Source organism: Lactuca sativa, chromosome 6, assembly GCF_002870075.4.
Source record: "Lactuca sativa cultivar Salinas chromosome 6, Lsat_Salinas_v11, whole genome shotgun sequence".
Lineage (NCBI taxonomy): Eukaryota > Viridiplantae > Streptophyta > Magnoliopsida > Asterales > Asteraceae > Lactuca > Lactuca sativa.
In genome coordinates, this window is record NC_056628.2 from 110,937,369 (window position 1) to 111,009,457 (window position 72,089).

At 35.0% G+C, this 72,089-nt stretch overlaps 1 protein-coding gene across 6 annotated transcripts; it reads right to left on the minus strand.

The window, feature by feature from the left end:
- Positions 1–33,752: 33,752 nt before the first annotated feature.
- LOC111898308 (type I inositol polyphosphate 5-phosphatase 2-like) lies at positions 33,753–46,204 on the minus strand. Of its 6 annotated transcripts, none has more exons than XM_052764694.1 (12): positions 46,050–46,204; positions 45,880–45,979; positions 45,131–45,226; positions 44,666–44,744; positions 44,452–44,556; positions 42,293–42,594; positions 41,830–42,064; positions 41,144–41,279; positions 40,208–40,392; positions 39,911–40,019; positions 39,486–39,634; positions 33,753–34,155 (listed from the first exon to the last, which is right to left on the minus strand). In XM_052764694.1, exons 1-12 carry the CDS (start codon positions 46,077–46,079, stop codon positions 33,978–33,980), a joined length of 1,704 nt encoding a protein of 567 aa, XP_052620654.1. In that variant the 5' UTR covers positions 46,080–46,204; the 3' UTR covers positions 33,753–33,977. The 6 variants fall into 6 exon arrangements, with proteins under 6 accessions (XP_052620654.1, XP_052620656.1, XP_052620657.1 ...); XM_052764695.1 differs by lacking the exon at positions 33,753–34,155 and adding an exon at positions 38,847–39,254; XM_052764696.1 differs by lacking the exon at positions 46,050–46,204 and having other exon boundaries at positions 44,666–44,767.
- Between the last annotated feature and the right edge of the window lie 25,885 nt (positions 46,205–72,089).

Consider the following 72,089-nt stretch of genomic DNA (forward strand, 5'->3'; position numbering starts at 1 on the left):
CGGAGAGAAACCTTATGACACTTAGATTTTATAGTGTATGAGTTCCTATCCATGTGAATTTGTCAAAACCATAATCACAAGATAAGGTTAGTGACAAATTCAGCCTTACATGGATTAAACTTGTTCAATCTTAGTTTCTTTTCACCTTGGTAGCACAAGGCCCACCAATGCTTCCAAGTTGAACTCTGATAACTCACATGCAAATTCAACTTATTTGTAGTAGGTACAGAAATAAGAATTATGTCAACACAATAGGTTGCAAACCTTAAGTCGTGTGCTAGTGATAAATTACAGATTTTACTCTTGATTAAATCTTGAAACTCTTTCAGGATCTTAAAGGCTCCCACTGTCCCCTTGACATATACGTTTCCCCAGTCAAGAACCATTCCTTGACAAAACAAATATTCAAGGGACAATGCGGATTCTTATCAAGACTAACACTTCACACAATTGGTCTTAGTTGGTCTTTGTCTCATCCAAGACATCACAACTTACCAATCTCAAATGTACAAGAGTAGAAAACATTTTACACTACATTTGATAAGTGTTTTAAACCTTACTTTATGTCACTCAAAGTTACAATCTTGGAGTATGACTCTAAGAATTGTTTTGGAACGGAGTATGACTCATCCTTTTGATCTTAACCAATCCAACAATTCATGACCTCTCCTCTTAGCCATAACAATGCACTAAGACGTCCTTAGAGTATGAATTTGTGATTTGGTTTCAGAATCATTAAGATGATCATGAAATATGATACTAAAGTACTCTCCCATCCTTTCAGATTTGAGAAACTTTTATCTTTCTGCCTAATTTGATTCTTCTCATTTGTTTTGTCATACATTGTAACCTTTCCAATGTTGCAGAATTATACTTAACCTTATAAGTATAATCATATTTACTAATCTTTAGTAAATCATGACAAATCAATCTTTGTGGTGGACCTTGACCAGCGCACACCCAGTGTACCTAATTCCTTAGTCCTTCATTGACTCACATATACATGAGATCAAAGAATTAGTCTTAATTTTCAAAGATGAAAATTCTCATTCATCATACAATACAACTTGTATGATTCCAAGTTTCTGTCCAATTGAAACTTGGGTGATGAAAAACTTTCTTCATTTGGTAAATTCAGACACTACCACAAATGAAAGAATCAAATCCACTTTCCAATATTGCTATTACTGGAAACATATAAGCAACAATTTTCCATAGATGCCATTGTAAGGATATTTTTTTAAAATAAATAAAATTAAAACCTTTTTTTTCTTTTATTTTAAAACTTTGCGGAAAAACTTATCCTTACAATACACATGAAAACCTTGTTGTTATCTATTCATAAGCAATATATTATAACTCTTAAGCAACAGCTCAAAATTCTGATTGCCGAACCATGCGATCGAAACCCACCTTTGCAATAAGAATCAACATATACTTACTTTAAGCTTCCTATCTTTTCTTTTATTCTTAAAAACATCAACATGTGACCCATTCACATTATGTAATAAGAATCTCCAAATAGAAACTTAATAGAGTTAGATAGTGGACTTTACCCGAAGTAGAGTCAAACCTCTTGACTTGATCAACCTTATGACCTTTCAGGTGAATAGGGCAGCTTCGCAACCAATGCCCCTTCCTTTGGCAACAAAACACATGGACCCTTTGGTAATGGCACATGAGACTATCTCAGAATTTGCCTTTCTCTTTACTATTTGGTCAACCGAGTTGACTATAGCCGATCCCTTTCCATTGGGAAGAGAAATCTTTTTCTAGGTATCCAATGCTACCATTGTCAATGTCCATGTAGACTTGGGAAGTTGTTCATTTAATCAAATTTGCTTTACTGGTGTTCCAAATCATTGCTGATTCCACAACACCAAGCAAATAGATAACATCATTAAGGGTCATGTCATAGTCTGCCTCATAGTAGTCCCAAAGAGACTCACTATGTTTCTAAGAAAGTGATTGAACATCCAACTTTCATGAGACTTTGACACCCAACTCTCCCGACTTGTCAATATGTGACTTTATCTTCAAGATGTGAGCACACATAGACTATGCTTGCCAATAGGGATTGAGTGACTTTAAACTTTTCAAGAACTTGTGGGTGAGGGAGAATAATTGGAGGAGGTGGAGGAAGTGAAACATGATGTTGAGGGACACCATCTTTAAGAGATTTGGGAAGATCATAGTTGTCTGAACCAGACATCTATAATGGGAGAAAATCAAGTTAGTTGATTCAAAGTCCTTAATATAACACCCAATATGAAATATTAAGGCTAGGACCCAACACAATATTTTATAATTTGGAAGAGGGATGCCGTAATCCAAGCTATAAAATATTTGAAGGTAGGCGAATGACGATTCACCAATTTCCACCATGAAAAACGAAATAATTTATTAGGTTTTAATTGGATTTGAAATTCCTAGATCTTTTGAGATTCATTGAACTTTTCAATGACATGTTTCAATCTCGAGTGTGCCCTCTCAAATATTGTGACTGGGATGCCGAGGATCACAAAACAAGGTGTGAATAACCATACCAATTCACTTGGTACCCTTAATATTATCACCCAATCAATGTGCTGGTTAACCACACACGCTCCATTGATCTATGACGAACATTAAGTCACCCTTCATGATCCTTACTAGTCCAAGTTAGTGTGCCGGTTAACCACACACGCTCCACCAACGACTTGGTAAGGTACAAAGTGTGAATTCCATGGGCTAGCACCAAATTCACATTTTTCCTAAAGTAACTAAGATTGGGAATTAAATAAAAAATATTTAGTTATTTTATAATAATCATTATACTTTTAATGAGAATTTAAAGTCATTGTCCTACGTGTTCGGCTAACGACCCTCCACCAGTCAAGCAAGCGGTGGGTGAGAGTGGACACCCATTAAGTCGCCATTTTATAGGCAACAACCTTATACCCACCTTATAGACCGGCTTCGTGAATGAGGCCTACTAACGGTAAAACGACTTGTTCTTATACATATATATAATAATTAACCATTAGTGTTATAAATAGTATAAGTGTTGAATTTTAACTTTTAAAATTCTAAGTGTTGGAATTAAAGTTTATTAAAGTGTGTGAAACTTTTCCAAATTCCAAAACTTGAGGGCAAGTTTTGAAACTATTCAAAACTAATTAATTCCATGATTTATGTGTTTAAAGTAGTTTTAATCCAAAAACTCTTCAAGTTCCATAACTTGAGGACAAGTTATGGAAGACTTTAAACTAATAAAAGAATTACTTTTCTTTATTTTATAACTTATGGAATTAATTAAGGTTACACTTTATTTATATATTTATTAATGAAGTGACTCTTGAACCTCCATAACTTAAGGACAAGACTCTTCATCTTTTGTAACCATCCAAGACTTTTCATTTCATAACTTATGAATTAAAGGTTCATAAAAATGAAGACTCTTCATTTTCATGTAACTTATGTGCTTTAAGTGTGTGTTAAAGAAAAGCGACCTTTGGATATCCATAACTTGAGGACAAATTATGGATTCCACTAAAACACATAAATGATCAAGAATTAATTCTAAACAATTCAGCAAATAATTCCTATCATCTTCTAAATTCATAAGAACATGAACATGATCATCAAAATTTCAAGAATTATATGAACACATAAAATCATGGAATTTTGATATATGCTATTGTAAATGGATTAGAACAGCCATTACACCAACTAAAACAAGTTTTAAAACACCAAAACAGTTTAGGGTAATGTTTCTAGTCCATTTCCAACAGCAAAAGTCGAAATTCTGCACTCTGTCGCTCCTACTCGTCGAGTGCATGAACCTACTCGGTGAGTAGGTTGAAGATACACATGGACTCGGCGAGTCCCCCCATGGACTCGACAAGTTCATCAGTCAGACAACAAGTTTTTCGACTTTTTTTCACTATTTTGCATCAAGTATCAAACAAGCAAGCCTAGGCTCTGATACCACTGTTGGGTTTTGAGCAATCTAACACTTCCTAAATGTGCATGCAACCCTAATAAACCTTGGATCTATGTTTGTCTAAATACATGCAAAATAATAATTTTCCAAGGTTCATAACCTATCTAACATGGCATGGGGTACTTTTAAACATAAAAGAATTAGATGAGATTACATACCTTTTGATGATGAGTTCAATTCCTAAGGAGTTTGAGGGCCAAGCACCAATAGTGTGAATGCCTCAAATGGAATCACAAAACACCACAAACTCTTGGAAAACTTTGAGAGAGAATACACACTTGTATTTTCGGCCACACACAAGCACACACACACACACTAGTTCACTAGTTTCCCTTTGGGGTCATTTCATGCAACATAAGCATGCTTATATAGTGTACATGATTAGGGTGAAACCCTAATAACCCATGTCTTTTCCTTTCCAAGGATCCATGGGTTAAAAGCTCCATGGATCATCCATGGACTTCCATATAAGCCTAGCCCATTAACAAATGAGTGTTAGCCCACACCATATAAAACCAATAGCCCATAATCTAATTAGTCTTCCTTTTAATCTCTAAATTAATTCATAATTAATTTAAGACTAAAACTAATTAAATAACATAACCTCATATTAATATATTATAACTTATAATATATTAATAACATATGTGTATAACTCTCATAAAATTATCCATAAATAGTTTGGATGAGATGCAACCCAAATGGACCATGTCGGTTGGGTCAAGTATATACCAAATAAGTTATGGACTTAGACACCTTATGCAACAAAAAGATATGATGATGACTCAGCCGGAAGGTCAACAGTTCAAAAAGGTGATATGATGGAAAGGCGCGTTTGACGGCACAGTTTTTCTCTCTCATGCGTCATCATCAGGGTTGCTAACAGTCACAATTCAGTCAATTCCGGAAACGTTTCGCATTTCGAGAGGATTTGGGGGCTGATTCTTCTCTCTCCTCAACCCACGACATAAAGGGATCATTCCTTGTTCCTTTACCACTTTACAGCAATCCAAAATCAGAGAGCAACCTAAGGCGATTTATCCTTTACTATTCATCTTCTTCAAACAAGCATTCAACAATGGCTGATTCTTCGTCTGTGCATGAAACTTCTCCTCGCACCCACATTCTCCCTATTCGACCTCAACAAAGCCTGGTGATTGACCTAAACCCTCTTGTCTACGATCATTACATGTATCCCATCGTGGAGTGTCTCAAATACTCCCCACTGCTTCTCGCCTTGTCGAAGGTGGAAATCGTACCCATGGAGTGTCTTTCCCAGGTATTCTCCACTGCTCATTATGACAAATCAGTGGATAGAATCTACTTCGACATTCTTTCCAACAAGACCTCCATATCCAAGCAACGTTTTTGCTGGCTTCTAGGGTTTGAACCTGATGAATCAAGGGTTAACCCTGACTCAATCTCTGTGGGACAGTTATTCTCAATGTTCTACAACATGGGCTACACAGAAATCCTCACTACAGTAACGAAGTTTAAAAAGTCGTGTCTTCCTCCTCAATGGAACGGCTTCTTCACCATTCTATTCAAGGGATTATCTGAGAGAAGTGTTGGTTCTGATGGGGCCAGTAAATTGTTCATGACAATTCTCTACGGGTTGTACAATGGGATCAACCTAGATTATGGCTCGGCTCTCTGGCAACAGCTAATTCAAATCCTTGCCTCCTCATCCCGTCATACTGAAGTATCCTATGCCAGATTTTGGACGCTCATCACCAAATGGGCAATGGACAAGCTTCATGTTCCAACTGTAGCCGATTCCCCCCTCTCCTCGATCAGTGTCTTACACACCACCAAGATAATTGTCACTGATCCCACCAAGTTCTCTTTCATTGGATCCATTCCGGAGTCTATGTACGCCGGTGTGTCAAAGGCAAGCATTATCATGAAGACCTACAAGGAATTTCGTCCTTCGGGTCCGAGGGACCTGACTGCAGAGATGGTTCAGTCCATCCATGACGCAGATAAACCACCTGCCAGGGGAAAGAAACCAGAAAAAGGGAAACTTAAGAAACAGGCCCAAGGGGCGAAGGGTCCTTCTCCTAAGAAGCGGAAACCCTCAAAGACAGATCAATCACCCCCACCGAAAAGGAAGAAAAACCAGCCAAGGAGGAAACTAATTCTCACTTCTTCCTCAAGCGATTCAGAGGCTGACAAGTCTGACTCAGAGGAATCAGCTTGAGGTGATACTCCTCCTCATTCTCCTTCACATGAGGTACCAGTTTCATCCAACCCTATTTCTCCTCCTCACCAATGAAAAAGAATATGAGCCGATCATAGATCACATAAAAAGGATGTTGGGCTGCTATGTCATGGAGGTTGCCAAGCTGGATCAAGAAATCGCAAGTGTCCTCAGAAAGAAGCCTACCGTCGCCCCAGTCGGTTCTGCAAGTGATTTGAACAAAATGCAGACGGGGAGAATTGACTCGAAGCGAAACTCGATCATGTTCACAAGAGGAGAAGGCCAGAAGTGTTTGTTTGCCTTAGCGGATAAACATCTTTACTCTACAGCTTGTCTGGAGCATGTTCTGGGGATCATCCATCGATGCAGGCAAAACTCTGACAGTGACAAGAAATACTTCAACGATATGATCCAGTGGTATATTCGGTTCAGAGTAACTCTTCTCGCCATCATTCCTTGCTTATTCAATGTTACAAAGAAGGCTGATGCTGCTGGGTCTAGTAAGCCGAAGTAGAGTCTCGCCCCATTTGACGCAAAGGGGGAGATTGTTGGGTGTATGGTGTTGCGTCTTAGGCTCGGTTCTTAGCCCAGTTTTGTATCCGGATTGGGCCTGTCCATCCGTGATTTATTTGTTAGGGTTTGAGTATTTATAGATGCTTGCATGCATCTTAGTACGTAAGGTTTTGGAGTTGATTATTCATATCGTTTATTGTTTTTATCGATTATAACCCTAAAAGCCTCTACAGCGAAAGTTCTTTGTCGAGCTCTGCTGAGGCTTGAATCATTTGAATCATTAAGCATACCGTTGATTCCATCTCTTGTTTATTACTTTGTTTGAATCGTTTTGCCAAACCTGTGTAAGATCTAAACGATCTAAGAGATTAATATCTCATCAATCACGCGTAAGCCCAAGGTGTTGGATTTAATGAATATCTTGGCTTGCCATGGTATTTATTGTGATAACTTATGCATGAAATTAAAGCTTGGCTAAAAAACAATAGACCAAGTCCAACCTCACGTGGTTAATGCCTAATGAGTGTTGGAGAATCTTGTAAAAACGAATCAAGCAAAGATCAAGGAGAATCCTAAAATTATCGGAATTATAGTTATTGTTGTAATGTATATATAAAGACTAGTTGATCGATGCACACACATACGCTTCCACTACTACTTCTTCTATGATTATGTCCATACTTGAACACATTCACTTCATTACCTGGATCAGCTAACACATGTAACTTTATTTTAATTTAATATAAGTTCTAAGGCAGGTGATTTCATCACCTCCTAAGGTTTTATGTTAGAGATCCAAAAGGAGTAAGGGCTTTCCTCATAATTTACTATGTTCTTGCATTTACTTTCATTTACTTATTGTTGTTTCATTAATATCAAGTTACTCTACTGTTAGTTTACTTGTTAATCTGTTTTCTTTATTAAAATTACTAAGATATCTTTTAGTATCTTGGTATATTTTTTAGTATCTTTAAGCTTTATTACATATATTCGCTTATTAGTCACTTTAACTTTATTTTTGTCCCAAATACATTCATTTATATTTGAAAGTACCACACTTTAAATTAACAACATTTCAAGCATTATTGTTTTCCACTGCGGATCTTGAGCACAACCAAGATCTTCAATAACTTTCAATAACATAAGCACACTAGTTTTTGATATCTTATCTCTAACATCACACCACACTTACTAATTTGTTACGAAATTAGTTTGTTAATATTTGTCCAAAACATGCGCTATTTAAAGGATGTGATGGTAAGGGTTTCTCCCACCCTCAGCCTCCATCACTCCAAACTTAAAACCCAAGCCTTATATTGTTGTTTTTGAGTTATTTTCGCCTTTGGTGTCTATTGAATAAAAAGGATGTCATTTGTAGTGAAAGAAGACATCTAGCAAGCACAAACATTTCCTTTTGAGCATCTTCTGGACCATTGTAAGTCTTCAAGCCTCCATCTTTAAGGTTCATTTCTTATAGAACTAGATATTTAACATGTACTGGTCTACTGATTGAGTTTGAATGAAGGTTGCAATAAAGTTTACAAATTTGTTACTTTCTGGGGTCCTAAGAGTGTTATAACTTTTGGATATGAAGGTTCATGTTGTTTTGGTGCCATGCATGGTATTTGACCCCATTTTCTCACCATTTTGACCTAGCTTAGGAAGGACGTGTATTGGACATTCATGTTTATAAAGTTATGATGTTTATGGATCATTAGGGTTCCATGAAGCTTTCTGGAAAGTTTTAATGGAGGACTAAACGAATTAAGGACTTAATGAAAAGTTGGATCTACCAGCATAACCGTGACATGGTCAACTACTGACCACGACATGGTGGACTAATCCATCGCGTTTCTGTTCGAGATAGACCATATCATGGCCATGGTCTTTCCATGACGTGGTGATCTTCATGGTTGACTTTGAACATTGACCGTTGACAATTGACTTTTTGACTAGTTTGGCTCTTGGTCAACATGATAGTTTTAGATTGAAGACTAATGTTTGACCTTTGATTAATGTTAGGTGGATGTAGTACTATCCTTTACGATCTTACGAGTTGTGGTGTTAGTCTACTTCAACAGTGAGGCGAGTCTTCTCACTATATCATATAGGAAACTAATGTCACACCCCCAAACCAAGGATGGCGGAAACGTCCAGTGGTGGAGGACTTCATGTACAGTATCACAACAACGTGTATAATAGTGCTCAAAGTAAATACAACCATCATAAATATAATTGAAAAAGTTACATCAAAGTATATGTTTACATGTTTCAAAATCAATTACAATATGATGACAAAAATAAATTGTTGACGGTTTAACGTCCCATCCTCAAAGCGCTGAAGTTTTCCTGTTTCACTGATTTCCTGAGAATACAAGTAGTTTTGAAAAAGAGTGTCAACAATTAAGTTGGTGAGTTCATAATAGTTTTGTTTGGAGTAGAAACCGTTTTCCTTCTTAAAATCGATGAAGTTTGATTTCCATAAAATCCAATATTTTCTTAGTTAAGTGTAAACAGAATAATCCTAAATGATACGTTGATGTATTCTAGATTTACCCGTAGATTTCCCCTATAATTGTCCAGCCTATATAAGTTATATAAGATTTAGGTTAGATAAAACGTCGAATGTAATGGGTCCGCCCTAGGTCCACAACCAAACAAGGAACAGGAGATAAGGCGGGCACCACCAATTCCAAGCCAATCCAGACTAAATTCTTGTATGACTCAAGCATATACGCTCAACGATTATAGTTGAAGTCTAACAATATGAAAATCTATTGTGATTATAACCTATACATATCATAGTTCACCGGGGAGTAATAGGGATTAGGAACCTGAACTATGCATATGAATAGCTTATCAAAAGTGATGGTGATGGTGAGTGTAACCTATACTATGTGTTAATGTGAATATAACCTATACATATCATAGTTCACCGGGGAATAATAGAGATTAGTGAACCTGAACTATGCATATGAATAGCTTATCGAAAGTGATGTGAATATAACCTATATGATGTGTTAATGTGAATATAACCTATACATATCATAGTTCACCGGGGAATAATAGAGATTAGTGAACCTGAACTATGCATATGAATAGCTTATCGAAAGTGATGTGAATATAACCTATATGATGTGTTAATGTGAATATAACCTATACATATCATAGTTCACCGGGGAATAATAGAGATTAGTGAACCTGAACTATGCATATGAATAGCTTATCGAAAGTGATGGTGAATTCCTTTCTTGTAATTAAGTTCCTAGAGTAGATGAAACATAAACTATACCTATTATAGTTTATTACATTGTTTGTAATATGTATTTACCATAACTATACCAATTATAACTAACGAGTTCGTTTGTGGGGGTATAATGGCTTAACTATACTTATTATAGATTATCTTAATCGTCCATAGCGGCAATAACTCTTATGTAAGTGTAAGACCTTTAATATTGTGTTTGTTATATGAATGACCCTAAACTATACCTATTATAGTTTATCGATTGATTTCGTGGGAAATGAGCATAGGCCTTACTTGTCATAATTTATCAATATTTATATTTTAATGGATATAGCCTCGTAGTATCGTATATATATATATATATATATATATATATATATATATATATATATATATATATATATATATATATATATATATATATTTGTCATACTTGTGAAGATGTAAATCCATGTGTTTTCTGATGTATGTCTATGTAGGAATACAAAATTTGTCATATATTGCAACTACACATAATCAACTAACGATGTATACCTTGCTCGACATGTTACAAGGTGAAATGAAATTTATTGTGTTTTTCTGTTAATAACCTTTTCTGTAACTGATATTGGAAAAATTGTAGAAAAATCATAAAATGTCCAAATCAGGTTCTGTAACTTCTGAGAGTTTGGAAAATGAGTCTAGTTTGTTCATAATTTTTATTATAATTTTTAATGATCTCTAACTTGGGTGAAAAAGTCCATAATCACAGACTGGTCCGGATTGATGTTTGAAATGATAGGCGGTTTTGTAAAAATCACCATAAATTGTAGAAAAATCGTATGGAGATGTGCAAGTAGTCATTTTAAAGCTAAGAAGTGGAACTACATGCACCTAAAACAGTTTTGAAAACAAAAATATTTAAGATGTCCAAAACAGTCCGTGAATGGAGTGAAACTTTTCTGAAGAAAGCTGTTAGAAAAATGTAGTTATGTTCTAAGCATTTTAACTTGTATTCCCCCCCTAAAAACTTGAGAAAACGTGAAAATGTAGGGGTATGAACTCACCTTGTGTGATTTCAGTAGATAAGTGATGAAGAAGAGAAGTGTTCAACCCAAGAACACTAGAAGAACCGTTTGAAGATTCGAAGCTCTAACACAAATATAATGGAGTTTGTGTAAGATATCCATGATTTGAGTGGAAATAATAAAGGTAATCATAAAGGAAATGGATTATGCTTACCAAAGGTGGAGGAAACTCCCAAGATCAGCCCTTGAATCTTGGATTTAGAGAGAGAAAGTGAGAGAAAAAGGAGTTTGATCTTCTTGTGAAATGAGAACAAATGAAAGAAAAATGAGGAGAGAGGATGATTATCCAGCCCTCAAAGCATGGAGGTGGCTTGTGAGGGAGGTAAAAAGTACAAGGTATGGTGGGGAGGAGTGTGGGTTGTCATGGAGTGGGTGAGGGGGTTGCTTGCGTCATAACTAAGGTAAGGTCAACACTTTTTCTTTTTGTACTTTACCAACTCCTTTTTAAAATGTGAGTAAATCATTAATTTAGGGGTCTTATAATTAAAAATAAAGTTTTGGGTGAAAATCCCATGTTAAAATAATCAGAAATGGGTTTAAAATGCAAAAATATGTAAAAATAGGCGAAATCCGAGCTGCCCAGCGAGACCCTTCGGATCTCGGCCGAGGCTCGGTTCTCTGGGCGAAGGTTCGGACGCGGGTGGCTGAGGCGGGGAGGCGAAAGGCGAACAAGCTCGGTCCGAAGCGATGCAGTCCGAAGCGAAGGCGAGAAGCGGAAGGTAGAGGTTCGGTCCGAGGCAGGCTAGAACCGAAGGTACTGTTGTGAACAGTAATGAACAGTACTTTCGGTTCGGACCCTTCTTCCTTGCATGGTTCGGTTCGGACCTTTCCTCCTTGCATGGTTCGGTTCGGATGAACAGTACTTTCGGTTCAGCTCATGAACAGTACTTTCGGTTCGGACCCTCATGAATAGTGCTTTCGGTTCGGTTCATGAATAGTACTTTCGGTTCAGAGGGTTCGTTTCCTTAAGTCCGTTTTTCGCGTAGACTTCCGTTCTTGGGCTATTTTCGCCAAATTCGAGGGTCGGGATGCCCCGAGTGATTATAGAAAGTTGGGAGAGATTTCGAGAGAGATTTGAGAGAGATTCCTCGTTCTCAGAGAGATTTGGGAGAGATTCGACGTACTTGGAGAGATTTCGCATACGAAGAGATACGTGAGAGAGATTTCACATACTTAGAGAGATTTGGGAGAGATTTGACATACTTGGAGAGATTTGGGAGAGATTTGGCATACTTGGAGAGATTTCGCATACAAAGAGATATGTGAGAGAGATTTCACATACTTAGAGAGATTTGGGAGAGATTCGACGTACTTGGAGAGATTTCGCATACGAAGAGATACGTGAGAGAGATTTCACATACTTAGAGAGATTTGGGAGAGATTTGACATACTTGGAGAGAATTGGGAGAGATTTGGCATACTTGGAGAGATTTCGCATACAAAGAGATATGTGAGAGAGATTTCACATACTTAGAGAGATTTGGGAGAGATTTGACATACTTGGAGAGATTTCACATACAAAGAGATATGTGAGAGAGATTTCACATACTTAGAGAGATTTGGGAGAGATTTGACATTCTTGGAGAGATTTGGGAGAGATTTGACATACTTAGAGAGATTTGGGAGAGATTTGACATACTTGGAGAGATTTCACATACTTAGAGATATGTGGGAGAGGTTTCACATACTTAGAGATATGTGGGAGAGGTTTCACATACTTAGAGACATGTGGGAGAGGTTTCACATGCTTAGAGATATGTGGGAGAGGTTTCACTGGTGACCTTTTTGAGTGTCCGGCCACGCACTGCAAGGTCCTTAAACCCAGTTAAGCCTTGATTAGGGATCTTGCATACTCCCGATGAGTATGTAACATTGTCGTATCGGTTTGGCTTTCTACGTACCACCGTTTCAGGTTAAGGAGATTTAGGTGAACACACTTTTCGATTTATGATCTCTCATTAGAATAGAGAGTTGTTTAGAAGTTACTTAACGTAAACTCTAGTACTCACGGCAAATTGGGTTGACCGGTTTGACTTGTTGTCTTTTGTTGACTTTGACTTGACCGAAAATTGACGGTTGTCACATCATCCCCCCGTTAGAGGGAATTTCGTCCCGAAATTCGAATTTAGGCAAGGAGTTTGAAAATGACTAAGGTCGACTCTACATTATTTTGATTCTGACTAAGAGACGAGTTATCATACATGAAAACTTAGCTTATACACATTATGATATAACCAATACAGGGCGGATAGTAAAATGTGTGATTCTATTTCAGTTTCACATCCCAACGAGGAAAAGAAACTAAGTCAGAATTCTCACATTTTATTATCTACCAGGTATTTGTTATATATAACTGGGGAATGTATAAGCGAGGAAGTCATAACAAATAACTTAGTAATTTTTTTTTCTTAACGAATTAGAGTTCCTAGTCAGGGCTAACATTGAACCTAGATGTATTTTAACCGCTCTCCTATAAAGTAGAAGTATGTTCTCGAAAGTTGACCTACATCCCTATGATGCAGTCCCATTGCGGAGTCGAAGCAATTCCTAGAATGGTCTTATGACGGCCTTGGAATTTCCTATTGCTTATGCTCCCAGTTTAATCTTTGGCATTACTACTATGCATGCTTAAATCGATGTTAGACTTAATTAAATAAAGAAATTTGGAATTTAAACGTCGGTGTTAGAAACACGTACTAATATTTGCAGGCAGTTCCGGGGTGGTCTCTCCTTCGGTGATCGCAAGTACCCTTCCACCACCACTGGCATCCCTTGCTCTTGGGCAGTTCCTTTTAAAGTGGCCTGTTTCTCCACATTTGTAACAGGCTGGGCTTACTCCAGAGCCGGGGAACTGGTTGATGGGTCATACCGGTGCCTTACAGAAACGGGTAGTGTGCCCTTTTCTATTGCAGTTCATGCAATGCAATTCTCTACAAGCCCCAGTGTGATGGAAGCTACACTTGTTACATTTCGGGAGGTTTCCAGCATATTGCTTTATGGGAGTGGGTGTGGTGAGGGTTGTGGCAGCATGAATCGCGACAATTGGCGTGGTTGTCGAAGTGTCACGGCTGGCTCGATGGTCGATCAGTTGTTGTGCCAACTCCTTGGCGCTGTCGAAGGTAGTTGGTCTTGAGGCCAATACACTATCATGAATCTGGGATGATAGCCCCCAAAGGTATCGTTCTATCTTCTTCTCCTCTGGGGTGACCATTGCAGGACAGAGGAGTGCTAGGTCATTGAATCGGGCAGTATAAGCTTCGAGATCCATTCCCGACATTTTGAGGTTCCAGAGTTCCTCTTCTAGTTTTTGCGCTTCGCCTCTTGGGCAATACTCTTTTAGCATTAAAGCTTTTAGATCCTCCCAGCTTATAGAGTTAGCCACTGCAGGAGTAAGTGACTTAACTCGGCTATTCCACCAAGTAAGAGCTTTTCTTGTAAAAGTGAATGCCGCATACTTGACTTTGCTCGCTTCGGGACAAGCGCAGATTTCAAAGACTGCTTCGGTCCTTTCAAACCATTGCATCAGCGCGATGACGCCCCCGCTTCCGTCGAAAGAATCGGGTTTGCCATTTGTGAAGTCTTTGTAAGAACACTCCTTAGTGCGTCCTGTGCTGTCCCCCTGATTCGAGTTAGTATTCCCGGATCCGAATCCGCCGGATCCATTTGTACCCATTTGCGACATTGCTGCCGCCACTGCTGCTGTTACGGCAGCTTGAAACATTATGGGATCAAACTGCGGAGGGGGCGGTGCTGTGCTCCCGGAGGGTCTGGACTTTTTCTTTGGCGGCATAGTCCTGTCATAAGTTGGTAGAGACGTACAAACGATAAGTTTTTAATAATAGAGACAAGTCAGAAGTTATCAAGCCAGACTTGTCTGTATCATGTTCTGTTTTAAAAGTATTTTGTATGTATTTCGCAACAAAGTCCTCGTGAATGAATTTTAGTGGTGGTGACTCAAATGCAACTAGTGATTTGTTTCGCCTAATCCCTTTCTAAAATTACTTGATATATATTAAGAATTTCTTAGAGTTACCATATGTATATTGTTTGTAGTATAGGGTTCGAGGATAATAGGTTTACATCTCATTAACGTAAGGAAGATTTTGGGCAAAGCTACGGTTCCCTTGAATAGTGTAGTCTCCGGATCCTGAAGGATTCGAATGTCTCCACTTAACAACCTAGGTTGGTCGTGATCTTCTTTCCAGGTTTCCAAGCACTCTACCTAAGGAGGCGTTGGGCCTTGAATAACCGGACGAGGGTTAGGATTTGGAACAAGGGCTATCAGGGTAGGTTCTCCACCTCAGGGTTGGGGTCAGGGCCATCAGCAAAGCCTTCAGCTTGGTGATCATCCAAAGGGATTTGGTACTCACTCTATGGCTCCTCTCCGAGCCATCCAGTATTGCCGTGGTTAGGGTAGTACGGGTCGTCGTGGAGAAGGAATTCAGCCATAATATCTTTGCGAGAAATGGGGATATAAGAAATAACTAAGTAGACGTACTAATTAGATAATTATAAGATGATCTTTATCAGGTACTTCAATATATTATTTAGGGTATACTAGTCACATGTATTTGGGACAGGATATACCTTCGAATAAGCGATCCTAACTCTAAATCCCCAATCCAACGAGAACAGGAAGTAAAGCAAAGATTCACAGATTCTAAGCCTATGACGTCCTGGATACATATAGTTTTATTGTATCCTCTAGGCAGTTATTGACCTATTGATAAAATCTATTTAGTTCTCAAATAAGTAATTATAATAATTCCAAATACCCTTATGGTATTTCATTGTGGTAGTGTTGGTAAGTTTTTAGACTTGTTGCAACTCCTACGACCATTCCTGGGCATATGGTAATCATTTCTGGGTGAGACATAGTTGATCAGGCTATGTCATTCCCAGTCCTGACTATACATCCCCAAGCCTACTCGTATTGTTCAACAATTACTACTTTTGTCCCATCCCATCGTGATACTGACCCTAGTGTGTGTGTGTGCACATGCTCTTACTTTTACCGAAGAATTATTTGTTTCTAAAAGTATAGTTGTTTTGAAAACTTTTAAATCAGAGACTTTCGGTCCCAATGTATTTATAGTTTGTATATCTTATGTGGTTCGATATACTGAGTTCACTATAAACAATGCTCTGATACCAATCTGTCACACCCCCAAACCAAGGATGGCGGAAACGTCCAGGGGTGGAGGACTTCATGTACAATATCACAACAACGTGTATAATAGTGCTCAAAGTAAATACAACCATCATAAATATAATTGAAAAAGTTACATCAAAGTATATGTTTACATGTTTCAAAATCAATTACAATATGATGACAAAAATAAATTGTTGACGGTTTAACGTCCCATCCTCAAAGCGCTAAAGTTTTCCTGTTTCACTGATTTCCTGAGAATACAAGTAGTTTTGAAAAAGAGTGTCAACAATTAAGTTGGTGAGTCCATAAGAGTTTTGTTTGGAGTAGAAACCGTTTTCCTTCTTAAAATCGATGAAGTTTGATTTCCATAAAATCCAATATTTTCTTAGTTAAGTGTAAACAGAATAATCCTAAATGATACGTTGATGTATTCTAGATTTACCCGTAGATTTCCCCTATAATTGTCCAGCCTATATAAGTTATATAAGATTTAGGTTAGATAAAACGTCGAATGTAATGGGTCCGCCCTAGGTCCACAACCAAACAAGGAACAGGAGATAAGGCGGGCACCACCAATTCCAAGCCAATCCAGACTAAATTCTTGTATGACTCAAGCATATACGCTCAACGATTATAGTTGAAGTCTAACAATATGAAAATCTATTGTGATTATAACCTATACATATCATAGTTCACCGGGGAGTAATAGGGATTAGGAACCTGAACTATGCATATGAATAGCTTATCAAAAGTGATGGTGATGGTGAGTGTAACCTATACTATGTGTTAATGTGAATATAACCTATACATATCATAGTTCACCGGGGAATAATAGAGATTAGTGAACCTGAACTATGCATATGAATAGCTTATCGAAAGTGATGTGAATATAACCTATATGATGTGTTAATGTGAATATAACCTATACATATCATAGTTCACCGGGGAATAATAGAGATTAGTGAACCTGAACTATGCATATGAATAGCTTATCGAAAGTGATGTGAATATAACCTATATGATGTGTTAATGTGAATATAACCTATACATATCATAGTTCACCGGGGAATAATAGAGATTAGTGAACCTGAACTATGCATATGAATAGCTTATCGAAAGTGATGGTGAATTCCTTTCTTGTAATTAAGTTCCTAGAGTAGATGAAACATAAACTATACCTATTATAGTTTATTACATTGTTTGTAATATGTATTTACCATAACTATACCAATTATAACTAACGAGTTCGTTTGTGGGGGTATAATGGCTTAACTATACTTATTATAGATTATCTTAATCGTCCATAGCGGCAATAACTCTTATGTAAGTGTAAGACCTTTAATATTGTGTTTGTTATATGAATGACCCTAAACTATACCTATTATAGTTTATCGATTGATTTCGTGGGAAATGAGCATAGGCCTTACTTGTCATAATTTATCAATATTTATATTTTAATGGATATAGCCTCGTAGTATCGTATATATATATATATATATATATATATATATATATATATATATATATATATTTGTCATACTTGTGAAGATGTAAATCCATGTGTTTTCTGATGTATGTCTATGTAGGAATACAAAATTTGTCATATATTGCAACTACACATAATCAACTAACGATGTATACCTTGCTCGACATGTTACAAGGTGAAATGAAATTTATTGTGTTTTTCTGTTAATAACCTTTTCTGTAACTGATATTGGAAAAATTGTAGAAAAATCATAAAATGTCCAAATCAGGTTCTGTAACTTCTGAGAGTTTGGAAAATGAGTCTAGTTTGTTCATAATTTTTATTATAATTTTTAATGATCTCTAACTTGGGTGAAAAAGTCCATAATCACAGACTGGTCCGGATTGATGTTTGAAATGATAGGCGGTTTTGTAAAAATCACCATAAATTGTAGAAAAATCGTATGGAGATGTGCAAGTAGTCATTTTAAAGCTAAGAAGTGGAACTACATGCACCTAAAACAGTTTTGAAAACAAAAATATTTAAGATGTCCAAAACAGTCCGTGAATGGAGTGAAACTTTTCTGAAGAAAGCTGTTAGAAAAATGTAGTTATGTTCTAAGCATTTTAACTTGTATTCCCCCCCTAAAAACTTGAGAAAACGTGAAAATGTAGGGGTATGAACTCACCTTGTGTGATTTCAGTAGATAAGTGATGAAGAAGAGAAGTGTTCAACCCAAGAACACTAGAAGAACCGTTTGAAGATTCGAAGCTCTAACACAAATATAATGGAGTTTGTGTAAGATATCCATGATTTGAGTGGAAATAATAAAGGTAATCATAAAGGAAATGGATTATGCTTACCAAAGGTGGAGGAAACTCCCAAGATCAGCCCTTGAATCTTGGATTTAGAGAGAGAAAGTGAGAGAAAAAGGAGTTTGATCTTCTTGTGAAATGAGAACAAATGAAAGAAAAATGAGGAGAGAGGATGATTATCCAGCCCTCAAAGCATGGAGGTGGCTTGTGAGGGAGGTAAAAAGTACAAGGTATGGTGGGGAGGAGTGTGGGTTGTCATGGAGTGGGTGAGGGGGTTGCTTGCGTCATAACTAAGGTAAGGTCAACACTTTTTCTTTTTGTACTTTACCAACTCCTTTTTAAAATGTGAGTAAATCATTAATTTAGGGGTCTTATAATTAAAAATAAAGTTTTGGGTGAAAATCCCATGTTAAAATAATCAGAAATGGGTTTAAAATGCAAAAATATGTAAAAATAGGCGAAATCCGAGCTGCCCAGCGAGACCCTTCGGATCTCGGCCGAGGCTCGGTTCTCTGGGCGAAGGTTCGGACGCGGGTGGCTGAGGCGGGGAGGCGAAAGGCGAACAAGCTCGGTCCGAAGCGATGCAGTCCGAAGCGAAGGCGAGAAGCGGAAGGTAGAGGTTCGGTCCGAGGCAGGCTAGAACCGAAGGTACTGTTGTGAACAGTAATGAACAGTACTTTCGGTTCGGACCCTTCTTCCTTGCATGGTTCGGTTCGGACCTTTCCTCCTTGCATGGTTCGGTTCGGATGAACAGTACTTTCGGTTCAGCTCATGAACAGTACTTTCGGTTCGGACCCTCATGAATAGTGCTTTCGGTTCGGTTCATGAATAGTACTTTCGGTTCAGAGGGTTCGTTTCCTTAAGTCCGTTTTTCGCGTAGACTTCCGTTCTTGGGCTATTTTCGCCAAATTCGAGGGTCGGGATGCCCCGAGTGATTATAGAAAGTTGGGAGAGATTTCGAGAGAGATTTGAGAGAGATTCCTCGTTCTCAGAGAGATTTGGGAGAGATTCGACGTACTTGGAGAGATTTCGCATACGAAGAGATACGTGAGAGAGATTTCACATACTTAGAGAGATTTGGGAGAGATTTGACATACTTGGAGAGATTTGGGAGAGATTTGGCATACTTGGAGAGATTTCGCATACAAAGAGATATGTGAGAGAGATTTCACATACTTAGAGAGATTTGGGAGAGATTCGACGTACTTGGAGAGATTTCGCATACGAAGAGATACGTGAGAGAGATTTCACATACTTAGAGAGATTTGGGAGAGATTTGACATACTTGGAGAGATTTGGGAGAGATTTGGCATACTTGGAGAGATTTCGCATACAAAGAGATATGTGAGAGAGATTTCACATACTTAGAGAGATTTGGGAGAGATTTGACATACTTGGAGAGATTTCACATACAAAGAGATATGTGAGAGAGATTTCACATACTTAGAGAGATTTGGGAGAGATTTGACGTTCTTGGAGAGATTTGGGAGAGATTTGACATACTTAGAGAGATTTGGGAGAGATTTGACATACTTGGAGAGATTTCACATACTTAGAGATATGTGGGAGAGGTTTCACATACTTAGAGATATGTGGGAGAGGTTTCACATACTTAGAGACATGTGGGAGAGGTTTCACATGCTTAGAGATATGTGGGAGAGGTTTCACTGGTGACCTTTTTGAGTGTCCGGCCACGCACTGCAAGGTCCTTAAACCCAGTTAAGCCTTGATTAGGGATCTTGCATACTCCCGATGAGTATGTAACATTGTCGTATCGGTTTGGCTTTCTACGTACCACCGTTTTAGGTTAAGGAGATTTAGGTGAACGCACTTTTCGATTTATGATCTCTCATTAGAATAGAGAGTTGTTTAGAAGTTACTTAACGTAAACTCTAGTACTCACGGCAAATTGGGTTGACCGGTTTGACTTGTTGTCTTTTGTTGACTTTGACTTGACCGAAAATTGACGGTTGTCACATCATCCCCCCGTTAGAGGGAATTTCGTCCCGAAATTCGAATTTAGGCAAGGAGTTTGAAAATGACTAAGGTCGACTCTACATTATTTTGATTCTGACTAAGAGACGAGTTATCATACATGAAAACTTAGCTTATACACATTATGATATAACCAATACAGGGCGGATAGTAAAATGTGTGATTCTATTTCAGTTTCACATCCCAACGAGGAAAAGAAACTAAGTCAGAATTCTCACATTTTATTATCTACCAGGTATTTGTTATATATAACTGGGGAATGTATAAGCGAGGAAGTCATAACAAATAACTTAGTAATTTTTTTTTCTTAACGAATTAGAGTTCCTAGTCAGGGCTAACATTGAACCTAGATGTATTTTAACCGCTCTCCTATAAAGTAGAAGTATGTTCTCGAAAGTTGACCTACATCCCTATGATGCAGTCCCATTGCGGAGTCGAAGCAATTCCTAGAATGGTCTTATGACGGCCTTGGAATTTCCTATTGCTTATGCTCCCAGTTTAATCTTTGGCATTACTACTATGCATGCTTAAATCGATGTTAGACTTAATTAAATAAAGAAATTTGGAATTTAAACGTCGGTGTTAGAAACACGTACTAATATTTGCAGGCAGTTCCGGGGTGGTCTCTCCTTCGGTGATCGCAAGTACCCTTCCACCACCACTGGCATCCCTTGCTCTTGGGCAGTTCCTTTTAAAGTGGCCTGTTTCTCCACATTTGTAACAGGCTGGGCTTACTCCAGAGCCGGGGAACTGGTTGATGGGTCATACCGGTGCCTTACAGAAACGGGTAGTGTGCCCTTTTCTATTGCAGTTCATGCAATGCAATTCTCTACAAGCCCCAGTGTGATGGAAGCTACACTTGTTACATTTCGGGAGGTTTCCAGCATATTGCTTTATGGGAGTGGGTGTGGTGAGGGTTGTGGCAGCATGAATCGCGACAATTGGCGTGGTTGTCGAAGTGTCACGGCTGGCTCGATGGTCGATCAGTTGTTGTGCCAACTCCTTGGCGCTGTCGAAGGTAGTTGGTCTTGAGGCCAATACACTATCATGAATCTGGGATGATAGCCCCCAAAGGTATCGTTCTATCTTCTTCTCCTCTGGGGTGACCATTGCAGGACAGAGGAGTGCTAGGTCATTGAATCGGGCAGTATAAGCTTCGAGATCCATTCCCGACATTTTGAGGTTCCAGAGTTCCTCTTCTAGTTTTTGCGCTTCGCCTCTTGGGCAATACTCTTTTAGCATTAAAGCTTTTAGATCCTCCCAGCTTATAGAGTTAGCCACTGCAGGAGTAAGTGACTTAACTCGGCTATTCCACCAAGTAAGAGCTTTTCTTGTAAAAGTGAATGCCGCATACTTGACTTTGCTCGCTTCGGGACAAGCGCAGATTTCAAAGACTGCTTCGGTCCTTTCAAACCATTGCATCAGCGCGATGACGCCCCCGCTTCCGTCGAAAGAATCGGGTTTGCCATTTGTGAAGTCTTTGTAAGAACACTCCTTAGTGCGTCCTGTGCTGTCCCCCTGATTCGAGTTAGTATTCCCGGATCCGAATCCGCCGGATCCATTTGTACCCATTTGCGACATTGCTGCCGCCACTGCTGCTGTTACGGCAGCTTGAAACATTATGGGATCAAACTGCGGAGGGGGCGGTGCTGTGCTCCCGGAGGGTCTGGACTTTTTCTTTGGCGGCATAGTCCTGTCATAAGTTGGTAGAGACGTACAAACAATAAGTTTTTAATAATAGAGACAAGTCAGAAGTTATCAAGCCAGACTTGTCTGTATCATGTTCTGTTTTAAAAGTATTTTGTATGTATTTCGCAACAAAGTCCTCGTGAATGAATTTTAGTGGTGGTGACTCAAATGCAACTAGTGATTTGTTTCGCCTAATCCCTTTCTAAAATTACTTGATATATATTAAGAATTTCTTAGAGTTACCATATGTATATTGTTTGTAGTATAGGGTTCGAGGATAATAGGTTTACATCTCATTAACGTAAGGAAGATTTTGGGCAAAGCTACGGTTCCCTTGAATAGTGTAGTCTCCGGATCCTGAAGGATTCGAATGTCTCCACTTAACAACCTAGGTTGGTCGTGATCTTCTTTCCAGGTTTCCAAGCACTCTACCTAAGGAGGCGTTGGGCCTTGAATAACCGGACGAGGGTTAGGATTTGGAACAAGGGCTATCAGGGTAGGTTCTCCACCTCAGGGTTGGGGTCAGGGCCATCAGCAAAGCCTTCAGCTTGGTGATCATCCAAAGGGATTTGGTACTCACTCTATGGCTCCTCTCCGAGCCATCCAGTATTGCCGTGGTTAGGGTAGTACGGGTCGTCGTGGAGAAGGAATTCAGCCATAATATCTTTGCGAGAAATGGGGATATAAGAAATAACTAAGTAGACGTACTAATTAGATAATTATAAGATGATCTTTATCAGGTACTTCAATATATTATTTAGGGTATACTAGTCACATGTATTTGGGACAGGATATACCTTCGAATAAGCGATCCTAACTCTAAATCCCCAATCCAACGAGAACAGGAAGTAAAGCAAAGATTCACAGATTCTAAGCCTATGACGTCCTGGATACATATAGTTTTATTGTATCCTCTAGGCAGTTATTGACCTATTGATAAAATCTATTTAGTTCTCAAATAAGTAATTATAATAATTCCAAATACCCTTATGGTATTTCATTGTGGTAGTGTTGGTAAGTTTTTAGACTTGTTGCAACTCCTACGACCATTCCTGGGCATATGGTAATCATTTCTGGGTGAGACATAGTTGATCAGGCTATGTCATTCCCAGTCCTGACTATACATCCCCAAGCCTACTCGTATTGTTCAACAATTACTACTTTTGTCCCATCCCATCGTGATACTGACCCTAGTGTGTGTGTGTGCACATGCTCTTACTTTTACCGAAGAATTATTTGTTTCTAAAAGTATAGTTGTTTTGAAAACTTTTAAATCAGAGACTTTCGGTCCCAATGTATTTATAGTTTGTATATCTTATGTGGTTCGATATACTGAGTTCACTATAAACAATGCTCTGATACCAATCTGTCACACCCCCAAACCAAGGATGGCGGAAACGTCCAGGGGTGGAGGACTTCATGTACAGTATCACAACAACGTGTATAATAGTGCTCAAAGTAAATACAACCATCATAAATATAATTGATAAAGTTACATCAAAGTATATGTTTACATGTTTCAAAATCAATTACAATATGATGACAAAAATAAATTGTTGACGGTTTAACGTCCCATCCTCAAAGCGCTGAAGTTTTCCTATTTCACTGATTTCCTGAGAATACAAGTAGTTTTGAAAAAGAGTGTCAACAATTAAGTTGGTGAGTCCATAAGAGTTTTGTTTGGAGTAGAAACTGTTTTCCTTCTTAAAATCGATGAAGTTTGATTTCCATAAAATCCAATATTTTCTTAGTTAAGTGTAAACAGAATAATCCTAAATGATACGTTGATGTATTCTAGATTTACCCGTAGATTTCCCCTATAATTGTCCAGCCTATATAAGTTATATAAGATTTAGGTTAGATAAAACGTCGAATGTAATGGGTCCGCCCTAGGTCCACAACCAAACAAGGAACAGGAGATAAGGCGGGCACCACCAATTCCAAGCCAATCCAGACTAAATTCTTGTATGACTCAAGCATATACGCTCAACGATTATAGTTGAAGTCTAACAATATGAAAATCTATTGTGATTATAACCTATACATATCATAGTTCACCGGGGAGTAATAGGGATTACGAACCTGAATTATGCATATGAATAGCTTATCAAAAGTGATGGTGATGGTGAGTGTAACCTATACTATGTGTTAATGTGAATATAACCTATACATATCATAGTTCACCGGGGAATAATAGAGATTAGTGAACCTGAACTATGCATATGAATAGCTTATCGAAAGTGATGTGAATATAACCTATATGATGTGTTAATGTGAATATAACCTATACATATCATAGTTCACCGGGGAATAATAGAGATTAGTGAACCTGAACTATGCATATGAATAGCTTATCGAAAGTGATGTGAATATAACCTATATGATGTGTTAATGTGAATATAACCTATACATATCATAGTTCACCGGGGAATAATAGAGATTAGTGAACCTGAACTATGCATATGAATAGCTTATCGAAAGTGATGGTGAATTCCTTTCTTGTAATTAAGTTCCTAGAGTAGATGAAACATAAACTATACCTATTATAGTTTATTACATTGTTTGTAATATGTATTTACCATAACTATACCAATTATAACTAACGAGTTCGTTTGTGGGGGTATAATGGCTTAACTATACTTATTATAGATTATCTTAATCGTCCATAGCGGCAATAACTCTTATGTAAGTGTAAGACCTTTAATATTGTGTTTGTTATATGAATGACCCTAAACTATACCTATTATAGTTTATCGATTGATTTCGTGGGAAATGAGCATAGGCCTTACTTGTCATAATTTATCAATATTTATATTTTAATGGATATAGCCTCGTAGTATCGTATATATATATATATATATATATATATATATATATATATATATATATATATATTTGTCATACTTGTGAAGATGTAAATCCATGTGTTTTCTGATGTATGTCTATGTAGGAATACAAAATTTGTCATATATTGCAACTACACATAATCAACTAACGATGTATACCTTGCTCGACATGTTACAAGGTGAAATGAAATTTATTGTGTTTTTCTGTTAATAACCTTTTCTGTAACTGATATTGGAAAAATTGTAGAAAAATCATAAAATGTCCAAATCAGGTTCTGTAACTTCTGAGAGTTTGGAAAATGAGTCTAGTTTGTTCATAATTTTTATTATAATTTTTAATGATCTCTAACTTGGGTGAAAAAGTCCATAATCACAGACTGGTCCGGATTGATGTTTGAAATGATAGGCGGTTTTGTAAAAATCACCATAAATTGTAGAAAAATCGTATGGAGATGTGCAAGTAGTCATTTTAAAGCTAAGAAGTGGAACTACATGCACCTAAAACAGTTTTGAAAACAAAAATATTTAAGATGTCCAAAACAGTCCGTGAATGGAGTGAAACTTTTCTGAAGAAAGCTGTTAGAAAAATGTAGTTATGTTCTAAGCATTTTAACTTGTATTCCCCCCCTAAAAACTTGAGAAAACGTGAAAATGTAGGGGTATGAACTCACCTTGTGTGATTTCAGTAGATAAGTGATGAAGAAGAGAAGTGTTCAACCCAAGAACACTAGAAGAACCGTTTGAAGATTCGAAGCTCTAACACAAATATAATGGAGTTTGTGTAAGATATCCATGATTTGAGTGGAAATAATAAAGGTAATCATAAAGGAAATGGATTATGCTTACCAAAGGTGGAGGAAACTCCCAAGATCAGCCCTTGAATCTTGGATTTAGAGAGAGAAAGTGAGAGAAAAAAGAGTTTGATCTTCTTGTGAAATGAGAACAAATGAAAGAAAAATGAGGAGAGAGGATGATTATCCAGCCCTCAAAGCATGGAGGTGGCTTGTGAGGGAGGTAAAAAGTACAAGGTATGGTGGGGAGGAGTGTGGGTTGTCATGGAGTGGGTGAGGGGGTTGCTTGCGTCATAACTAAGGTAAGGTCAACACTTTTTCTTTTTGTACTTTACCAACTCCTTTTTAAAATGTGATTAAATCATTAATTTAGGGGTCTTATAATTAAAAATAAAGTTTTGGGTGAAAATCCCATGTTAAAATAATCAGAAATGGGTTTAAAATGCAAAAATATGTAAAAATAGGCGAAATCCGAGCTGCCCAGCGAGACCCTTCGGATCTCGGCCGAGGCTCGGTTCTCTGGGCGAAGGTTCGGACGCGGGTGGCTGAGGCGGGGAGGCGAAAGGCGAACAAGCTCGGTCCGAAGCGATGCAGTCCGAAGCGAAGGCGAGAAGCGGAAGGTAGAGGTTCGGTCCGAGGCAGGCTAGAACCGAAGGTACTGTTGTGAACAGTAATGAACAGTACTTTCGGTTCGGACCCTTCTTCCTTGCATGGTTCGGTTCGGACCTTTCCTCCTTGCATGGTTCGGTTCGGATGAACAGTACTTTCGGTTCAGCTCATGAACAGTACTTTCGGTTCGGACCCTCATGAATAGTGCTTTCGGTTCGGTTCATGAATAGTACTTTCGGTTCAGAGGGTTCGTTTCCTTAAGTCCGTTTTTCGCGTAGACTTCCGTTCTTGGGCTATTTTCGCCAAATTCGAGGGTCGGGATGCCCCGAGTGATTATAGAAAGTTGGGAGAGATTTCGAGAGAGATTTGAGAGAGATTCCTCGTTCTCAGAGAGATTTGGGAGAGATTCGACGTACTTGGAGAGATTTCGCATACGAAGAGATACGTGAGAGAGATTTCACATACTTAGAGAGATTTGGGAGAGATTTGACATACTTGGAGAGATTTGGGAGAGATTTGGCATACTTGGAGAGATTTCGCATACAAAGAGATATGTGAGAGAGATTTCACATACTTAGAGAGATTTGGGAGAGATTCGACGTACTTGGAGAGATTTCGCATACGAAGAGATACGTGAGAGAGATTTCACATACTTAGAGAGATTTGGGAGAGATTTGACATACTTGGAGAGATTTGGGAGAGATTTGGCATACTTGGAGAGATTTCGCATACAAAGAGATATGTGAGAGAGATTTCACATACTTAGAGAGATTTGGGAGAGATTTGACATACTTGGAGAGATTTCACATACAAAGAGATATGTGAGAGAGATTTCACATACTTAGAGAGATTTGGGAGAGATTTGACGTTCTTGGAGAGATTTGGGAGAGATTTGACATACTTAGAGAGATTTGGGAGAGATTTGACATACTTGGAGAGATTTCACATACTTAGAGATATGTGGGAGAGGTTTCACATACTTAGAGATATGTGGGAGAGGTTTCACATACTTAGAGACATGTGGGAGAGGTTTCACATGCTTAGAGATATGTGGGAGAGGTTTCACTGGTGACCTTTTTGAGTGTCCGGCCACGCACTGCAAGGTCCTTAAACCCAGTTAAGCCTTGATTAGGGATCTTGCATACTCCCGATGAGTATGTAACATTGTCGTATCGGTTTGGCTTTCTACGTACCACCGTTTCAGGTTAAGGAGATTTAGGTGAACGCACTTTTCGATTTATGATCTCTCATTAGAATAGAGAGTTGTTTAGAAGTTACTTAACGTAAACTCTAGTACTCACGGCAAATTGGGTTGACCGGTTTGACTTGTTGTCTTTTGTTGACTTTGACTTGACCGAAAATTGACGGTTGTCACAACTAAGTGTCATGTTATGATCTTTGTGACTTGCATGCTATATTGTAAGTGAAACAGACATGTTGGCTAAAATAGGTCGTAAGGTTGAAATAGACGTGTTGGCTGAAATTGGCCGTAGGGCTGAAACATACACGTTGGTTGAAATAGGTCGTAGAGTTAAAACAGACCCATTGGCTGAAATAGGTCCTAGGGTTGAAACAGGTATGTTGGATGAAATATATCATCAAGTTGAAACAAACGTGTTGGATAAAGTAGGTCGTTACTGTTATGTATGATATTATGTGTGGTATTTTGGATTTTGGGGAACTCACTTAGCTTCGTTATTACGGTTTAAAATTTAAATGTTTCTGGCACTTCTAATAGCAAGGGGAAGGGGCAGGCTTGATTGCATCGCATCCAATGGAGATTCCGCACTATCTATTTGATGTATTTTTTTCACTCTGATGTTTTAAAACTATAACTTATTACTCTGATGAACATTTGAGGAATTGAATGGTTTTAGTATGTTAATAATGAAAATTTTACTCTTTGATTTTGGGGACGTCACAACCAGATGTCGAGCCTACACCCAAGAGACAATAAAGGCATAGATCTACTCCATCAGCGGCATAACAAGGATTAGAGCTAGCCATTTATCTTTGTTACCTTCTTCAACACATCAAGGGGATTGAGTTACGACAACAATGGGTCGATTATGTCATACCAATATTCTTAGACTACCAAGGTTTTTAGTATCCATGCCCTTTTCCTTCACCTTACCCACCTTATTTATAGTGGTACGCGTCTTACCCACGACCAAGCGATGAAGTTGGGCGAATAGGGACACAAGATGGCGATGATGACGAGTGGCCATGTTATCCTTTTTATTTTATTTAACTAGACTTAGTTTTTAGTATTTTTTTTATTTTGGTGTGTTGATTCTTTTTGATGTTTTAGATCTTTGCAAATTTTTTGCCTTTAAGATGCTGGCAGTAAGTTCAATGATTAGGACCAACTGGGATTTCATAACGAGAGATATTTCACAAAAGGTGTTGCTTCACTTAAGTGTCGGCTCACTTACCCACATGAGAGAGGGATCGAGGCTTCATTAAAATTTGTTACTGATACGAAAGGGAAAAGTGTATATGAGATAAAAGATCAGTGTTTGGCTGACACAAATCGAGTTGATTTTTATTTGTAATGAATTCCATAGTTTACTATTCGATACACATACCATGCATATGCACATCGTGAAAATATCTATATTCGTGATCAGATCCCCGAAATTACGTAGACACGTCGCACCTATCCATATGGCATGTTGTGCTTTCGCAGTTCCCCAAATATTACATTTTTCTATTATATGATGTTTTTGTCAATCGTTTTGCGCACCAAGTCTCAACTTGATTAAAAAAGATATAGCATATCCAGTTTTAGTTTTCGGAAAAATAAGAAGCAACTTCATTTTAGTAACATAATACTGAACCAACCTATTACAATCAGATTCAATCTCGCCACTATTATCCTGTGGGAGTCTATTTTTTTCTCTCTTTAACTTTTTATGTGCTATATTTATTTTATGCATATGATGAAGGCATTGTATAAAATAAGTGTGGTAAGGGATCGAATTATGAAAAATGCATGCTAGATGAAAATTTTGGTCTAAATTTATAGTATTTGCTTTGAAAAAGTTGCATAAAATGGAGTTTATTGATTTGTGTTGGGTAATTTGAAACAATTTCAAGGGTTGTATTTAGCACATATGTTATTGTATATATTTGTTTTTTTAGTTTTACTGAAATCATTAGCCACAAATGTAAACTTTCCGTTTGAGGGATATAATATATTTTGTATTATTTACTGAAATAAATCCCTTGGAAGTATTTTAGTTGGCAAGTATTCTCGAAAAATATTTTTTAGTAGTTAATATTCAACCGAGTCTTTGCTAGAATAAAGTGAGCAAAGTTTCCATGTTTTTTTAGTCTTCTTTGTTGAATCATAATTAAATATTAAATAAGTAACAGTGAGTTAGTTTGTGGCCTTTGAAACTCTGCTGGTACCTGGCAAAATGTTTTACATTTATCCACCTAATGTATAATAATTCGGATAAGATGAGGATGAATTCCAATACATTGGTTTCATCGAATGTCATGGACTCCACTAATGGCCTATGAGACTCTTAAGTACTCGAACGACTTATTTATAAGGTCACAAACTATACTATATTAGAAATAAAATTAAGTTTATTTGTTTGTTATATGTGATTATGTGAAAAGTCAATAAAGTTGTGAAAGATAAAGAAAATTTGAGAAAAAAATAAGAAAAGTAGTGAAAAAGAAAAATTTAAGTGCTAGAATATATATATATATATATATATATATATATATATATATATATATATATATATATATATATATAAAAGGATATTCAGTATATGGTATTTTTATTTTTAATCGTGTCACTTGGGATCGTGATAATAACTTTTGAAGCAAATGAACAACTTATATTTGAATGGATACATAAATTAGTATTGTTAAGTGGTAAGAATTTATGATAATTGTGAGTATTTAGAACTTAGAAAGTTATTAAGATTAGACACATATATGCGGATTAGACATAATTGGTGGATTTGAATTGTGTTATCTTGTGTAATGTTGGTAAATGAAGTTTTAATGTGATGATATTAAAAATAAATTGCAATTATGACCTCATTTGATTCTATATTTATTTGCGGACAAGTAAATTATTGGTGTGAGATATTTTAATGTCTATTTTGTTCATAGATTTCTTGTGTTATCTTTTGATTTTATGCTATGTTTTGAGTTTATTAGCACACAATACGCCTAAATACGCTTTGCATTATCTTTTTTTAGATATAATGTTGCTGGTCGAAAGGAAACAAAAAGAATAAAAACGGAGTTGGTTCGGAAGTTGCTGAAAAAAGGTGGTGAATTACACTAGGCGCACCATACCTCTTCACTTATGGATGACACAAATCAAACACATAATCTCAACGAGATATTTACATTACCACAACGCGGTGTATGTTGATGCCTATAAATAGATGTGAAAATTCGAGAGTTGGATATATCTAATAATCCAATACATATTGGTCGATAAGAAACCTCCATAACAACATTTTAAGGATCTAGAAGGTGGCTGGAGGGTCGTTAACCTGATACAGAGCGAAGATCTAAAAAATTATAGAATTGATTCATAAAGGAAGTCATTTGGTTTGCTATTTTTACCATGATTAGTATTCTGATTGTTTTTCCAATTATTCTTACTTTCTAATTTAGGGCTTTAAACCTTTTAGTTTTGTGTTTAAATTAGATGAATCATTTAGATTATGGATTAATTTTCTGTTTGGATAATTTATTCTTATTTAATTTAATTTGTCACACTTGATTGAACATCCATATGTGTTAAAGAACGTTAATTTATTAATTATTGTTGAATCTATATGATTAGGAAACCAATTTATTTATAGTTTCATGAAACATATTTGTTTCATTACAATAAAAGAGTTATGAATAATGTTGGATACAAACCTAGGGTTAGTATAATAAAGTTATGAACTTTAATGTGTGTTCATCCATTAGATGACCACTCTATGCATGATTTAATTCTAACGACTATTAGGATTAATAAGATCAAATCTTGCATGATACGGACTGAACGATGAATTTAGGGATATTTAATAACAAGACGATGAAACTAAAAGTCCCTAGAATCATTAGTATTAGTGTACAAACCAAGTGCTTGAATCAATTTAGGAATTGGTGAATAATGAATAAATAATCATCACACTTAGTAATTAACAATGATTTTTAAATGTAAACTAATATGAACGAAAGTACCTGAAGTGGTCCATTTCCAAGGAGTCTATCTCGATAGTTTTAGTTACTTGATTTATAGCTACCCCCATCTATTATTGATTTCTTATGTTTAGTGTAAGCTGTTATCGGAAATTCTGATGTTGATTCACTACCGTTTCCTAAGTATTTGATGCCTTTTCTTGTCACATTATATATTATTTCATGATTATGTACATTTCCTATTACGTGATAGCTAGTTGAAATAGAATCATATTTATAAATTTAAAACTAGTGCATAAAATACAAATTAACAATCGTCTATGACATTACCTAATCCAAGTTAAAACATTATATTACTTCTAATAAAGTTATTAAGTTCCTTATTTCATCCTCGATACATGATTCTAATTCCGAATGGAGAGTTGCGAGTCTTAAATTCTTATAAAATGGTTGTGAATTTAAATTAGATCTTGTAAGTCACCTTTAAATTTTAAAATATATATAGTTTGAAATCAACAAATGCGTTCAAATGTTTGAGAAAATGATTTTTGACGTTAACATTGATTTCAAAACCTTTTTATTCTCTTCCATTGGTGAATCCCCTGTTACTCACATCACATCCATTATACTAAGGAATCGTTATAATATTAACAACAAATGGAAAATTAACTCTAGAACCCACTTAGAACTAAAGATTTGAATATAAAACTTCATCCAACAACTTGAGTACAACTCCATCAAGCTTAATTAGATGGAATCATCCATTCCATGGATAGAATAGTGATACCTTGATGTCCTAGAGTATGTTATCATCATCAATACTCCTTCAAATCATATGTGAATCATCAAAATCATTTGTTTGATGGTTAGGTTTATAAAAACCAAAAAATCTCCATCAAACTTCAATCAAACAACTTTGAAGGAAGTTGATGATGAAGTAAAGTTCTAAAGATGACATATCACCTAGAAACTTCAAAGAATCAACAAATGGAACAATGAGTTTGGATTCAAAGACATAACATCGAACTCTAGATATGGAATGAAGATTTTGAAGAGGAATTATATCTTTTAAACACTAGAATTGAAGAGGAAAAGGTTAATTCTTCACTTCGACACACAAAAAGGAGCTCAAACTCCACCATGGAAGCATGTGTCATCATCAAACTCAAAATCTCTCTACTTTAAATTCTCTTTGAATCAAGAGAGAGATAGAGAGGGGATGGAAGAACACTAGCTTTCATACTTATGAAAATTACACTATAAACCCTCAAGTTATTTATTTAACATATTGGCAACAATATTATTTTACATAATTACCCACTTACTCATTCACCATCCTTTTTCTAAAAATTTAATCCTCATACGGTTTATTCAATTTAACCCAAGATTAACTCTAATTTTACAATTTGATCATTAAGATCATTCTAACATTATTTCTTCATTTTGATTCTAGTGACTTTTCATTTTATAATTATCATAATATCTATATCTATTAACTAATTGAGTGCATTTTTTATTTCATCTTATTAATTTATTTTATTGTATTTTATATATTTATTAAAAGAATAAATTTTACCAAAAAATAACACAAAAATTTTAGTCCGATATCGAGGATATTACTAATTAATTCTACATTTGCTAAGAAAGTTTTAGAAAATAAATTTATTACTTAAAGTTGGCTAATTAGACTAGTTTGTAGTTGGGCATTCTACTTTCACAAGTATTTCCATAGACTCCATTCAATATATGAAACAAACGTAGTTAGTTCAAGCAAAAATTAGTGTAGCTTGGTAGATTCAAAACAAATTTGTGAAAGCTTTCAACTTATTTTGTATAGTTTAGCCCAAAATAAGACAATGTCAAAATTAGTTGAATGTTAAGTTTAACGGAAGTGCCAAAATTGGTACAAGATTTGCAGAAGTCTTCAACATTTTTTTCATGTGAACGGCTTATTTCATGCTCCTTTGAGTAAAATGTGAAGAATTCGTAGTTAGCTTAAATTATACCCTCTTTATTTGTGAAAAAATGTTAGTTATTCTTCTAGCAATTATAACTCTTAAGTTTCTTGACACTACGCCCACACAACAAGCACAATATATAGTAGCCCGTTAGGGGAATACATCAAAGCATATTTCTCATAATGAGCGAACTTACACGAGATTGGAAACTCACATACTACAACTTCTAAGATTCAAAACTTTTACCGTTTCAACAAAAAATACCAATATAGTTTTTTTATTTAATGTTAAGATTCTTATATAAAAGGGGTAAACTTATGAGTTACTATAATATTACAAATACATGTCGTAATTAAGTGTAGAACCACTTTCACATGAAGAATTTACAAAACCAACATCAATAATAATCTCATCAAGAACAAGAATTTGGAACTTAAACCTCTTTGTGGTATTTTTAACTCCTCCATGCATGATTATATCTGGATGAACGGAATGGTCAAATCAAGAGCTCGACGAATCTTTGTAGGGTCAAAGACCTCAACCACAATCGAAAAAACTGATCTAACGGGCCGATGATCGGACATTTGTGAATCCACACTTTCATAACGAAGTTGTTCAATGCCTTTTCCCTTCCATAAAATACGATCACACCTGCATTTTATGACTTAGGTTCATTATGTTTTCAATCGATAATAATATAAATACATTTGAGTTTATCCAGACCTTTAGCTTGTAATTTTTTTTCACAAAATGTGAATATGAATATTAAGTTATCACAACCAGCAAGGTTTTATTGTGAACAAAGAGGGTAAATTATATAATAAAAAAATAGATTATTTTAAAATTATATATATATATATATATATATATATATATATATATATATATATATATATATAATGAAGGAATGAATCATGACCACTCATTTCAAATCTGTCAGTTAAGCGCTCTAGTGTACCGGGACGACTGAGCATATCATACTCATATATGAATATGTATATTCATATTCATATATGAATAAGTATGTGTCCGTTCACAAGTGATTAATCATATATATAGGGTGGTTGGTGGCAGTTAGTGGCAGAGGTGGTGACAGTGACACTGATGGTAGCGATGGTGACGGTTACAGTAGCGAGGATGGTGGCAACACTAGCGGACATGGTGCTGGTAGATGTGGCAGAGGTGGTTGTGGTGGTGGTAGTAGCGGTGGTGGTGGCGGTGATAGTGACGGTGGGTAGCAGAGATGTTGGTGACCATGAAAGTGTTGATCACAGTGGCGAAGGTGATGATGGAGGTGGTGGTGACGGCTGTGGTAGTTAGTGGTGGTGGTATGGTAGCGGTAGCGGTGGTAGTGGTGGTAGTGGTACAGACATTGGAGGAGGTGGTGGTGACAACAGTGATGAAGGTGGTGATGGAGGTAACGATGGCAATGGCGGAGGTAGTAGACGTGGTGGAAGTGGCAGTGGAAAGGTGGTGGAGGGGAGGGTAGGTGGTGTGTGTGTGCGCGTATATATATATATATATATATATATATATATATATATATATATATATATATATATATATATATATATATATATATATATATATATATTAGGCGAATATCCTCGCGTTGCGCATAATACAACAATATATTTGAAAGTTTTACAAATATATGTTTTTTAAATATATCAATGATGTTGTTGTTAGCTCTTATATAATAAATCTTATAATAAATTGGTATAAACATTGTTTTTTTAGTTATATGATAACGTAGACGTCTTTTAATATTTATAATTTCAATTGTCTCAATGGTTTCTACTTGCATGTTACTTATGAATAAAATTAAATATAATATATGGTTTATTGATATTTATAGTTGTTATGATTATTATTTTTTTGGTTTGAAATTAATTCATAAACATTTTAGTGATTAATTAATTTTAAAAAGTTTATTTGCTTAAAATTTTAATTTCAATCGTTGAAATTATTTAAAATATCAAACATTATTTTTGTTTTTAAAGATAACAATATAATTTTTGTATATAACGATACTTTTTAACTATTGTTGTTTTAAGTTAATGTAAAATATCGTATTTGGAAACTCGTAATTATTTTAATTTGGTTTCAGAAATTTAATTTTTTTAAAAATTATATGATGAACATGATAGTTTCTTTGATTGTAATTATTTAAAATAACAAGCATTGTTTTTCTGTTTTAAAGATAAGATTGTAAGTTTTTATATAATATCAATTTTAACTATTCTTATTGTAAGTTATTTTTAAACTACTTATTTGAAAATTCTTAATGATTATAAAAAATAGTTTTTATGGTTTTTTTTGTTAATTTAGGATTATAATTTAGGTTTAACAATATAATTTATAACTTTTAGCAATGTATTATATAATCTCTAGATTTTCTTCAAGTTTAACTGAAATTTTGATTTAAGTTAATTGTTTAACATATTTTGAAGTTAATATATTAACTATTTTACATAAAATCGTAGATTATACAAAAGTTGTGACTTTAAAATAATAATTGCTAGCATACGACAACGTATTTAAACTTATAATTAACTATAATGTGATAAAAAGTTAAAGTAATAATTTTTTAAATACAAGTAAAATATGATATTTTAATATTGTAGTTTAGTTAAATTATGATTAGAATTTAGTTTTTACATTAATTTAACATTATTAACCAATTTATAATAATTATTAGAAAGAAATTGAAAAGTCATGGAGGTTACAAATGCATGTGGTGCAAGCAAAAATGTCTCTTTTATAAGTATACTAGGCGAATGTTCACGCGTTGCGCAGAAACACCTATATAGTTGAAATCTTTACAAATATATGTATTCTTAAATATAACAATAGCGTTGTTGTTAAATTTGATATAATAATTTGAATATTAAGGTGATATAATATATTGATTATTTTGAATAACGTTGTTTTAATGATCTCTACTCGCGGGTTACTCATGAATGAAAATAAAAATAATATATGATTTAATGTTATTTATAGTTGTTGTTATTGTTAATTATTTTTTAAAATTTTATTAGCGTAACGTTTAATTTGTATCATTATAATTATTTAAAACATCAAATATTGGTTTTTGTTTTTAAAATTAACAATATAATCATTTATACAGTGTTATTTTTAACTATTGTTATTATAAGCTAATGATTATAAAAATACTCTTGGAAATACTTTAGTTAAATTGAAATTGCAATTTAGTTTCTGCATTTAGCACTACAATTTATCACTTTTAACTATTTATAAAATATTTCTTTAGGTTTTTTTAAGTGGAATTGAAATTTATATTTAAATTGATCATGTAATGTTATATTTAAATTAACAATTTAAATATTTTATCCAAACTGTTCAAAAATTGTAGCTTTAAACTGATAATTGTTTACATACAACAACATATTAAATATATTAAATTAAGTATAATATGTTAAAAATTAAAGACATAACTTTATAAGTAGAATTAAATATATTATTTTAATATTGAAATTTAGTTTATTTATGATTACACTTTATGTTTGATATTTATTTAACCTTATTAACCAACTTATAATCATTAATAGAAAGAAACTACAATTTATCACCTTTGACTATTTACAAAATATTCTTTGGGTTGTTTAAGTTGAACTAAAATTTATATTTAAGTTGACCTTATAATATTATATTTAAATTAATAATTTAAGTATTTTATCCAAAATGTTCAATAATTGAAGCTTTAAAATGATAATGGTTTACATACAACAACGTTTTAAAACTAATAAATTAAGTATACTATGTTAAAATTTAAAGACAAAACTTTATAAGTAAAAGTAAAGATATTATTTTAATATTGAAATTTAGTTTATATATGAGTACACTTTAGGTTAGATATTTATTTAACCTTATTAACCAACTTATAATCATTATTAGAGAGAAATTAAAAAGTCATGGGAGTTTCAAATGAATGTGGTGAAAGGAAAAATACTTCCTTTATAAGTATACTAGGTGAATACACACACGTTGCGTAGAATACAACAATATATTTGAAATCTTTACAAATATATGTTTTTTAAATATATATCAATGACATTTTTGTTAGCTCTTATATAATAAATCTTATAATAAGTTGGTATAAACATTGTTTGTTTTAAATTATATGATAATGTAGACATTTTTTAAAATTCTATAATCTCAATTGTCTCAATGGCCTCTACCTGCGGGTTAGTGATGAATTAAATTATATATAAAATATGGTTTAATGATACTTATAGTTGCTGTTATGATTAATTCTTATATTCTAGTGTTCGTATTATGTATTTTATAGTATTTCAATGTCAAATACGATAAAAATATTGTTCTAGAATATTAGAATATTACATATATTATACTTTTATGAACACTAAGAGAACGGGAGAGAGAGAGAGAGAGAGAGAGAGAAAAAAAGAGAGAGAGAGAGAGAGAGAAAGAGAGAGAGAGTGTGTGTGTGATTGATGTTGAGAACCAAAAGATTTGTGAGAACTTGCGAACTCATAATCAACTCATCATTTTTCAACATCAATCTTTTCCAAATGTTGCGTCTAAGCCATATCAAGAATTAAAAAAGATTTGACGATTTTTTTTTTTGGTTTTTTGTATAACTGTTGATGAGCATAATCAGTGGTCATATAGACTGCTAAGGAGCACACTCAGCAGTCATATGGATTGCTGATTTCTCATCAACAGTCCATATGGCTGCTGATTGTGCACATTCAATGTCCATATGACTGCTAATTGTGCTTATGAGCAGTCCATATGATTACTGATATTGCATACAGGCAAATTTCCAAAAAAAAATGTCAAATATTTTTTTAGCCTACATATGGCTTAGACACACCATTTGAAGAAGATTGATGTTTTTGGTTTTGAAAGTTGATGAGTTGATTATGAGTTTCGAAGTTCACACGCTTTTTTTCGTTCTCACAAGAATCAGTCCTATATATATATATATATATATATATATATATATATATATATATATATATATATATATATATATATATATATATATTCAAAAGAGATATACCAAAGGTACGTGTAAAGTAAAAGGATATGCCAAAATGATGGATTTAGTTTTTCGGTTTTCCATACTCGGTTCGGGTTTAAACCTAAACCCATTCAAAAGTTTAACTTGCTGGGAATTGAGAAGCTTGTGTTGCTTATATAACAAATGTATAGGAGCTATGTTTCATGTTATGGAAGATGTGGGAAAATTTTAGAATTATAAGAAACAAGTTGAACGGATATAGGAGAGAAACTAATAAACAAAATAAAATACACCCGTGTCAAGACCGAGATTCAAAATAGGGACATCCAAGTTAAAAGTTCAGCACTTTACCACTTGGATAACTCGATACTTGTGTTTAATATTCACAAAATCATCATAGGTATAAAATATGGATAATTTAATATACAATCCTTTTATATAGCTGTGAAAATAAAAGAAAAAAAATGTAAGAAAGAAGATTCAAACTTGCAACCTTTGGAAAAATGCCTTATCGCCATAACCACCTGAACCAACTACAACTTTTGCTATTTTTTCGCTAAACATATTTATATTATGTATATATACACTACATAAAATGAAATTTTCTTAAAAGAATTAAACTAATGGAAAAAGTTTATGGGGCATCTCGGGCTATCCCAGGCTTTACATTGAATCCGCCCCTGGGTATGTGGGTCTTTTATTAGAAGGAAGAATAAAATTTAATTCTTTCATCCATATCCTAGACATTCAGAAATCCACAGAAGTGTTCGCCATAATTAAAATTCAACTTTTTCTTAGGAGATTTGAAAGAGGATTGAACACACGTAATTTTAGTTTGTAGCTTTAGAAAAAGCGTATAAATATTGTCTAATTTTTATTTTATTTTTTAAAACTTTCTCATAACATGAGACATATTTAGCCTTAAAAAGGTTGTTTGGTTGACCTCAAAACTGTCAAAACATTCACATACCATGCTGGTGTTCTTCTTTTCTCCTCTTCTTTTGGAGTTTCACCTATATAGTGATCTGAATTGATCTTATACTTGTAAGTGGGTGGGAAGTTGATAACGCCTTCCTTCCATCCCTCGAAGACACACCCGCTTCTAAGCTCTTTGCATAACTGTCATTAATATTAAACTGTAACTATTTGGATGACGAAGAGAATAATGGCTTTTATGTCTTTTTCACGGGTTTTATGTGTTTTGCATAGATTAGAAACCGAGAGAGTCTTTGTTCCATCTTTTTGGATGTGATAGAAAATTGAAAATTTTGTCCCGTGAAATTGCATTGCACATCAAAGGCAGTAGAAGGTCGCCATGTTTTTTTATCGCCTAACAAATAGAGTCCTAAACATGACATATGCTAAACATTATAAACATGACTATAATTACTTTACCTGATCGTTATATAGCAGTTTATCCCACTGCTTCAGGGCAACAATTTTTCTGACGTCTATGTCTGCCATATTGATACGATAATTCAAATCGCCAAACCAGAATATCTGGCTGTTTAATTGAGAAAGAATGACTTAGTATCAAAAGTATGAAAATGGAGGCTTTCCTAGCTAGGTCCCAACTTTTTTACAAATCTAAACTATTTCTTATATCCACATCATTTTCTAAGATATTAATTAAACCATCGTTTATCTAGACAACACTTGAAAGAAAAAAGAAAGAAAAAAACATGGCCTTACTCATGAGATGGAATTGTTTTTGGTTGATCATGGTCTAATACAGATAAGAAATGAGTTCGTCTCAAGATTTCATTAACATCAGAGTTGCGCCTCCCATCATCCCTGTCCTTGTGTCCGGAGGTCAAATGAGAACAAACGAAACATATGCGTGTTTGATAAAGAGACATGCTAACGGAAATAGATCCCTGAACCAAAAACTTTCAATTATGTTCTTCTCAATAAGAAGGCCTAGAAGCAAGAAAGAACAATGTAAGTTCATTTATTTGTGTGTTATAGTATATTGCATTCTTACTTTTGCTTCGTGGCATTACAACCTTACAACGGTACAACATGATACTTTCATTTTCTTCTTATTAAGGCATTGGGTGAGTTATCCATTAGAAAAAGGTATTATACTTTGGAAAATGTACCCTTGCAACAACGTACTTTTCCTTATTTTCTTATAAAGACATTATAGTATGAAAGGTCCACCAATTGTAGTAGTCTAGTTCTAGTTAGTTTATTTTCATGACATTATACTTTGAAAACTCACCACTTATAGCAACATAAATTGGTTTCAATTTAAATGACATTGTTATAATTGTGTAGATTTTTCAGATTACAATATACTAGGAGGACATGAGTGTATTTTGATGTTTTTTCAAATCATGGAGTTATACTTTGAAAATTCTAAAATGATATGAATGTACTTTCAAAATTATTTTTTAATTAGGACATTATACATTAAAAATTTACCCAATTATAGGAGTGATAATTGTTTTTGAATTTGTCTACAGTTCTATAACTTGATATATTTTTTCATAGTAGAATGTTCTAATAGGAGGAAAGAAAAGTATGATGCTATAATAAATAAGTTAATCAAAGTATCTTGTTAATTATTGTGCACATACAAAGACTTCTCATCATGGTTTGATTCAATAAGATGCAAAAAGTTACCTTGTTTCCCATGTAGCCCATTAGCCCGATGCCAATGGGCGTTACTTTTACGTTGCTGATATGCCTTCTCAACCTTTTACGAACCCAAATCGAAAGGTATATACCCACTATCTGCTTACTTACGATTCGCACATACCTAATACATAACAAGTACTTTTGGTTTAGTTTGGTCTAGTACTATTAAGTTTAATTTGTCATATTACAACCCGATCCGTATCAAAGGGAGTTTAAATTAATTAAGCTAATCATGTTTTATATATTCTTAAAAAGGAAATTGTTTATTGTTTTGATATAACAGACAACATATGAGAAAATACGGAAAAGTACTTACAACTTCACCATTTTATCAAATTAGTCACATCATTATTTTCTATATCAAAACATTATATTCTTTGAACCGGTTCTAAAATGACCATTTTTGTTGCTCATCCGATTTTGAGAAATGGTAAACACATCCACGCATGTACTTCCATCATTATTAATTTCGCCACAAAACTATTAATTTCTTTAAATTTTACTATTATCATAATAGATTAGTTAAAGTGATACAATATAACCGTTCATTATCTATATTTTTCATAAAATATGTGTAACGATTTAAATGCTACCAAAAATAGTTACACAACTAAATTCGATAATATAGCGGAAATACAAGGTATTTTTTCCTACAAGGTTGAGAAACATACCTATCAATTTTTTGGCCACTAGTTATGGGTGAATTTCCTTGTTCAACTTTTATTCCGTCCATGAGAGAATCATCATCTTCTTCCATCACTCGTCCGAATAAATCATAGAGAGAATCAACAAGATCGGCCCTTTCTTGTTTCTCCGTCCAAAGCAAACCCATGTCACACGAGCTATGACGCACTATTCTTAAACCCCCAGGATCAACCACATGGTCTCGCGGACCGAAATTGTTAGCTGTTAAGTAGGAACAAGAATATTGTGGTTAGTTGTGCTAGCAAAAGTCAGTGTATGATATATTCTATTCTCTCTTTAACTAGTATAAAGATACAAATACTTTGTAGTTCAATTGAGGAATACAATTCAAATGATTTCGTTGAATACTCAAAGTGTCACATACATTCATGGGTTAACCAATCTTTACCAACTTGATATGGGCTAATAGCACTCTACGTAAGTTGTTACCTGAAAAACGAATATCTTGTTTTCTATCCAATGTGTATTCGGGCCAATCGAGGCCGTATAATCCCGTTAACCAAGTAATCTCTTTCCTTTCGGGATCGGTGATTTCTGTTGTTGACCGGAAATCCACATTGCTTTTGATCTCGGCAACAGGAGAGGTCGGGGCACTATAGCTTTTAGGTATGTATTCGGGTTCTTGTGATTTGTTAAGAGATTTTCGAATGAATGTCTCCCATTTTATAATCGGTGCTCGAGTCTCGGCTCCAAGCACATTCCCCGCATTCAAAGGAACAACTTCTTGAAAACTGTTAACCAAAATTTCTGTTAGATATTCTGGTTTTATTAAAATGTTATTTAAAAAAGAAATTCAAACTCATAAACAACAATTTTAATTCGGATGCAACAAGTGAATTAGATAATTTTCTAAACCAAAATTCGATGTATTCTAAACATTGTCATTATCAATAACGACACAACAAATTTCACATAACACATGTGAAATTTGTCTACAGTGGCATTGACCTTTTGCTTCAACCGTTTTATAATATTGGAAAAGGGAAAACTGCAATAAAGTACTTATATATTGACATAATAATCGATTTAGTCATTATATTTATTTTACTCAATTAAGTTCAAAAACAGGTAACCGTATTCAATTAAACCCTTTTAACCAATCAACATGTCATCCAATTTTTAAAAATTATATTTTTGGTCCAGATTTCAAATTTTATTACCATTTTGGTCGAAATTTTACACTTTTGGCCTAAATTTTAAATTTTATTACAAATTTGGTCCAAAATTTACCATTTTTGTCCATATTTTAGAACTTTGTTATGAATTCATCACAACTTTATTTTTTTTTAATAACTTTTATCTCAAAATTTTGTTTCGAATATGTTTTTCTTTATAAAATCATATTTATACAAATAAGAACATATTTTTAATTAAAAAATCTTTTATTTTCTATATAAAAACTTTTTTGTATACGAAATACCAATTTATAAAAATAGGTATTTATTAAGTACATAAATATATATACAAATCCGTTTTTATAAAAAAAATGTATATAGACACATATTTTATAAAAACAAATGTATAAAAACACCTATTTTATTATAAATACATTTGCATGTAAACACATATTTATAATATATATATATATATATATATATATATATATATATATATATATATATATATATATATATATATATATATACCTATTTTATAATAAAGGCATTTGTATTCAATCACGTTTATATATAAAAATTATTCAAACACGTTTTTATAAAAAAATGTATACAAACACGATTTTATAAAAAAATATCGATACACACCGATTTGTGTGTATGTGTGTGTGTGTCTATATATATATATATATATATATATATATATATATATATATATATATATATATATATATATATATATATATATATATATATATATATATATAGTAAGAAAACAAGTGTTTGTTTATATATTTTTATATAAATATGTGTTTGTATACATTTTTTTGATAAAAATTTGTATATATTTATGTATTTCGTACGCAAAAAAGTTTTCAGTAATAAATATAAGATTTTTTTTTGTAAAAATATGTTTTTTTGTATAAATATGATTTTTTAAAGAAATAACATATTCGAAACAAAATTTTGAGAAAAAAAGTTGTAAAAAAACTCGGGTTAGGATGAATTCATAACAAAGTTCTAAAATTTAGGCTAAAAGGATAAATTTGGGACCAAGTTAGTAATAAAATTAAAAGTCTAGGCAAAAAATGTAGCTTTAGGACCAAATTTGTAACAAATTTTGAAATCTGGGCCAAAAATATAAATTTTAAGTTGGATGACCTGTTGACGAGGTAAAGGGTTAAATTGACTACGATTACGGGTTTGTACGACTTAATTTAATAAAGAAAGATACAAGGACTAAATCGATTATAAAACCAATATGTAAAGATTTTAATGCAATTTTCTATCGAAAAAACCAAAACTTTGTTATATTTTAATTCGTTGTTTAAATCAAAAGCTCCATACGAACAAAAGATATTAAATTTCGGAAGGATGAAAAAAAATCTACAAAACTTGACAGCAATGTTACACAACTACCACTAAAAACATAAGTTGCGTCAAAGCAAAATTACAACAATAACATTACTTTACCCGAGAATATATACGTCAGCCGGTTGGTGCATACTAAGCCAATCGTCGACATCAAGGCCATCAGGGGGAAGCCTTCCCGCAACATTCCATGTCCCGATCATTAACCTACAAGACATGAATGTGTGGGTGTTACAATATAATATATATACGAATATAAATTTTCAAGAATTGTGATTTTGATGGAGAAGCAAGTCTATTATATTTATAGCCAAACCTCAAATCTTTCGTTTTTATATCGTGAAGATCCTCTGATTTCCCCCTTTTGTGTTTTACCAACGGTTTTGCAGGCGTCACTAAAAATGTACAACCATTAAACCTGCTTAGAAAAGCTCTTTAGCAACGATTAAGTAGAAATATTATTTGAAAATTAAATTAGGGATGAGCTACAGTTTGGTCACATTAGGACCAGATTAATTAGCGACGGATTTGCAATGGATTCCAGGCGTGTCAGATTAGCGAGAGATTGGTTGCGGATTATGGACTGATATATTAGAAACGGAATTAATGACAGATGAGATGAGCAGATGGACGAATACCAACATTTTAATATACTAAAATTGCATTGTTTTGTCATTATTTGAATATTTTATGATCTATAACATCTACTGTTTTACATTTGCATTTTATTTTCATTTAGTGATTAAAACAAATTATTTTTCAAAAAAAATGAGATAATTACCATTTGAGGCTTCGCTCAAGCATGTAGACATGTTCGTTTGTATTATAGGAGAATTCTCCTCATTAAAACCCATATGTTCCCGTTTACGAGAAGAACCTGCAAAACGTTCAAACAATGATAACTAAAAAGTAAGGGGTGTTTGAGATCGCTTTTAAAACAATTTTTGTTTTTTAACATTTCCAAAAAGTTAAAAAATGATTAAAAGATGTTTGGGTAATACAAAAGATCTTTTAAAATAACTTTTTTTTTTGTAGGAGGAAAAGTTAGTGATTCATAAGTCACAAAATCCTATATTTTTGTGACCTTTAGGGCTTTTTAACATAAAAAGATGATTTTTACCCTAAAAACAAATACAAACACATTTTAAAAACTATCTTTTGAAAAAAGTCACTAGCTAAAAGTCTTTTTATAAAAAAGACTTTTAATATCAAAAAGTAATCCCAAACACCTCCTACGACTTCAACTCTCCTAACTTTTTTATATATAACATGATACGACCTTAAAGATCAAGTTGTACTATGTTTTTGCATGTATTAGAAACAATGCCACAAAGAATGATTTCAATGACATCTTTTTTCCCATCTACTAAGATAGGACAAGGGCTCGCCTTACTCACTTTTTTGTGAAAATGACATAAATGACCTTCTCACAATCATGATTGAAAATTGCCCTAGAAATCTTCTCAAGTCTTAATATTAAACGCACCCTAAAGCTAGAAAAATTAAAGTTTTTTCATGATCAAAACATACCATCATCTTCACTTTCAGTATCCATTTCGTCTTCACTAAAATCATTATTCTTTGGATGAATATTTAACCATTTTTTCATCACAATTGACGGCCAAAATGCCTACAAAAACGCGCATCCTTCAAACAAAAAAAATCATCAAGAAAAGAAATAAAGTTTACTCAAAATATACCACAGATCGTTTCCCTCTTCGAACTTGCATGCTTCCAAAGAATTATCAAAACTCAAAAGCCCGGAAGAAAAAGATGTGAACTTTAAGAAACAGTTGAATGTGAAGTTTATTAAAATGAATTCACCGTTCCAAAAGCCATGTTCATATAAATAATTTTTCAACACGGAAACTCACAAACTCAACTTGCAAGAAAAATCAATATTTTGGACCTCACTACAAAAAACTTACATGAAACATCACAATCCTTTCAAATAACGACATAAAAAAAGCCAAATAGCAACAAGACATCACTTTCAAACACAACTTCAGATCTAAGAGATAATGTAGTTTATGTAAGATCACCAACCAAAACATTACTTAAATTATGATTTATTTGGTTAGACAGAAAAATTTATAACATGTTAAGAATGTATTCAATCAAACTCACTTGACAAAATCAACATAATATAATGATTACACAGAAAGGGTTATCGGCAACAACGTCGATAGTTGTATTTACCAAAAGTCATATATCTTGATAGAAAAATGTCATCAAACTCAATGAATAAAAAATGTGTGGGTCCTATTCTTTTTAATATATATATATATATATATATATATATATATATATATATATATATATATATATATATATATATATATATATATATATATATATATATATATATATATATATATATATATATATATAAAAGTTCAATTGAGAAAATAAAAGGTTGAGAATGAGAATTCATTCTCAGCCAATTATTTATTTTTGCCGCAAAACGTTTCGATGTACCGGGCCGGCGAAGATGAGTAATATTCATATATGAATATAAATATAAATATATTAATATATGAATACATCACCTACCCTCCACCACCAACCACCATCGCAATCTCCGTTACCACCGCCACCTCCATAACCAACCACCTCCAACAACCGGCAGCTCCGCCACCACCCACCGCCGCCATATTCATATATGAATAATCACTTATGTTATACTTATTCGTATGTATATATATATATATATATATATATATATATATATATATATATATATATATATATATATATATATATATATATATATACTTATTCATAAATGAATATGATTTGTTCCGTCGGCCCGGTATACTAAAGCACTTTAGCGACAGATTTGAAATGAGGGGCCCAGATTCATTCACTCGTTCTCAATCTATTTTTTCTCAAATGAACCCCTTTATATATATATATATATATATATATATATATATATATATATATATATATATATATATAACTCTATATAGGATATAGATCCAGTAAAAAAATTTTTTTGGTAGGAAGGTAAGAAGTTTTTTTTCTACATATTTTTTTGACGAACAAAAAAAATGAATCACTAGATGATTCATTTGTAAGATGATTCACAAGAAAAAATTCCCAAAAAAACATCTCTATGATTCATTTTTAAGTAAATTAAGAAAAAATTAACTTTTGTAACAATTTTAGTGAATAACAACAAAATCATTGTATAAATGAATCATCGAGATGTTTTTTTGAGAATTTTTTCTTGTGAATCATCTTACAAATGAATCATCTAATGATTCATTTTGTTTGTTCGCAAAAAAAATATGCAGAAAAAAAAACTTCTTACCTTCCTACCAAAAATTTCTTTCTTATTTGATCTTGACTATATATATATATATATATATATATATATATATATATATATATATATATATATATATATATATATATATATAATTTCTTTTGAAACGAAAAATTTAACCTACTCCCAAACTACACCTAAAATCTATCTATGTCCACGATGAGACTTGAACCCTCAACCTCAAGGAGGGAGAGCAACACCAGATACCGTTGGGCTACAAGCCTTTGGTACGTATGAACTTAATGATGAAATTATTTTAATATAATATATATTTAGTAGGCATGACAATTGAGTCATGTTTGGGTTGATGGGTCACGGGTTGACATGTCAGAATACATTGACCCAACCCAAATCATAAAATACATGGGATGATGGGTTGATGGGTCACGGGTTGGTAGGTTGGAAACATCAACCCAACCTATCCCACATAACCCATTTAAGTATATGAGTTTGCGGGTTAGTGTTGGATTAATTTCGTATCAAAGAGTTGACGGGTCATTTTCGAATAACTTTCAACATGTTAAATTTATAAGATTTACACACATCTCTAAATTAATTAATAATTAGCATTATACCTTGAATAGAATAATATGAACAACCAAATACACGCCTCTCACGTCTGGAACATTGGATCGAGAATTGGATTTGGAATTTGGAGTGTTAGGACATAGTTACGTTGTATATCGACTATATTCCATTAATTTGAGGTTAGGAGTGATAGGATTTGGGGTTAGGAGTGTTAGGTATGTCGTATATCGACTATATTCCAATAATTTATAAATAAAGTTTTTTTGTTTCTTAAAAAGAAAATATATATATATATATATATATATATATATATATATATATATATATATATATATATATATATAGTTGAGTTGACAGGTTGAAAATCTCAACCCAAATCCGTTTATTTACGTGTCGAGTAATGGTTGGTTCGAGAATTGCTACCCCTATTATTTAGTGGGCCCCACAATCTTTAATAATTTTATATTAACATATTAGACCCTTTAATCTTATATCTGTAAATTTATATATGTATAAAAAAATATTTATGCTGAAATATAAATTACATCATAAGATAGGTATTGACGATGCGGTTAACATGAGACCAAAATGTAATATTTTTTGATATTTTTTTTTATAATCTTACTTTTATCAAACTTACACTTTATACCCCTTTAGACAAATTTTTAAAGATATATGATATAAATCTGAATATTTTAAAACTACGTCCAAAATGGATTATGATATTATAAAAGGGAAATGACACAAATGCCCTACAATGTTTATAGAATTGGTCAATTCAATCCCTAAAATTATTTTGTTGTTTTATGGGGGCATAACGTCAGAAGCAACTTGTCTTTTTTGTCATTGGGACTAGGGATGTCAACGGGACCAAACGAGAGAGGGAATAGCTGCCCCCGCCCCCGCTCCTGAAATCAGTTGTTGCCCCAGCCCCCGGATCCCCCATTTACATAGCCCCCGATCCCGCCCCCGGTTACCTCCATTGCCCCCGCTCCCGCCTCCGTTCCCCCGGTTTATAAGCTTAAAATTCGTTTTTTTTTTTTTTGCTAAAAAGCTGCTTTGTTTTAGGCTAAAAAAACTATTTTTAATAACTTTAAAAGCTTAAAACCTAATCTTTTAGAAACTAAAAAATTAAAAATCCAACATTATGAATCTAACATTACAAAACGACAATTCCAACAATCTTACAAATATAAAATACGACAAATCCAACATTACAAATATAAAATACTTACATGTCAAACAATATATGATCAATTCGTTACATCTTCAACATCCAATAATTGGAAACACGAAAGTGAAATCTACACTAAAACTAAAATTAGAAAATCTATTTTGTATATGTATTTTATATTAAATATATATATTTTCTACATAAATGTACAACCGGGGCCCCTACGGTAGTACGAGACGAAAATACCGACTCCCGACTCTGGTCCCAAAAATAAACGGGGTTTAAATCTGCCCCGCCCCAGCTCCTGCTCCCGTTTTTCTTTTTTTCTTTTTTTTTTTTTTTTTTAATTTAGTCCCGTAACAGTATTGGTGTCCTGCGGGAGCGGGGTCCAGGGGGGTTTTCGACATCCCTAATTGGGACCTATTTTAAGATGTGTTAGTGTCACATCTTCAAGATAAAGCTTGTGTAACAAACGGTCAAATTAGGTCTAAGTTTGTTGGTCAAACCATTGTGAACACAATTGTAATAGGGCCTATTGTAGGTTACTCTATCTTATGAATGCAAAATATATATTTGTTTGAGACACAATCAAACGTTTAACTGATTTTTCTTAAAAATAGAAAACAAAATGACTCGTGGAGATAATTGCACATTTGATTAGAAAATTTTGAGAACGCCTTTGAATTTGACTTATTTATAACGTTTGATTCTATTTTAATAATAATTTTATTATGAAGCTAAACCGGTTTCATGAAAGTTATCGAATAGTAACCATTTAAACATGGAACTTTAATTGTTGTTTTTAACATGGTTTCGGGTATCAGAATTTCATTATGGGTACACTTTTGGAATCACCACTCGCGTAACTAGGGATGAACATCGGAACCGGGTACCCGTTTTTGGAACCGGAACCGCCTCGGAACTGCCGGTTTTGGAACCGGTTCCGGTTCTGGTTCCTAAAGTTATGGAACCGCCTAAGGCGGTTCTGGTTCCGGTTCTCGTTTTTTCGGAACCGCTACCCGCTGGGTACCCGCCGGAACCGGTTTATATATATATATATATATATATATATATATATATATATATATATATATATAATTTCATATAAAGGTGTGTTACTTAGACCGGTTTAGAATATATTGGTCCGATTTTGTCCGTCTTTGGTCAGAATTGATTTAATTTGGATCGAACTAAATTGCAGTTTTGTCAAAAAAAATTAACAAAATTAATGCGACCGGGTTACCCGCTCCCGGAACCGGAACCGCCGGTTCCGGGACTGGTTCCAAATATTTAAGAACCGCCTAGAGCGGAACCGGCGGTTCCGGTTCCGGTTCCGGTTCTCGCCAAATGAGGCGGGTACCCGCCTACGCTCATCCCTACGCGTAACAATCAGGTGACACGGACGAACTAGTTTTAAGAAATCGGTTTGCTAATTAGGGAAATAATACGACGAAAATAATAACATTATTATAAAACGCTTGCATGTGCATGGTTACATATTAAGCTTTCAAACCTTCATATATCTCAAAAAAAATATGATATGTATGTATATAAGTTATGTATTTTTATAAATACCTAAATACAATGTATGTTATGTATTTTTTTTAATAAAAATCAAGTACATGTATGTTAACGTAACTAGGGATGAACATCGGAACCGGGTACCCGTTTTTGGAACCGGAACCGCCTCGGAACTGCCGGTTTTGGAACCGGTTCCGGTTCTGGTTCCTAAAGTTATGGAACCGCCTAAGGCGGTTCTGGTTCCGGTTCTCGTTTTTTCGGAACCGCTACCCGCTGGGTACCCGCCGGAACCGGTTATATATATATATATATATATATATATATATATATATATATATATATATATATATATATATATATATATATATATATATATATATATATATATATATATATATATATATAATTTCATATAAAGGTGTGTTACTTAGACCGGTTTAGAATATATTGGTCCGATTTTGTCCGTCTTTGGTCAGAATTGATTTAATTTGGATCGAACTAAATTGCAGTTTTGTCGAAAAAAATTAACAAAATTAATGCGACCGGGTTACCCGCTCCCGGAACCGGAACCGCCGGTTCCGGGACTGGTTCCAAATATTTAAGAACCGCCTAGAGCGGAACCGGCGGTTCCGGTTCCGGTTCCGGTTCTCGCCAAATGAGGCGGGTACCCGCCTACGCTCATCCCTACGCGTAACAATCAGGTGACACGGACGAACTAGTTTTAAGAAATCGGTTTGCTAATTAGGGAAATAATACGACGAAAATAATAACATTATTATAAAACGCTTGCATGTGCATGGTTACATATTAAGCTTTCAAACCTTCATATATCTCAAAAAAAATATGATATGTATGTATATAAGTTATGTATTTTTATAAATACCTAAATACAATGTATGTTATGTATTTTTTTTAATAAAAATCAAGTACATGTATGTTAACGTATTCCACTAATAATAAGTTCAAGATAATAGAAAAACTATCTTTAGGACGGTCAAGCTAACGGTCGCGATCCATCCTAGCACTAGACCTGGGACCTTGCCCCTCGCGCTAGGACCCTGATGCTTGGCGTCCTTGCGCCCAGGTCCAATTCTTGACAACAATCTCTGGTCCATAACATGCCAAAACATAGTTGGTCGTTTCCCAAAGAAACAAGTGTAGTGCCCATGGCGCTACCCTCTATTTATTATGCACCAATAACAGACGACCATTAGTGGTGCACGATCCACTAATGGGATTCCTCCACGTCCTGTCGGCCGAGATGTGAGAAATGACATTGTTAGGATCATGTGCAGAGAACAACATGTATAAAAGGAACCCTTCTCCTCCAAAAGAAGGGATCACCTCCTTACTCTCCAAAACCCTAATTACCTTATTCTCATACATATACTAACTAAACCGTCAGAGCTTCGTCTCGGGACCCCCTCCTAGACGTCGATTGACGTTATCTATTCATTAATGTGATTACATGAGGCTACCTAGATATAATCATCAAGTGACGAAGTTAAGTCCCAAGCACATACCACAACATTTGGTGACATATGGGCGTGTACTTAGAGTTACACAACCCGAGTATGAATCTAGACGTCGGCTATGACGGGAAAAGGACCTATGTCGTCCGGTGGAAGAGAAACAAGCCCACTCAGATCTATATCATCGCTCGATGGCACGCAAGCAACTGCATCAGAGGGACATGCCTCCACCCAAACGCTAGCAACACAAGCACCAGGTCCCACAATGGAAACTGCAGCGACAACAATAGCTGTCATATGGCGACCGCCACCCGTCACACCAAAGCATCTGGTTACAACTGATGGGTTTTAGGTAAAACAAATAAACTAGAAAACAATTCCTAAGTTCACATGCAACATACTTTGGATCTATGTTTTAACTATTGAACATAAAACTTTGAATTGCAAAACAAGAACCCTAGAGTAGAGAGCCTATTTTTGAAATCTATAAACTAGGGTTTAGTAATTACATACCTTTCAATTGTTATAGTAAACAATTGATAATTCCCTTGATCTTGATCTTGATCTTCTTGGAAGCTTAGCACCACAAGTGTAATGCCTCTAATGGAGTCACACCCAAACTAGCAAGAAGGAAAGTAGAAGAGAGAGGGGAGAGGGAGTATGCAAAATTTCGGCCCTTAGGGTTTCTTCAAAAGAAAGAGTCACCAAAATATGAACCAGGAGGCTCCTTATATAGCTGAGGGATCTAGGGTTTAAGGGAAACCCTAGTTATCCTTTGCTTAGGGCCTAAGCAAACCCAAGGGACTTATCCAAGCCCCTATGGACGAAATTATTAGGGTTTCCCCTAAAGATTTCGTCCACCCTTATCCAAGGGGGTTCTAGAGCCTTCCACTCAACTATTAGATAATTGCAAACTAGTCCCTACACCTTATAATTAATTCTTTTAACCCCAAAATTAATTCTAATTAATTTATGGCTAACAATTAATTAAATAAAATGATTTCTTATTAATATATTAATCTTTTAACATATTAATAAATTCATTTATATTAATTTATCAATATTATAATAAATTAATATCTCTCCTTTCATAATTTCCTTGTCTGGTTGCTAGGTTTGAGGGCAACCCAAAAGGACTGTGCTGTTATCAATTCAAGTACATACCAATTATAGTTATGGGCTTAGACACCTAATCCAACAGTCTCCCACTTGGATAAGTCTGTAACTATAATTGCTAGTATGCCTTCTAAATTTGACCAGAAAATTGTAGCTTCCAAAAAAAAAACTGCTGCTGAACTCTGACCCAGTCAGTTACGTGTCCTAAGATAAGTGATCATATAATCCTTCGTTCTGCTAGATATCCCTAGACAAAAGACATGGAATGCAATCAACCTCTTTGTCTAGAATCTATGTTTCCCGATTCCTGATTTGTGATGATGTAGGACTTCTAATTGAACACATCAATTTAGTCCTGGCTGGGCCCAGCACATAAGTCAACACCAAATCATCGAGGGGCCCACAGATATCGCTTTTCCCGTTAGGGCAAAAGGAACGAATAAACATTGACTCATATGCTTGTATCTTTTACTCACCAAACCATACATGATAATACATTTTATAACACCAAGTTACTGATGCGTTTTCATATCACCAATGCATAGCAGACTTGCAAATCACAACTCATATATCTCTGTTTCAAGATTATAAGATATTATCGTCTCAGTATTACTCGTGATGAATTCCATGAAGTAATACTCTGAGCGAGGGTTTATCCAATACTCAAATCTCAAATTCTGAGTACTCATGAACGTTGCAGCAAATACATTGCCATGTCTATCCTTAGACAATCTACAATCCAGTTCATGACAGTCTTGATTCACTACTTACTTCCAAAAGTACGAGCGACTGTGGAGTTTGAATAATCTTATTATTCGGGAAGTAAAACATGCAAAAAATGAAACACAATAATAAACAATTGACAAAAGGTAGAACCCAAACTTATAAATAATACTTTATTATTTAATCACCAAAAGTCAATTACATTTACTTTGTTACAAGTTTTAGAAAACTAATCTAACTACTAAAACTAATATCATCTTTCAGTCCTATGCTCCGAGCATGCTGAATATGCTTAGCCCTACTCAGACCCTTTGTGAGGGGATCTGATGGGTTATCTTCAGATGACACACTCTTCACTATAAGATGGCATTCTTCTACTCTATGTCTGATGAAATGGTACTTTCTATCGATATGTCTGGTTTTACCATGATCTCTCGGTTCCTTTGTCAAGGCAACCGCTCCTTCATTATCGCAAAACAGTTCCATAGGCTCCTGGATGGTTGGAACAACTTCGAGATCTCTGATGAAGTTCCTCAACCAAGCTGCTTCTTTCGACGCTTCACTTGCTGCTATGTACTCTGATTCACAAGTAGAATCAACCACCGTATCTTGCTTGGAACTCTTCCAAGTAACTGCTCCTCCATTCAGTAAAAATACCCAGCCCGACAACGGAAGTTATCTCTATCCGTCTGAAAGCTGGCATCACTGTAACCATCTACTCTCAAAGTATCATTGCCACCAAGCACAAGGACCCAGTCCTTCGTCCTTCGCAAATACTTGAGTATATTCTTTACGGATATCCAATGTGCTCTACCTGGGTTTCCCTGATAGCAACTGACCATGCTCAAAGCAAAGGCCACATCAGGGCGAGTACATGTCATAGCGTACATGATCGATCCGACAGCGGAAGCATAAGGTACACGACTCATGTCATCTATTTCCTCATCTGTACTCGGGCATTGAGTCTTACTCAATTTAGTATTGCTCTGGATAGGTAGCTCTCCCTTCTTGGAATTTTCCATACTAAACCTCTTTAGTACCTTATCCAAGTATGTGCTTTGACTAAGTCCAATTAGTCTCTTCTTTCTATCTCTCAATATTCTAATCCCAAGAATATAGGCAGTTTCTCCTAGGTCTTTCATGGCAAAACACTTTCCAAACCAAGATTTAACTTCATTCAAGGTTGGAACGTCGTTACCAATGAGTAATATGTCATCGACATATAACACCAGAAAAGTTACTATACTCCTACTAGCCTTGATATACACACAAAACTCATCTTCACTTCTAGAGAAACCAAACTCTTTGACTTTCTCATGGAAGCAAAGATTCTAGCTGCGAGATGCTTGTTTCAATCCATAGATGGATTTCTCAAGCTTGCACACTCTATTGGGAAACTTTGCATCAACAAAACCCTCTGGCTGACTCATGTAAACATCTTCAGCCAACGTCCCGTTAAGGAAGGCAGTCTTGACATCCATCTGCCAGATTTCATAGTCATGAAAGGCAGCTACAATATCCCAATAGATTTAATCTTAGCTACTGGAGAAAAGGTCTCATCATAGTCAACCCCTGGGGTTTGAGTGAAACCTTTTGCAACCAGTCGATCCTTGAATGTATGCACATTCCCGTCCATGTCTGTCTTCTTCTTAAAGATCCATTTGCATCCAACTGTCTTACAACCTGGTGCACTATCAACCAAATTCCAAACTTGGTTGTCATACATGGACTTAATCTCGCTGTCCATTGCCTCTTTCCACTTGGAAGCCTTTGGGCCTGCTATTGCTTCCTTATAAGTGACTGGTTCATCTAAGTTTACCAATGTTCTGTCACTTATGAATGTGTCACCATTTGAAGTAATATGAAAACCATACAACTCAGGTGGCCCACTCACCCTAGTGGATCTTCGAAGAGGTAATGATTTATCAACTGGTTCAACAGGAATTTTTTCCTCTGGTTGAGTGCTAGTGTCATCTAAGGTTCCTTCATTGGTTGACTCTTGAATCTCTTCAAGGTCAATGGTACTCCCATTGTCCTCTTTGAATATGAGCTCTCTTTCTAGAAAGACTCCTCTTCGAGCTACAAAGACCACGTTTTCACTAGGCCTGTAGAACAAATATCCAAAAGACCGCTTTGGGTAACCAATGAAAACACATTTCTCACTTCTAGCTGTTAGCTTGTCGTGAGTCTCTCGTCTTACGAAAGCTTCACAACCCTAGACTTTAATATGTGCCAACGAGGGAACTTTCCCTGTCCACATTTCGTGAGGTGTTTTGGCAACCTTCTTTGTAGGGACAAGATTGAGGATGTGGGCGGCTGTCTCTAAGGCATACCCCTAGAAGTGAATAGGAAGCGAGGCACGACTCATCATAGAACGAACCATGTCTAACAAGGTTCGATTACGCCTCTCAGCTACACCATTTAACTGTGGTGTCCTAGGAGGAGTCAATTGTGAGACTATCCCACATTCTTTCAGATAGTCGTTGAACTCGATGCTAAGTTACTCCCCGCCTCTATCAGATCTAAGTATCTTGATCTTTCTGCCCAATTGATTTTCGACTTCATGCTTAAACTCTTTGAACTTTTCAAAGGTTTCTGACTTATGTTTGATCAAGTAGATGTAACCATATCTGCTATAATCGTCAGTGAAAGTCACATAGAATCGATTAGCATCCCTTGTGGTTGATCTGAAGGGCCCACACACATCTATGTGTATGAGATCCAACAGACCTTCACCTCTTTCACAAGACCCTGTGAATGGTGATTTTGTCATCTTTCCCAAAAGACAAGATTCACACATATCATCTGATTTTAGGTCAAATGATTCCAATACTCCATCCTTTTGGAGTTGGGCTATGCGTTTCTTGTTAATGTGTCCAAGACGACAATGCCACAAGCATGCCTTGTCTACACTATTAGACAAGTCAATATTAAGTAAACTATTTCCTAAGCTATCAACACAAGTCATTGTTTCATACACACCATCACAAGGTAAAGCTTCAAACACAAAAACACCATTCTTATAAATAGGAATTGAACCATTCAAATCATTAAAAGAATATTTAAAACCTTGTCTGAATAATGCATGAAATGAAACAATGTTTCTCGTCATCTCAGATGAATATCAACAATTTATTAAGTCTAATCTAACATCATTACTAAGCAATAGTTGATAAACTCTGATCTTGGTCACTGGTGAAGACTTTCTGTTCCCCATGATCAAGTTTATCCTCCCATGCTCTATCTCCTCACTTTCCTTTAGCCCCTGCAAATCAGAACAAATATGAAAACCACATCCTGTATCAAGGACCCATGAACGAGAAGATAATGAGTTATTAGCAGAAATAGTGTAAATACCTGCCGAGGATGGCTTCACTTTGGCATCCTTGATATCTTGCAGATATTGTGGGCAAGATCTCTTCCAATGCCCCTTTTGATTGCAGTAAAAGCAAATGGCCTCTTTTGGATCAGAAACATGGGGAGTGGAACCACTGAGCTTAGCCTTCGGGCCATTACTAGATGACACAGCTTGAGCCTTGCTCTTCCAGTTTTGCTTGGGAGGACCTTTCCTCTTCTTCCCCTTTCCCTGTCCAATGGCCAAGACAGGGGCACTTGTAGGTGTAGAAGGTATACTTTTACCCTTCATCCATGCCTCAGCTGTCTGCAACAAGTTGTGCAATTGGGCCAGTGTTTGCTCAGTGTTGTTCAAATGGTAAGTTAAAATAAACTGACCATAACAATCAGGCAATGAGTTCAAGACCATGTCTATGGCCAATTCCTCATCGAAGTGAATGTTGAGCTTGACCAAACGCTCTATGTAGCGTTGCATTCTTTGCACATGAGATACAACCGATTCCCCTTCTTTCATCTTGCAAGCCATGAGTGACTTGACTACCTCAAACTTTTCTTGACGAGCTCGCTTATGGTACTTTTCCATAAGGTACTTGTTCATCTCAAAAGGCCAGTAGTCCTCATAGTACCTCTGCAATTCTGGGGACATGGTTGCAACCATGATGCATGCCACTTTGGTAGCATCATCATAGTGTTTCTTGTAGGCAGCATACTCTTCGGGAGTGGCTTTGGACTCATCAAGTTATTTGAGCTCCTTTTCAAGGACATACTCTTTGTCCTCGAATCTAAGCGCCATCTTGATGTTACGCATCCAATCGTTATAGTTGGAGCCATCCATAACGACTTTGGAGCAGATGTTTAGTAGAGAGAAGTTGTGGCTGGAGGATGATGAAGCAGAAGTGTTTCCAGGAGTAGACATCTGAAAAGAAAGATAGTTTTAGTTAGATTTCAAGACACCTCAATATAATAACCCAAAGATATCATATCAAGGTTGGGACCCAACTATGACGATTTACAACTTAGAAATGGGATGCCGAGATCCAAGTTCAAATATCATAAAGGTAGGTGAATGACGATTCACCAATTCCACCATTAGACAAAATAAACGAAGTGAAATTCCTAATTCTTTTGAGATACATTAAAACTATTAATGGCATGTTTTAATGTCGAATTATGCTCTACTATTTGTGACTGGGATACCGAGGATCACAAACTAGATGTGAATAACCATGCAAATGTGCTTGGTAACCTTATTGTCTTTATCATTGACTTTTGATGTGCTGGTAAACCACACACGCTCCATCAAAATGATAATTATAAGATACCCATTACTACTCTTTATTAGTGCCTTTTAGTGTGCCGGTAAACCACACACGCTCCACTAACGACCAATAAAGCATAATGTGCAATTGCATGGATTAGCATACTTTTCACATTTTTCCTAAAGTAACTCGAGTTGGGATTTTTTTAAAAAATAATGTTCTAGTACTTTCTTTAATATCATTATACTTTTAATGAGAGGTAGTTGTCCTATCAAATCCGTTCTGCTAACGACCCTCCACTAATCAAGGAAGCGGTGGGTGAGAGTGGACACCCATTTAACTACCATTTTACAGGCAGTTTCCTTATACCCCCCTTATAGACTAGCTTCGTGAATGAGGCATACTAGCGATTTGATTGACCATATTCTTATACATATATAATATTTAACTTTTAATTATAATATATATATATATATATATATATATATATATATATATATAAGGTGTGTTTTAAAACATTTTAAAACTCCAAGTGTTTATATAAATTTCGAAATTTAAACTATTAAATTTAAAATTTAAATAAACCAATTAATTAGATTTAATATTTATCCATTAATTAACTTTTAATTCATTTATTAAATCTTGTAAGGATTATCCAATCAAATTAATCAATTAATTTAATCCTAATCCTTATCCCTCTAGATTTCGAAAATTTAGGGTAAAGGATAATTATCCAATTAATCTAATCAAGTAACAATTATCCAAAGAAAGAAACCATAAAATATCTAGTAATTTCGAAATTTACAAGGGAGGAGGCTAGGTTTTTTCAAAACCCTAACCCTAATTTCGATTAGGGTTCTTTGGAGGCTAGGGTTTTTGAAAAACCCTTTGATCCACAACCCAAAAAATCGAAAAAAATGGTCTTTAGGGTTTAATAGCTATAAACCCTAATTTGCAATTCAACAATTATAGCAATTCAATTTAAAACAAACAAAGGCTCTGATACCACTGATGGGTTTTAGTTAAAACAAATAAACTAGAAAACAATTCCTAAGTTCACATGCAACCTACTTTGGATCTATGTTTTAACTATTGAACATACAACTTTGAATTGCAAAACAAGAACCCCTAGAGTAGAGAGGCTATTTTTGAAATCTATAAACTAGGGTTTAGTAATTACATACCTTTCAATTGTTATAGTAAACAATTGATAATTCCCTTGATCTTGATCTTGATCTTCTTGGAAGCTTAGCACCACAAGTGTAATGCCTCTAATGGAGTCACACCCAAACTAGCAAGAAGGAAAGTAGAAGAGAAAGAGGAGAGGGAGTATGCAAAATTTCGGCTCTTAGGGTTTCTTCAAAAGAAAGAGTCACTAAAATATGAACCAGGAGGCTCCTTATATAGCTGAGGGATCTAGGGTTTAAGGGAAACCCTAGTTATCCTTTGCTTAGGGCCTTATCCAAGCCCCTATGGACGAAATTATTAGGGTTTCCCCTAAATATTTCGTCCACCCTTATCCAAGGGGGTTCTAGTGCCTTCCACTCAACTATTAGATAATTGCAAACTAGTCCCTGCACCTTATAATTAATTCTTTTAACCCGAAAATTAATTCTAATTAATTTCTGGCTAACAATTAATTAAACAAAATAATTTCTTATTAATATATTAATCTTTTAACATATTAATAAATTCATTTATATTAATTTATAAATCTTATAATAAATTAATATGTTTCCTTTCATAATTTCCTTGTCCGGTTGCTAGGTTTGAGGGCAACCCAAAAGGACTGTGCTGCTATCAATTCAAGTACATACCAATTATAGTTATGGGCTTAGACACCTAATCCAAAAAACTACGACTGTAACACTACAAATAATGGTGACCCATAAGTCATAGCCACCAACCCAACAATCACAACCATCGACTCAGCAGTCGCAACCACTGGTTTCTCAGTCCCAATCTATGCTACAACATACGGGGACGAACAGTTGGTCCCCAGGAACCATACTGTCTTCTGTGCAACATCCAATGTCGAACTACCAGTTCTCCCCCATAGCAAGCATGTCGGACATTCCGCTCTTCGCTCAACAACCTTCAATGTTCAATCCCCACTTCCAATAATTGTAGGTATCTATTCCCCAAGCACCACCGCCGCAGGAGTCCAACCATCATTCGTTGTCGACACAACACTTCAATCCACATGGCTAATAGTCACACAGGTCGAACCTGTATATGCTCCAACAACTACGACCGATTTCACAGCTGCAATAAAGCATAGAAACCAGCTGACAACAATAATCGTACATCTGCAATCAAGCGTATGTCAAGCTGTATTATGCTAAACAATACATGATGTACGTTGATTTTGTTGGATTAGGTGTCTAAGCCCATAACTATAATAGGTATGTACTTGACCCGAGAGTAGCATGGTGCATTTTAGGTTGCCTTCACCAGAACAATTTGATAGGATGGATATTTGAGAAAGAGGTTATTTGTGATTTATTAATATATTATAAGTATAATATATTAATTGAAAAATCATATTATTTAATTAGCATTGACCAAGAATTAATTTGGAATTAATTTTGTGATCAAAAGAGACTAATTAAATACACAAGGGCTGATTGTTTAAATCAATGATACAAATAAGCTTATGTAAGTTCCATTAGGGTTACACATGACTCTTGGATTCCTACACTATAAATATGTAACCCCTTGGCTAAAATGTGACACTAGTGATCTTAGAGATACTATAGCTGATTTTGAGTGCCTCATAACCTCTCTCTCAATTCCTCCATTTGTTCATGGTGTTTGTGACTTGTTTGAGGCATCACACTTGAGGTGCTAAGTTCTTAAAGGCCATATACAAGAAAATACAACAAGAGGCAATATTCTAACTAGTTTTATGATTCAAGTATCAATTATATGGTAGTTATAGGCTTCATGCTTTGGATAATTTTTATTGCATGTATAACTAGAGAAAACTTAGATCCAAAACAAATAGGGTTGCATGTGCACCATAGGAGTGTTAGATTACATAAAACCCAACAATGGTATCAGAGCCATGGGTAGTTTTCTGTTATATAGACGCGTTGTCTAATTGTTCAAAGTTGAAAAACCTGAAAAACTGCCTTCTGACTGCTGGACTCGACGAGCCCATACATGAACTCGATGAGTCCATGTTCATCAATGATGAACTCGACGAGTCCATTATCCGACTCGACGGGTTGGATCATATGTTGGCAGTTTTTCGGGATATTTTGGCCAGAATTGGATTTGGATCATTACCTTAAAATGTTTAGTATCATAAAATCTGTTTTTTCTGATATGGTAATGGTTATCCGATCCAATTAAAAGATAGTTGTCAAATTTTTTTAAGATAATTGTTAGTTTGAAACTATCTTGCTACAAGAGTTGCTAAATGATCAAATTGATAAAAGATAAAATGGTTATTTTATAGGTTTAAATTTTGATCTAAATGTTTTTGAAGAGTTACAAAACTTGTCTTTAAGTTTTGGAATTCTAAAAGTTATTTTTGAAGAGTTACAAACTTGCCATGAAATTTTGGAACTCAAAAAGATTTTTGTAAGGAGTTACAAAACATGTCTTCAAGTTTGGAATTCAAAGGTTTTGAAAGAGTTACAAAACTTATCCTCAAGTTTTGGTATTTGAAAAGTCTCAAATTAAGAAACATTGAATTCTAAAACTCTTGTAATTAAAAGGTGCAACTCTTGGGTTCGTAACTTAAAATTTAATTAACTAGATTTTAATTTTTGAATTTGTATTTTGAACCTTGATGTTTTTAATAGTTCAATTACCTCTTATAGATTTTATTAAGTTAATTAAATGTTTAATTAAATGAGAAGATTAATAAATCCATAATAACATGGTTTAAGTTTAATTAAATTAAGAGTATAATTATTTAATAGATTAAACCATCAAGTATTTTAAACGTTTAAAATACACCCTTATACTATATAAGATTAAAAGTTTAATATATTATATATGTATAAGTTAAAAAGTCAGTCTTACCGTTAGTAGGCCTCATTCACGAAGACAATATATAAGCGGGGCATAAGGATAGTACCTATAAAATGGTGGTTTATTGGGTGTCCACTCCCACCCACCGCTTCCTTGACTGGTGGAGGTTCGTTAGCCAAACGGGTAGAATAGGACATTAATTCTCATTAAAATTATAATGATAATTATAAAGTAACTAAATGTTTTATTAAATTCCCAATCTTAGTTACTTTAGGAAAAATGTGAATTTGATGCTAATCCATAAAATTGAACTTTGCCTCTTGCCAAGTCGTTAGTGGAGTGTGTGTGGTTGACCGGCACACTAACTTGGACTAACAAGGGTGGCAAAGGGTAGTTCGATGTTTTTCATAGATCAATGGAGCGTGTGCGGTTAACTGACACATTGATTAGGTGATAAATGACATCGGGAGTACCAAGCTAATTTGCATGGTTATTCACACCATGTTTATGATCCTCGGTATCCCAGTCACAAACTTGAAGGGCATAATCGAGATTAAACATGCCATTGAAAAAGTTCAATGAATCTCAAAGAATCTAGGAATTTCAATTCATTTAAAACCTAAAGTTCATTTTCTTTTTTTATGGTGGAAATTGGTAAATCGTCATTTACCTACCTTCAAATATTTTTCAATTGGATTACGACATCCCTCTTTCGAATTGTAGAATATTGTGTTGGGTCCTAGCCTTAATATTTCATTTGGGTGACTCAACTTGAATTTCTCCCTTGTAGATGTCTAATTCAGACAACTATGGTCTTCCTGAATCTTTTGGAAAAATCTTTCCACATAAAGATGATATTCCTCAATATGATACTTCACTTCCTCCACCTCCTCCAATAATTCTCCTTGATCCACATGTTCATCGACTTGAAAAGTTCAAGGTCACTCAATCCCTATTGGCAAGCAAACATGAAGATGGGAAGTCTGTATGTGCTCACGTCTTAGAGATGAAGTTGCATATTGACAGGCTGAGAATGTTGGGTTTCTTTTTCCTAAGGAAGCTGGCTGTTGACTGGGTTCTTCAGTCACTTCGCGAGTCATATAGTCAGTTTGTTAATGACTAGTATATGACAAATCATGACGTGACCCTTATCGATCTTATCTATTTGCTAATTGGTGTAGAATAAAAAATGAGTTGGCGTGCTGGTCAAGCAAATTTGATTGGAAGATCTACTTCCCAAGCTGCCATGGACATAGGCAATGACATAGATAGTCCAGAAAAGATCCCTTCTCCCATGGGAAGGGAATTGGCTATGGTCAAAAGATTTGACCATAAGAGAAAAGCCAGTTGTGAGATAGTTCCATGTGCAAATGCCAAACAGTCCACTTGTTTCTATTGCCATTTGAAGGGACATTGGAAGCAAAGTTGCCCTGACTACCTGAAAGATCTAAGAGAGGGTAAAGTCAAAGTATTTGACTCGGATTCAGGTAAGTCCACTATCTAACTCTATTAAGTTCCTATTTGTAGATTCTTAATACATGATGTGATAAGATTACATTTTGATGTTTTGTAGAATCGAAGGAAGCTTAAAGGAAGAAAAAAGTTGAGTCTGGTCGCGAATCAGATTTTTGAGCTACTGCGTAGGAGTTATGATAGATTGCTTAGAAATATGTAATAACATAGTTTTCATTTGTACTTGCAGTGTAAGGAAAAGTTTTTCCGCACTTTATAAATAAAATTTTGTTTTTATCTTATTTTTAAATTTCCTTACAATGGCATTTGCAAAAATTGATGTTTTTATGTTTCTTAGCAAATGGAATTGATTCTTTCATTTGTGGTAGTGTCAAAGTTTGCCAAATAAGGAAAGATTCTCATCACCCAAGTTTCAATTGGATAGAAATTGGAATCATGCAACTTGTATTGTTTGATGAATGAGAACTTTTGTCTTTGGGAAATTAACACTAATTCCTTGTTCACATGTATATGTGAGTCAAGTGAAGGACTAGGGGATCTAGTACACCTGGTTGTGCACTGGTCAAGTCCACCGCAAAGAACAATAAGACTATTTGTCATGATTTACTAAAAGTTTAGTAAATATGGTTATGCTTACAAGATTAAGTGTAATTCTTTTCAATGTATGGAAGAACAAATAAGAAGAATCAAATTAGGCAGAAAGATAAAAGTTTCTCCAATATGAAAGGAAAGGAGAGTACTTTAGTATCGTGTTTTATGATCATGTTAATGATTATGAAAACCATATCACAATTGATCCTGCAAGGACAACTTAGTCAATTAGTATGGCTAAGAAGAGGAATCATGAATTATTGAAATGGTTAAATCAATTAAGGTGAATCATATTTCGTTCCAAATTCAAGTCTTAGAGCTATATTCCAAGATTGTTCCTAGAGTGACATATTTTAAGTAGGTTTATAACACATTGTGAAATGTGGAGTAGAAATGTTACTTGCTCTTGCACATTTGAAATTGATAGTTGTGATGTTTTGCACTAAACAGAGACGAACTAATACCAATTGCATTGTCACACCCCAAAACCGGAACGGCGGAAACGTTCGGGGGTGGAGGACGTCATGTCAAGTATCACGAAATATGTATATGGTAAGCAAGTAATGAACAACCATTTCATTTAGAAAGAAAGTGGTTACAATGTATGTGTTCACAAAACATAGAAGTCATAAACAAATAACAAAACAAGACTTGAAGCTATAATGCTCCATCTTCTGAAGTCCCAGCATGAGCACCTGTCTAATAGTCTCCTGAGAATACAAGTTATTTGAAAGAGTTGATCAGCAATTAAGCTGGTGAGTTCATAAGATTTTAGTGATGTGAGTAAGCTGTAAAAATGTGGTTAAAAATTTATATGTGAAGTGTTGTGAGTTGTAAGGTGTTGTTTTGTAAAGTTTTCCTGTTCCTCTAGAAAATCATATATTTCCTACTTAAAATGGGAGTTGAGTAAAATGACACTACAAGCCTTTCTATGCATAATAAGTGCGTACAAGTTATATATACTTAGAGTAAACAAACAATCGATTGTGCGCATCTGCCCTCAACCCACAACCCAACGGGGTACAGTAAGTAAGGCGGATAACACACATTCCATTGGTTGTTAGATCGTTGTCATATATAACCTTGGTGTATTCACTTGTTACTCATGGAGTTATTTGTAATGGTTCCTTTATATCTAATGGAGAGTTCCTTTTAAGAAAACCTATATTTCTTATAGTAAAATATTGACTATGGTGATTACTTTTATAATAGCTTTGTTTATACTGCTATATGTAATTTGGTATCGGGTAGATAGTAGATTGGGTGACCTCGGTGTAAACCCACATCCAACGGGTCATTATTATTCTCATCAGATAATGTTGATACTGCAAAGTATTATCAATAGTATAGTGAAAACTGCTTATTTCCAAAAACAATTTAGATGTTTACTTATGTTCAAGCTTGATATCATACAAGTAAGAGGTTGTGCACATTTACCAAGTGACAACAAGGATAGTTCATCCACGTCTCTTTTAGCGAAATTGATGCAAGGATGAAGCCTTAGGGTTTAAAGACTCATAATCCTTCCCTAATCGTTTTTTGTATAATGTAAAGGACTATTACCTTTACTTATGACATGAATAAAGGCTTCAAAGGCTCATAACCTTTCCCTTGATATAAAAATACCTAAGTCCTAAACACCTCAAGATAACGATCTCGACTAGACTTAGAGGACTAGGGCCAGAGTGTAAATCTCTCAGGCCTAAGACTTAGAACAAAGTTTTGAAAAGGTAATTGCAAAACCTTACTAAGAAAGGAATACGCTAATAAAAAATGAACCAGTCAAGGTTCACATGAGAAGGCTAGCCAAAGCCTTGGCATAAAAATACAGGCTCATGACTCTAAAGAAGGACGAGGCCCGAGCTAACTAGAGCGAGCTCCCGGGCTTAGGCCAAAATATCACGTATAAGAACAAACACCCCTCATCAACCAAAACAGAGTACTCTTTGAGACCTAAAAACTTGCGAAACAAGCGGGAATCCTAATGAACAAATTCCTAAGGCAAACACTCAAAATTTTCAATGGAAAGAAACAATAAAATATGATACCTTAAAGGCCAACACTATGATGGGTTTTGAGCATTCTAACACTTCCTAAGTGTACATGCAACCCTAATAACGTTGGATCTATGTTTGTCTAATTATCATGCAAAGTTGAATTCCAAGGTTATATTCCTATCTAGAATACATGGGGAACAATTTTTAACTTGAATGAAAGATAGAATAACTTACCTTGTTGTTGCTTATGATCCTTGAAACCTTGTGAGCCTAGCACCTCAAGTGTGATGCCTTAAATGCTTCACAAAACACCAAATGCTTTTGGAATGACTTTATAGAGAATACACACTTCTACAATCAGCCTATCCGTCTTGTTTCTTATGAGTAGCCGATTTTGGTGGAGAATAGGTTTCTTATATAGTGTTGACACATCTAGGGTTACACCATGTAAACCCTAATGTGTCATGACTCTTCATTTCCATGACCCATGGTTTTGTAACTCCCATGGAGCGTCCATGGAGCATCCTATGGGTGAAACCCAACTTGATAATCCATGGAGCCTCTTAGCCCACTATACAAGTTATGGATGATTTACATAATCAACCCATATATTTAATTAGTTATCTTTTGATCACTTAATTAATTCTAAATTAATTCTTGATCAAACTAATTAAATAATATTATTAATATATTAGAACTTATAATATATTAATAATCCACCAGTGTTATATCTCTCATTTAATCTATCCAATTGCATGGTGCCATGCAACCCAAATGGACCATGTCGGGTCAGGTCAAGTATATACCAGAAATAGTTATGGACTTAGACACCCTATCTAACAATCTCCCACTTGGATAAGTCTAATAACTATAACTGTAATACTTCAGGAACCGAACGACAATCGTAGCTCTTTCAAGGTCTCTCGGAACTGAGAAGATGATGATACACCATTTAAGATAAGTGATCATATAATCCTCTGTTCTAGATATCAGCCGGACAAATACATGGAAGAATGTCTTACTTATTGTCCAACAGTTTGTTTCCCGATTTCCAATTTGTTTGACAAACAACTTAATTGAACACATCAACTTAGTTCTGACCGGTCCCGGTACATATGTCAAAACAAAATCATCGAGGGGCCCATATATCAGCTTCTAATCCAAGAAGGAACAAATAAACTTCGACTCATATGTTTGTTCTACCACTCATTGAATTATACACAAAAGCACGTTTTATAACATCTAGTTACCAATGCGTTTACGTACAATCAATGCATAACCAAATCATAAGTAACAAATCATATCTCAAGGTTTGATGACTTATATGATATTACTGTCTCACGATCACTCGAGATAAATTCCATGAAGTGATTCCAGTGAGCGTGGGTTGAGTCCAATGCTCAGAACTTATGAGCACTCATGATTGTTGTAGCCATGTCCAACACCTTAGATCTCTGCAACCAATCATGACAGTCTTGATTCATACCTACTTCCGACATATGACCGACTATGGAGGTTCGAATAATATGATATGCCAAACATAATTATTCTGGAAGTCAAAACATGCAAAATAAATATAGTAAACGATTGACAAGAGATAGCAACACTTTACTCATAAATAAAACACCTTTTATTCATCATCTAATGTCAATTACACTTTACAAATTTCGAGGTTATTTAACTACTAAATCTAATATCATCCTTCACCCCTATGCTCCGAGCATGCTGGAGATGCTTAACCCGAGTCAATCCCTTCGTGAGGGGATCTACTGGATTCTCATCTGATGATACCCTCTTTTCGATAAGGAGTCCTTCTTCTATTCGATGTCTGATGAAATGGTATTTTCTGTCGATGTGTCTGGATCTCCCGTGATACCTTGGTTCCTTGGCTAAGGCAACAACCCTTTCGCTATCACAAAAAATTTCCATTGGCTCTTTAATAGCTGGTACAACTCCAAGTTCTACAATGAAGTTCTTCAGCCATATCGCCTCCTTGGCTGCCTCGCTAGCTGCAATATACTCTGATTCACAAGTTGAATCAGCCACTGTCTCTTGCTTGGAAATCTTCCAAGAAATTGCTCCTCCGTTTAGGGTAAAGACCCAGCCTAACTGAGAGCGAAAATTATCCCTATCAGTCTGAAAGCTAGCATCACTATACCCTACAACTCTCAAGTCATCACTCCCAGCCCTTAGTCCTCCGTAGGTACTTGAGGATATTCTTTACCGCAGTCCAGTGTGCCTTTCCAGGGTTCCCCTGTTACCTTCTAACTCTGCTCAAGGCAAAGGCTATATCAGGTCGAGTACACGTCATAGCATACATGATCGATCTTACAGCCGAAGCATAAGGTATTCGACTCATTTTTGCTATCTCAGCCTCAGTACCAGGACTTTGTGTCTTACTCAGTCTGGCGTTACTCTGGATGGGTAACTCTCCTTTCTTGGAGTCCTGCATGCTGAATCTCTTCAACACCTTATCCAAGTAGGTACTCTGACTAAGTCCAATTAGTCTTTTACTCTGGTCTCTCAAGATCCTTATCCCTAGAATATAGGCAGCTTCTCCTAGGTCCTTCATAGAGAAACACTTCCCAAGCCAGAACTTAACTTCCTGCAGAGTTGGGATGTCATTTCCTATGAGTAGTATGTCATCCACATACAATACCAAAAAGCTAACTATACTCCCACTAGTCTTGGCATATACACAAGATTCATCTTCACTCCTAGAAAAGCCAAATTCCTTGACTTTCTCATCAAAGCAAAGATTCCATCTGCGAGGTGCTTGCTTTAACCCATAAATGGATTTCTCAATCTTACACACTCTATTAGGGTACTCTGTATTGACAAAACCCTATGGCTAACTCATGTAAACATCCTCAGCCAACTTTCCATTAAGGAAAGCGGTTTTGACATCCATTTGCCATATTTCATAGTCATGAAATGCGGTTATGGCTAACAGAACCCTAATAGACTTAATCTTGGCCACTGGAGAAAAGGTCTCATCATAATCAACTCCCGGAGTTTGTGAGAAACCCTTTGCAACCAGTCGTGCCTTATAAGTGTGTACCTTACCATCCATGTCGGTCTACTTCTTGAAGATCCATTTGCACCTACAGTATTACGACCTAGTACATTCTCAACCAAGTTCCAAACTTGATTGTCATACATGGACTGTATCTCGTTGTCCATTACCTCTTTACACTTGGCTGACTCAGGGCCTGCCATGGCTTCCACGTAACTTTTAGGTTCATCCAGATCTATCAGTGTCTCATCACTGATAAGTATATCACCTTCCGTGGTAATATAGAATCCATAGTAATGCTCAGGTGCATTCCTAACCCTTGTGGAATGCCTCAGAGGTACAGACTTGTCAATTGGATCAACATGAGTTTCCTCCTCAAGTTGAGTGCAAGGGTTTGAAGTTCCTTCACCACTTGACTCTTGAATTTCTTCAAGTTCAACTTGCCTCCCACTGTTTCCTTGGCTTATAAACTCTCTCTCTCTCTCTCTCTCTCTCTCTCTAAAGAAAGCCCTCCTTTCTACAAAGACCACATTTTCACTATGTCACACCCCGAAAACCAAAGGCGGAAACGTTCTCGGGGTTGACTCCATGTTGTGTATCAAATCCAATGTACATAGTAATCACAGTAAACAACCATTACATTACATATATATGAAAGTTTACATTTGGTTCAAAAGTAAATTGTACAAAAGTTATACATATATCATATGAACAAAAGAGACGAGTCTTCAGAGCACTCCATCTTCACCAAAAGATATCGCCGGGTACCTGTCTAACTTGGACCTGAGAATACAAGCGGTTTGAAAATCAGCATAAAGCTGGTGAGTTCATAAGCGGTTTTGTTTTGTGAAATTGTATCGATTTCCTTTAGTTTTCTGAAAAGATTTGATATCCAAGAAAATCCCATATTTTCTTATGTAGAGTAGTTAAGTTATCTTTCATTACAGCTCTATTACGGATATAAGTTAACCCTAGGAAAATCCCATATTTTCCTAATTGTAAGATTGATTAGATAACACATAGTATAGTTTAATTCACAAAACTATAATTTAGACGAACTGTAAATAGAAAGTATTTTGAAAACCCTGGGACTACATCCCGAACCAATTATAAGGATATAAGATAGTTTAATAAAATTATGGGATTATCATCCCGTATAAGATTTAGTTTCAGAACCATGGGATTGCCATCCCGAACGAAATATAGACTCAAGATCATGGGATTATCATCCCGAACGAGATGTAGACATAAAACCATGGGATTACTATCCCGAACGAGATATAGATTACAAGACCATGGGATTACCATCCTGAACAAGATATAGATTCTAAACAGATCCTAGCTGTGAATAGGTTTATATTAATACGTATTGTGAGTCGGGTAACCATACTGATATGACAACGAGACCTCCTTGACGTTAGTCAGACGTCGAATGATATCCAGAATTTGTCACCCCAGGCGTGCCCGCCTAACTGTAGCTAGCAGTTAAGGTGTGGGATTGTCAGTCCCGAATAGATCTATTCACAAACTCTTCGCTCTCCCTCCAGGAGACTCTGGTTACACTTCTGGAGAGGATTTACTTGATCATCCATAAAGGGTAGTGACTATCTCACAAACTAGTATTAAACTATTCACAGGATTCTCATACGATTACAAACATACAAAGACTTAAAGACACGATATAGTGAAAATAGTTACATACAATGAGACTATCTGGCAAAACATTCGAATGGAATAGAGATAAACTGAACCAGACATAGTTTATCTAATAACTTAATACAGGTATCAATACTTGATATAAAGAGTAACATAGAACCCCAAATTATTCCCATAATAATTTGATTAGATTGTTTATTTTCTTAACTAAAATCCATTTAGTTGTAAATGATAATCATTCCTTATGCTCAACATAATACATAAGGAGTAAAAGAGTTTATAAGATTGCCAGATATTATTTGAAACACATAAATGTTATGATTTGAAAACAGTTTTGGTTTGCTTGTATTCCCCCCCTGAAAACAGTTAAAAACAGTGAAAAAGGCGTAGGGGTATGAACTCACCGGACGAGAAGTAGGACGATTTGGATGCTAAGAGTTGATCTGGGGCTTGCAAATACACGAGGTTCCTAATTATAATGTAAAGATACACATTTGTATCTAATTAGGACTTAGTTTATTTATATGATAGGGACACTTGCTTCT

Excerpts from the sequence above, each read along its gene's own strand:
- LOC111898308 (XM_052764694.1), bottom strand. The coding sequence starts at position 46,079 with ATGCAAGTTCGAAGAGGGAAACGATCTGTG. Across the intron at positions 44,557-44,665 it reads ATAAAAACGAAAGATTTGAG|GTTAATGATCGGGACATGGA; the intron begins GTTTGGCTATAA and ends CATGTCTTGTAG. Across the intron at positions 42,595-44,451 it reads GCTGACGTATATATTCTCGG|TTTTCAAGAAGTTGTTCCTT; the intron begins GTAAAGTAATGT and ends TTTGGTTAACAG.